Genomic DNA, 72,089 nt, shown 5'->3' with positions numbered 1-72,089 from the left:
CCTCAAATACAAAAATTCGCCCAAATAACTGATATTCTAATTCTAAAACAATACATAAATCATGAACAGATTCATGAACACTGTGACATGAACACTACTAATACTTCTAATAATGTTAATTTTTAATTGTGGTTCAGCCTCCTGTGTGGGTTTAATTGTTTTTATTATTACTGGTCAGGATGGTGGATCTGGAGACTATTCAGGGATCAGTGGGTGTGACGTGTGAATACACACTGGATGTCGTTCATCGCAGTGCACCATGCATACACTCATTCACACTTACAGTAGGTCGGTGGAGATGAATGAATTATTATAAATGGAAAAGATTCAAATTATGGTCTGTTATTCATCATAAATACATTTTAATTGGCACCTTAATAATAACACCAAATAGAATCTAAGGAATTGGTGAAACATTTAGTACTGTGAAACTATAATACTGTTCCAGGTGACATGTCTGGTTTATTCCTGTGGATGAAATCATCTTCTGCATACTTGGTGTCTTCTTCATTGCCTTTAAATATCGCTCTACTGCATGCCGACCATCATTAACATCTCAAGATAGCAACCTGAGTTTTTATTTTTACTGTAGTTTCTTGTTTATACATCATGGAGAAGAGTTTTGGCCTTGGGGCATTTTGAAGAGAAAACATGTTTTGCTGCATAGAAACTAAACCCATTACTGAATCTCGCTTAAAGGCAAAAAGAAAGAAAGAAAAAAAAAGACATGCCTGCACTCTAGAATTCAACTCATCTTACATATTTTTATTTAAATTTCAAATACAGCACAGGGGGTAAAATGTTAAGCTAGAAAATAGGACTGAATCCTGGCACATGAATCTTTTTTTCTTTTTAAGTGTGTAGCTGTATGACTGCTTCAAATATATCAAGAACGACACAAAATCAGATGCTTGGAATTTTTAATTTACATACAAATCAAAAATATCGCTATTCAGTAAGATATTTTCTAATTGTTTTTATGTAATCTGCGAGCATTATATAAGAAATAGAACTAAAAATAAAAAATCATCAAAACGTAACTAATTCATTCTATAATACATGCCGGCATAACAAAAACAACAGAATGTGACGTGCTAAAGCTTCATCTAAACCCAGATCTTCATACTTGCTTTAAATTCTTCATCCTGTGGATTAAAAAAAAACAAAAAAAAAACACCCTCGTGAAAAAAATATATAACAATATACAACATTAGATTTCAGTAATATTTCTCACTTAAGCAGAAGCATCGAAGTTTTAAATGTCGAATCGTGACGTAATTGTGGTAAATCATCAAATCTAGAATTTCTGTGAAATGCTGATGCAGAGTAATGAGATTAAGTGAAGTTATTGTTCATGCTGTCTGCCATATGCACACACACTCAGGATATTGACTCTGAACTCAGCTATACAGGATATGCTCTGCCTTAAAGGTGGAGCTTCCTCCTCACATAAACACACACACTTCCATACACTTTGAGGAAGGAAGAAACCACTTGTATATACAGGACAGAAGTCAAGCAGACATTATTATGAGAGTGACATGTCAATCTATATGTTATTTTTCTGAACACACACACACAAGGAAGGAATAAAACACAACAAGTGCTGTTTTTATAACAGAAATGTTTTAGTCCTATTATACTTCTGCATTCGTTAAACAAGTTCCTGTTATTGCTTACGTTATAGCAGCTATAAACAGTTTTTCTCTGTTTTTCCCCCCTTTTTTATACCAGCAAGACTAAAAAATTTTCACTTTACCGTGAAAACTTGAAATGTCCTTGGTTTATAGTTGTTATTATAGAACTAAACTAAAAAAAATAAAATAATACAATGCCTTAGAAACAGCTCCGGAAAATAGCACACACACATAGTGTGTGATTTTGTGAGTGAATGAGTGTGTGTGTGCCCTGCAATGGGTTGGCACTCCGTCCAGGGTGTATCCCGCCTTGATGCCCGATGATGCCTGAGATAGGCACAGGTATTTCGGATAAGCGGTAGAAATTGAATGAATGAACTAGATTTGTAAAGTTCGTCGCAACAAACTTTTATGTTGGCTTTGACGAGGCAAGTATTCGCAAAGGCCGGTGCTTTTTTGAGGCAAGTGGACATAAGGGTCAGTGTTACTTTTGGAGGCAAGTGGACATAAAACTTGTGAAATCTAGTGGAGCGCTAGGGTGCCAAAACATTTGGAGGCAAGTGGAGACGAGCATGTGATGTCATCCGAAAACCTGTGATGCAATTCCCCTCATTGTTCTGAGCGCTTTGATATGTCACATGTCCATGTTGTAAAATGTTTTTTGATTTTGCATATATTTTGGGGGCGGGGCTGCGGCACAACCGGAAGGCCAGTCGGTGCACCAATTTAAAACTTTGTTCAGAGTATCGCCCTAAAGGAGCTGGCCGAGTTTGGTGTAGATAGTTCGAAAGCTTGCCCGATTTATAAACCTCCAAAGTTTATAATGGGAGTCTATGTGAAAAAAGGCCAATTTGAGACCCGGTACCGGAAGTACCGGTACTCGGATCGCTTAGAAAAGTAATAGTAAACTAGGTAAACTTCAGACCAGGGTCTACAACATATCTGAATTTGGTGCATGTGGCTTGAAAGCCCTAGGAGGAGTTACTCTTGATAAATTTTTGTCTAAGCTTAAATAGAAAAACAGAATGTTGGCTTCTACAAAGCTACATAATGAATGCCTTAGAAACAGTTGCTACACCTTTAGCTAGAATAAAAAGTCTAGATTTCGACCACCGTATCAACGGTACTTTAAAAGGTATTCTGTGGCATTTCCTTTACAGATTATACCAACTGCTTTTGTGAAACCTTATTGCAATGTATTGTGACAAATGCTATCATCAGAACACCTAAAAGTTTGTTATTCAAAGTGAAGAGCTGTGAGACAATGGGGTCAGAATTGTTTCGTTATTCTGAATAAATATACTATGATCCACAAATAAATATAAAGAGTTTCACAAATATTTTTTAAAATCAACAAATGCACAATAAACAAACCGTAAATACATGTAACAAATTTCACAAAAAGAAATGAAATTCACAAATAAATAAAATGGGATTTGCACCGTCTACTCCAGCCAATCGGACAACGGTCTCGTGGCGCTGACCAATCGTGGCACGGTCTATTGGCTGGAGTAGACGGTGGGCGGAGTCCATCTATTTGTGGATTCTTGTGCACGTCTTGACGTTAGAAATGTTTCAAATCCACAATTGCACAGAACGCGATCCACAAATGAGCAGGAAGCCATTCACAAATGAATACAATTAAATATATATTTATTAAAAAAATATTTATAAATATATATTTAATTGTATTCATTTGTGAATGGCTTCCTGCTCATTTGTGGATCGCGTTCTGTGCAATTGTGGAATTGTGGATCATTTGTTGATTTAAAAAATATTTGTGAAACTCTTTAAATTTATTTGTGGATCATAGTATATTTATTCAGAATAACGAAACAATTCTGACCCCATGTGAGACAGTTCTTATGACATCACAAACTCAATCATTTGGGAATCAGTTTCTCAGTAAAAGTGTTGTCACATTCTCGGGTTAAAATGATTAATAATAGACCCCTAAATTTTAGTTAGTGTCCCAAATTCTAAATGAACTAATCCTCCACTGAAGAGTCATCAGTTCTTCACTCTTTAACGTATTTAGACCTTGATTGGTGCCACAAATCCAAACTGTATACCATTCCAAATAACTCTGCAGAAGTGTAGACATGTTTACTTACTGTGTGTGTGAAAAGGAACTCCAGGCCTGCCTCCTTGCCTGAGTTGTCATAACCTCAGGAGGCGGGGCTTTAGAAGTGGGCGGGGCTTCAGTGCAAGGACCTAGAGATGCTGGAATCTTAGAAATGAACTCTTGCGAGATCAGATTTTGGAAATAGAGCTTTTGAGAAGAAGTGTGTTGTGAACCGACTCTTTGAGGATGTGGTGTTGGAGAGCTGATGGTTCTTGTAGATGGTATTAACGGACTGACAACATTCCCAAGGCTCTGAGCTCTCCGGGCGACAGTTATAGCAAACAAAGATTGCGAGTTTGGAGAAGAAAGCTCAAAGTTCTGTTCAAGCGTAGAATTTGAGTCACAGGGCAAAGCAGACTGAAGCAAATTGGGTTGGAGATTCTGAGGACTGGATTGGGAAGAGCTTGTAAAAGGTGTATCAGAGGACTGAAGGTTGGAGGAAAGGTTTACATCCCAGTAGGGTTCTTCAGATGTAGGGTCATGCTGAGGTTCATATCTGGATGGGTTTGGGTTTTGGAGAGTGTCTTCATCATCTTCATCTTTCCCAAAACGTTCAGTATCCTCTAGAACCTGTGTCTCAGATTCTTCCTCTTCCCAGCAGACAGAAAGTTTTGATGGTTGTGGAGCAACATCATCAGGCATTTGATGAAGAAATGGCTTTCTAAACATCTTTAATTTGGCTTCTTTCCTATCATCTTCGCTTAGAAATCCCATTTTTCTTTTTCTGTACTCCTCTATCCAGTCTCTGTTGTCTTCCATCTCACTTCTGTCCTCTGGGAGATATTTCTCTGCGAGATGTTCCTCTGGGGGATCTTCCTCTGGGGGATCTTCCTCTGGGGGATCTTCCTCTGGGGGATCTTCCTCTGGGGGATCTTCCTCTGCATCTATGTTCAGATGTAATTTTCCAAACGCTTCTTTTATACCCAGCTGTTTATTTGTTTCCACTACGTTCTCAAATTCATCATCTGTTTTTTCGAGAATCACCATCTCTTTCCTGCTCATCTCTATCTCCTCAGTGTCCCTGGATTCTGAAATCCTATCTTCCATACGCCCTCCTGTATCTCCGTTAATCGTCTCCAAATTCTCCATGGTGAGAAGAAACTCGTATCTTCTGGTGCTTTGCGTTCTTCTCTGAGGCACCACGGTGAAGGTGTTAATGCCATCTCTATGTGAGCCGTGTCTCAGCACCTCACAGCCAGGGGACACCACCGGATCACCGTCCACCACAGATCCAGACTCTGGAGGAAGGTTTGATGCTGGAGGTGAATGTTTGACGGACCTAAATGGAGATGATGATGAAAGGACAAGATCAGAACCTCAGCCATTCACTCTCTCTCCATTGAAGATCTAAATTCGATGCTGTGCAAATTCAGTGGATTGTTTACAATTTTCTTAAACTAACATCCAAAAGTAACAGCTGTGATTTGAATAGAATTTACACAATTTAGCTCATTGATTTATGGTTTTTTATCTGGGAGCCTTGAGAAGTCTTTCATCTAAACGTCTCGCTCCTTCAAATCAAATAATCTCCTAAAGCTCCTTCATGTTCTTGAATCCTAATTATGGAGTAAACTTCTTGCACAAGGCACCAAAAGGTTCGAGAATTGCTTTGAAATAAATACCAATGGAATGAGGCGTCTTTCTGCTCCATGGATTTAATTCGGTTGGTTAATTCTGACACGACCTCGGTCATTAGAGGGTACCGTGGGACGGACGAGCGAGTTGGTTTAAAATCTCTGGACTGGATGAAACTGGCTCCATCAGGGTCGTCCTCTTTAGTGTCCGCTTGAAAGTATGACCTTTCTGATGAGAAAGAACACATGACTTTGTCCTTACTACCGTACACCACCTTGTGTCATACTTCTTTCTTTTTACACTCACACACACTCTCACACACTCTCACACACACACTCACTCACACACACACTCACTCACTCACACACACACTCACTCACACACACACACACTCACTCACTCACACTTACTCACACACACTTACTCACACACACTTACTCTTACTCACACACACACTTACTCTTACACACACTTACTCACACACACTTACACTTACTCACACACACTTACTCACACACACTTACTCTTACTCACACACACACACACTTACTCACACACACTTACTCACACACACTTACTCACACACACTTACTCACACACACTTACTCACACACACTTACTCACACACACTTACTCACACACACTTACTCACACACACTTACACTTACTCACACACACTTACACTTACTCACACACACTTACACTTACTCACACACACTTACACTTACTCACACACACTTACACTTACTCACACACACTTACACTTACTCACACACTCACACACACACTCACACACACTCACACACACACTCACACACACTCACACACACACACACTCACTTACTCACACACACTCACACACACACACACTCACACTCACACACACACTTACTCACACACACTCACACACACTCACTTACTCACACACACACACTCACACACACACACTCACTTACTCACACACACACACTCACACACACACTTACTCACACACACTCACTTACTCACACACACTCACTTACTCACACACACTCACTTACTCACACACACTCACTTACTCACACACACTCACTTACTCACACACACTCACTTACTCACACACACTCACTTACTCACACACACTCACTTACTCACACACACTCACTTACTCACACACACACTCACTTACTCACACACACTCACTTACTCACACACACTCACTTACTCACACACACACACACACTCACACACACACACTCACACTTACTCACACACACTCACACTTACTCACTTACTCACACACACTCACTTACTCACACACACTCACTTACTCACACACACTCACACACTCACACTCACACACTCACACTCACACACACTTACTCACACACACTCACTCACACTCACACACACACTTACTCACACACACTCACTCACACACACTCACTCACACACACTCACTTACTCACACACACTCACTTACTCACACACACTCACTTACTCACACACACTCACTTACTCACACACACTCACTTACTCACACACACTCACTCACTCACACACACTCACTCACTCACACACACTCACTCACTCACACACACTCACTCACACACACACTCACACACACTCACACACACACTCACACACACACACTCACACACACTCACTCACTCACACACACTCACTCACACTCACACACACTCACACTCACACACTCACACTCACACACACTCACTTACTCACACACACTCACACACACTCACTTACTCACACACACTCACACACACACACTTACTCACACACACACACTCACACACACTCACACACACACTCACTTACTCACACACACACACACACACACACACTTACTCACACACACACACACACACTTACTCACACACACTCACTTACTCACACACACTCACTCACTCACACACTTACTCACTCACTCACACACACACACACACACACACACACACTCACACACACACACACACACACTCACACACACACACTCACACACACACACTCACACACACACACACTTACTCACTCACTCACACACACACACACACACACACACACACACACACACACACACACACTTACTCACTCACACACACACACACACACTCACACTCACTTACTCACTCACTCACTCACACACACACACACACACACACACACACTTACTCACTCACACACACACACTCACACTCACTTACTCACTCACTCACTCACACACACACACTCACACACACACACACACACACACTCACACACACACACACACTCACACACACCTTTTACCTTATAATATAAAACACATAACCCATTGCAACAAATACATATCATAAACTCGTCCATTTCCTTTTTTTATTTTTTAAAAACATTTCCCTTTTATTGATAATCAAATATTTAAAAGACAAAAGAAAAAGAACAAGCAACCACACGGTACATCACAACAAAGATGAGAGCTAGAAAACAGCACAGAAATATTAATCGCAGCAGAAACAAACCAGAAAAGCACATAAATTATTATTATTTATTAAATACAACCGGTTTTGTGTGTAAAATAAAGAAAAGTTTACAATGACAAGGTGAAATCGGACCAGAACGGAGCGTCAATCGATATTTAATTAAAACAAAACATCAATAATTGGTCAAACAGATGCATGTCACGGCTTAATCGCTTCTGTTACTGATGAACTGTTTAAAGAAAGACACAGCTGTTCAGAAGGCATTTTAAAGGCACTGGTTCTATACGTTGGATGTATGACAAAAATGAAGTTGTCTTCACACGAGCCTAAGATTCATGATTCATGAGGTTTGATGTCTGATGTTTCATTCTGAGGAAGTAAATGCAGTAAATCTACAATTCAGTGCTCACAGTGAACAAGATGTCGTTTAAAACAGATCTTTGGACGTCGGACACTTTTTATCTCGTAGTTTAGTAGCGTATTAGAGATCAGTACATGGTTATGACAAAAGGCATTAAAATCTCTGTTAAAATGAATCGATTATAAAGTCGTGAGATTAACGACACACCCGACAGCAATCGTGCTGAGCAGCTACGCCTACTTATTATCCTTCTTAATTCATTGGTGATGAATCGAGTGATACGGAAAGGCCTGATCCGGGATCAGCTTCTCCGACACGCAGAGTGCACACGGGATCAATAACATGACTAACACAGACACATACATGACAGAAAGGTGACAAAGTGGACATAAAGAGACACAGAGGCAAAAGAGGAGGAGGAAGAGGAGGAGCCACCAGTGAGTCGGACATTAAGACAGAAGCAACAGTGATGGAGCCATGATGTCTCCTAAGCGCCCCCTCCTGGCAGGTCCGTGTCTGCACACAAGCACAGAGGCAAGCCAGCACTTACTGAACACGTCGTCCTGGAGTACAGATGTACAGTACAGTGCCTTTCTTTCTCAGGTCACGTCGTCTTTTAAAATAATTCCATAAAAATACGTATAATATACTTGTGTATGAGGATAATAAATGGTGGAGCTTGTACCTTTATCAGACGTGTCAGGCAGGGAGAGGCTTGTGCACGGAGGAAGCGGAGCTCTGCGTTTATTGTGCTTGACGGACGAGATGCGACCCAGCACACCCTGTATACACACACACACACACACACACACACACACACACACAGAAATCCCATTATACAGTCCTATACAGCCGGATATGACATCATAGATAGATAGATCCACCTGTGATGGATGGGATTTGCTCTGCTAGTGATGGAAAACTAATTCAGTCCAAATAAGTTCTATTTCTGTTGAACACCGACAGGCTGAATGTGGAAAGTCTTTGGGATTTCAACAGCAGAAGGTTCCTTCATCAGAGAAGATTTAAAAAAGCTAGTAACTCTTAATTACCCCAAAACTATGCTAATATTCTCTTACTCACGACTGTACATCTGTTCACGTCTACGCACCTGTTTTTCATTATCTCCGGATGGCGGTGCGGCCTGTCGACTAGAGTTCGGTTCGGCAGAGGCGCTCTGGGAGCTGAGCATGCTGGGAGGCTGAGGTGCACGTCGCTTCTTGGGCATTTCAGAGGTGGAGTTTGCTTCGTAACAGCATGTTTTGATTGCATGCTGATCTTTCAGCACGAGGGAGGCGGCGGTGCCGATGGCGATGGCGTCAGCGTTGGTGCGAGTCTATTGTTGATAGAGAAACAAGCCAGATTTTAAAAAATAAATAAATAAATTAGGGTGGAACAGGAAACAGGAAGTAGCAAAAGCGAATAAGATGTCTGAAGCAGATAAAGAAATGCCCTGAGGAACTTCTGCTTTTTGTGTTTGTTAAAATAATCATGGAAGATAGATGATCAGATGTTACAGTACCTAGCAGGCAGAATATATGCGATTAGCGTTTAATAATTCATTGCGGTTCGTGCCGAGCCACGATATTAATGTTAATCTCGATCATTCAAGGAGACAGCGAGATCTAACAGACCTCTTCAGCCGATTTCTTGCTTCTCTTAAACAAGCCGAGTAATCTCGTGTTCTCTTTCCCTCCGAGGACCTTCTTGCAGTCTGCACACACAAACAAAAGAAAAACACAATCGCTCGTGGTAGAACATGCGTGAAAGTGAACAGGGACATTCGTTTTTTCATCATGATTCAACACTAAAAGACCGGAAACGACGACTCTCAGGATAAACTGCAGGCCGCCATCTTTAATTTACTCTGTTTCCCAGAGGCCAGAAAACGGAGTTTCCTCCTGTTTTCTTGTGTCCATTGAACGTATTTTTCATGTCTCACTCCACAGTGGTGTTAATATGAAGCGCACATAAAATTAGACTCTCTGGATTTGAAGAATTTCTGGTGTTTCATCAGTATTTCTGTTTTTCCCTAGAATACTGAGTTTTACTTTTAATAAAGAACAAAAACGGTTCTTTTCTTCAACACAAATGTTTGTATCTAAAGTTTGTAGTGAATAGAGATATCAAACCCATTTCTACTCACTACTCTCAAAGGCGTCATCTTCAACCAGCGAGTGTAAAACTTAGTTCCTATCTAGCAGAAAAGATTTTGAGTCAATATACTGTATCTCCTGTTCTATTGACGCATTTCTTCTTACGTATTAATGTAAAAATCAGGAGCTTTGCATCGACAGCACTGTATATTGTGCACGTTTTCACACTCGTGCACCGTTTTAGTGAATCAGGGCCTTGGTGTGTATCAGTACCTTTCTGAGTCACTGGAGCGGGGTCATTTGGAGAACCTGAAACAGCTGTGAAAGGATAAAAATGTCACTTAATACAATCATGATGAAGCACTGAGCTCAGGATCTTCACACTTAAGGCTACTAGAACTTTCTTTTTATAGAAACTGGAACAAAAATTGGTGTATTGGTGTCTCTCATATCATTTGCCGTTGTCGAAAATTCATTCATTCATTCATTTTCTACCACTTATCCGAACTACCTCGGGTCACGGGGAGCCTGTGCCTATCTCAGGCGTCATCGGGCATCAAGGCGGGATACACCCTGGACGGAGTGCCAACCCATCACAGGGCACACACACACTCTCATTCACTCCCACAATCACACACTACGGATAATTTTCCAGAGATGCCAATCAACCTACCATGCATGTCTTTGGACCGGGGGAGGAAACCGGAGAACCCGGAGGAAACCCTCGAGGCACGGGGAGAACATGCAAACTCCACACACACAAGGTGGAGGCGGGAATCGAACACCCAACCCTGGAGGTGTGAGGCGAACGTGCTAACCACTAAGCCACCGTGCCCCCCCCCGTTATCGAAAATACGATTTAAAATAGCACTTTTACTTCAGTAAAGCTAAAAGAAACAGACCGTGATGTGTAAAATAAAGCTAGTCATGTTTTACAGACTGGAAATGCAAAACTTTCTAAAATGAGAAAATTGAGGGGGGGGGATTGGCATGGTAGGTTGATTGGCATCTCTGGAAAATTGTCCGTAGCGTGTGATTGCGTGAGTGAAAGAGAGTGTGTGTGTGTGTGCCCTGCGATGGGTTGGCACTCCGTCCAGGGTGTATCCTGCCTTGATGCCCGATGACGCCTGAGATAGGCACAGGCTCCCCGTGACCCGAGGTAGTTCGGATAAGCGGTAGAAGATGAGTGAGTGAGTGAAAAAATATCTAACTACCTTTCGCATACAGGACTCTGATGCCATAGTCGTCCAGTGTTTTAGTCAGATCCAGTGGCTCATTTGACTGGCTGTCTCTCAACAGCACTGTGCTTTTGGGGTCCATCTCACACTTCTCACACACAGCCGGCATTAACTCAGACAGAGGAACCCTGGGACTGACTCGCACTACAGCCTTATGGGACCTCCTGTAGTTTATCAACAGACGCACCGTAGCCTGGGAGTTTAAAACACAACGAGATATGATGTTAAAGGAAAATAAACAGCAATTTGCTAAGAAATATAAATAGTTATATTCATTAATGAAACTCAGTTTTATACTTTTTATCCGTTTGTCGTTATATTTAATGTTGTTAAGGGCCTGTTATAGCAACTTTCTCTCTCTCTTTCTCAAATGAATTTCATTCAGACAAAAAAAACAATGCAATTTGTCATTTTAATGAGAAACCAGGAAACTCATCTGTTTATTAAAGATTATACTTTTAATTTGTTTAATTTGTTGTTGTGAAATTGCAAAATGAATCTTTCAGCCAATCAGGATTGAGGATTTTACAGTGCAGTGGTATCAGTGGAATTAAGGGACTGCATCTACATCAGCATGAGACATACTGTACAGGCATAGCAAGCCTCATCTTACCACAGGCATGTTGGGTGCCTTTCTGACGTCACTTCGTTTAGGTTTCAGCATAACGAGCTCAGCTTCCAGTGAGCCAATCAGAGAGCTGGGCTGGAATTTGAGCTTGTTGTGATTAGTGGAAAAAATCTCAATCACATGATCTGAGGGGTTCAGGTGATACTGAGCGCAGAGAATGACCAGCACGTCCATCACTGGTTTACTGCACACACACACACACACACACACACACACACATCCATCCTAGTGTGCATTCCACTCAAATTACTCATTAAATTTATTAACACATTCTTTAGCTGGTTCTTTCTTTCTCTCTCACCTGCCGTGCACCGTAACCGTCTTCTCATGACCCTCTGGGAGCAGCACGCTCAGGGCCAGATCCTTTTCAATCAGATTCTCCTGCTCCATATTTTTCTCAGTTTTCCCAGAAACGTCCTTAGTTTAAACGTCCTATTGAAGAAATTTTTTTTTTCTTGAAAGATGTTTGCTTTGTTAACACAAAACCTGCCTTTGCAGTTCTGATCACAGTATTGCGTTTTGTGAGACTCATGAGGTTCATTTCTAGGTTTAGAGAAAGCAGCTTGATTAGGAAATAATATGAAAAACATTCATTCGTTTGTTCGTTTATCTGTAATTTTAATATCAGTGATCCTGGTGGACATAAAGTCTTTCAGATACAGATACACAATCCATATACACACCAATGCCACATGCATTCACACCCAAGCATAATTTTTCGGAAGGTGGGTGGAAACTCGGACACGGCGAGAACATGTGAAACTCCACAAAGATCAGGACTGAAAAGGGATCCCAGAAGTCATAAACACAACTCACTGTGTCATCTTTACTAACACATACTGTAGACCTCAGAAAATGCTGCTTTCTTCATGTAGAGGCAACACAAATTACACGTTATTTAATCATTATGGAGCTTAGTGGTTCACATGATATTATCTTTTTCTATTTATGAAGCATGGAGTGATACAGAACCTCAAGATTTAACTGATGCTTAAAGAACATGAGGCCATAACGTAGATAAAGTGTACAAAAGAGATAAATAAATAAATCACTGACCGCACCTTTAACTGTTCTGGTCTTTTACAACTAGCAGCAGTTTAATCTTGTAAACTGTTTCACTGGCCACTAATTCAGTGAACAGATGGAAACCAAGCAGAACAGAAAGACGTCTTCCACTGGGTCTGGTATTAAAGCTCTAATACAGTATTAGTGCTCTATAAGACAGCTGCTTGACTCACTGGGAATGTTTTAGCACTAAGCAGTGGAATGTGAGGCATCGTGCATCTGACTCAGACCCTTCACACATGGATAATATACAAGAGCATTGGGACTGCACGATATGGACAAACACATATCCTATTACTCTGTTCACTGAACTTTTAGAGTTTCCTCCAAATATATTAAACACATCTCTGAACACGTGACATTATTACAGTTTTACACTGAACTGAAAGGATAACGAGCTGATGAGCTGATCAGATGAATCAGATGGGTTTTTGTTTGGAAAACAAAAGAATTCGATAGATCCAGAAAAGCATTGAAATTAAAACTCTAAAATGGTTTGTAATCGAGGATATAAAATCAGAAATTATTTAAGCAAGTACACAATGGAAGCGGCACAATAAAGCTTGCATCTTAAAAAAATTATATATATATATTTTTTTAAATAATATACATACATACATACACACACACACACACACACACACACACACACCCTTTTTTTAAAAAAAAATAATACATACATACACACACACCCTTTTTTAAAAAAAAAATAATACATACACACATTTTTTAATAATATACATAAACACACACATACACACCCTTTTTAAAAAAAAATAATACATACACACACATACACACCCTTTTTAAAAAAAAATAATACATACACACACACACATATATATATATATTTTAATAATATACATAAACACACACATACACACCCTTTTTTAAAAAAAATAATACATATACACACACACACACACACACACACACACACACACACACACATATTTATAAAGAACGTTATTACTAGCACTGTGGAAGGGTTACACGGAAGTGACGCCACGGTTATTTCCCTGGACTGTCTGTCATGAGAAACCGTGATCACTAGTAAAAATCTACGTGTTCACGCCCTTTTGAGAGAGAGAGAGTGTGTGTGTGTGTGTTTGTTTTCGGGTCAGCGGCATCACAGCTGCGCATTTATGTCGCGCTTCGCGGCCACAGAGACGCGCACCACCGCACATACACCGCTCACGCCCCGTGCGCGCTCAACCGGTGACGGCGCGCGCAATGATTAAAAACACACACACACACACACACACACAAAACGCGCGCACCTGGTGCCAATCTAAGCACGCGCTCTAACTAGTTAAGTCTTAAGGTTTTTAGTGAGTTTAGTGAGTTTATTTAGCTTAGCTATTTATCTGTGAAAATAGACACTGAAAGCGTACAGACTGGTCTTTATAAACAGCTTAAAGTCTAGGAGTTTGTCCGACTTGTGTCTTAACGGTCATTCATTTCGTTATTTTTTTTATTTCCAATGAACAATGTGAATTCTTGTATGTCAGATTTTGGTGATTAAATTTCAGAGACAAGTTAGTTGCATCAACGTACAGGATTACCTATAAAACACACACACACACAACGTGTAAAATCACACGTAACACTGAACCCAAGCCATGCTTACCTTACCTCTATGCTCTCCAGAACAACGTGCTATCCTAGCAGACCTATCCAGTCAAGCAAGCATAAGTGTGTGTGTGTGTGTGCTTGAAAGAAGAAAGACAGGGTGGTAGAGGCATGTTGGGTAATCTGCTTTGCTGACAGCATCTTATGGACCAGCCCAGTCCTGTGACATCAACAGCTCTCTTTCCTGCATGTGAGTTTGTGGGGTTTTAACTTGGTTTTTATTAGCTTTTTTTTTTTTTAATTTAGAGATTAAATCCCTTAATTTGGACTATTTGGATATAACCTGGAGTTTACAGCCATGTTCTCTCTCTCTCTCTCTCTCTCTCTCTCTCTCTCTCTCTCTCTCTCTCTCTCTGTGTGTGTGTGTGTGTGTGTGTGTGTGTGTGTGTGTGTGTGTGTGTGGGGCTCATTAGAGACATTTTTCCTTCATGTACTTTTTTGACTATAGGTTTGTATGTGTAAAACACTAAGTTTAGAACTTTTTCCTCATTTGCACATTTATCTATTTAACAGAAATCGTAATCATGCCTGAGTTTCAACGCACATATGATCACCACGACATTGTTAATGTTCCTAACATTCTGTGCTGGATGACGCAGGAAGCTTCAGGGATATGGCAGCAAGTCACCCAAGGGATTAGTAATCAGCTTACCTTTACTGTCTTATCACATACACAGAGTGTGTGTACGGTGGACCTTCAATACTGTAAAGTTATTGAAGGTTTTTTTAATCTGTATTTTTACAAGCAGTCCATTAGTGCTGAAAAACAGTATATATTTAAAATAAAAACTTACACACAGAGAAATAAAGGTCCTATTGCTGGAGTTGTAACTTTTGTACTTTTTAATGTGTACAATTTCAATGATTTTTTTTCCCCTTTACTCTGTAAAATCCAATTAGGCAACATGTATTAAGAAGAAAACCAACACTGGTGTGGTGTGATGAAGATGAGTTCCTATTACAATCCTGGAGTTTGTTCTTGTTCATTATTCATCAGTTTTATTCCTGCTGTACCGGAGCAAATTAAATGCATTTTTTTTTCCATTTATAGTTACATTTAATGTTGTGGTACATCTGTGGAAAAACAAGCTAGCTCGTATCAATACTTAGGTTCAAAATATAAAGTCCCTGCAGTGATGCAGATATAAAGTGCAAAGAGTCTTTCCCTTTCAAAATGTTTGGGGTGTGCAAACTTTTGCACCCAACTCTATGCTGACCAGTGTGTGTCTTTTTTTTTTTTTTTTTTTTAACAATAACAGCTTGATTAAGCTGCTTCAGATTCTTGCTATCAGTTAAACACACACACACACACACACACTTTTCATCAAACTGGTTCACAAAGGAAATTCCACTGTATTCATGTATTTGTGTGCAAGTCAATAATATGACCTCACTTCCTGTCATTCCAGGTTATTTTGTGCCTACAGTACACTGTTTACTTTACATGTCCTCCAACTAGCTGTGACCTAAAAATAGAAAGTACACAGTCTTTCTCTCTTCAGTCACAGTGTTTTATTTTGAACATGTTTATATACATATGTGGTGTGTGTGCGTGTATGTGAGTGTGAATAGAGCTGAGGCTGGTGTTTAGCACAGTAACACTAATTAGAACACATGACAGTGCTAATACTGTTTGTCTACACTGGTGTGTGTGTGTGTGTGTGTGTGTGTGTGTGTGTGTGTGTGTGTGTGTGTGTGTGTGTGTGTGTGTGTGTGTGTGTGGTTGTACCAAATCCCACATAGATTGTTAGGTTGGTAAATAAACATTCAATCTTTTTTCTCTCGGTTTTTCTGGCCCTGAAATTACAGTAGCTCCTCCCCTCGGCTAGAACAGAGCTGTTCAGTTCTGATTCTTTCCCTAAACACAACTCAAATGACATTTCATTCCATTGGCTATTTGTCTCACAGGTACAGAGTTTAAAATATTATAAACTGCTGCTTTAATAGGAGCATCTACTGTACGTAAGTAATAAAACTCTTGAGGTCGTGCTGTTATTGGAACACAAGCCTATATTAACCCCATAAACATGAGTGTGATTAAAAAAATTAAGACCATGATGATTTTATTACGTTTGCGTATTTATCACACGTGTTAGATCTCTTTAAATTTTGTAGAAAAATAGTTTTAGTAATAGTTTTATAAGAATAAAAATAGAATTAATAAGTTGGTGGGGTGATTCAAGTGGTAATGAACTGCGCTTACTCGGCTCACTGCTCGGTTCACTGATTCCCCCGTGCGCCTTGCGGCTGAAACGCTTAAACTGTGCGCGCTGAATGTCAAAACCGAGCCGATGCGTCATGCATCAAACGAGGCTCGTGGCGTCTCGAGATCTTGGGCGAAGTGATCTGCGGTAATGAGCTGCTCTGTCTTGGCTGTCTATTTTTTTCCCTTCGTAAAGAGGAAAATTGTAAATAAACCACTTGGTGCTGCATGGCTGAATATAACTAGCATTTATTTTTAAATCTACCGACTAAAAACCATTAAAACAATTTAGCTACAGTGCACACAGCATCAGCAGCAAGTCTGAGAAGTTTTTTGTAGTTCATGGCTTTGTTCAGCAGAGGGCGTTCCTCTCCTTCAGGTAATAAAGCATGGTTCCCGTCACTGTCCTAGACCTCATGTCCTGCACAGGTTGATGTTTTTTCTGCTCTAACTTGGAAAAACCGATAATTAGCAGAACACCTGAGTCAGAGCAGGAGGTTTTGTAGGAAAAACAGTTTAAAAAAAAAAAAGTAAATAAAGGTGCCAAATGAACGTTGCCGTAGAAAGACTATTTTTATCTTCCCCCAAAACAAACTTTCAGTATATGGCTCTTAAAAGAAAAAAAGTTTAATCTAAATAACCCTTTTCCCCACTACATAGAACCTTATGTGTAATGGAAAGGTTTGATGGACGTTAAACGTTCTTCAGAGAACCCTACACCTTCACAAAGAACCCTTTATTAGATAAAGGATGTGGAATTAAAACACCAGATGTGTTGTTCTAAGTTAACATGTGGTTTGGTACGAATGGGTTAAGTTACATCGCTCAGTCTGTTTATAGATGTGTGACGGCTTGATGCTCATTAAGAGTGAATGATAATTTTATCAGTGATAAAAATATAAAACTGCAGCCTGATGGGAATGTAAGGTCATGAGGGCTAATTAGAGAAGAAGGTAAATATGTCTCACTGTATTAAATCCATGCCATTAGACATAAATGATAGGCATAATGAAAACACAACCAGACCAATTAGGTCCATTTTTATCCATTGATAAGTGATGATAATAATGATAATAATGATGATGATGTAATACATTTTCACACACATGCTTTAATTTCTGACTTGTACAATATCTAACTGTAGTTAAGGCGATGAAGATATGTGTATTTGATATAGGTGAATTTTTTTTTTAGGTTAAAGGCACACAATGTACATCTATACTAAACTGTTTATCATGGTTTTAGTCCTGCTGCTTATTTATTATTTCAGATATTTCTGTGAGATGTTAGCAGTTGTAACCTGCACTGTTGTCACAGGTGGACATTGTTGTTGCTTCATATGTGCAGTCAAGGAACGGCTTGACCACGGCTTGAGCAGAAGAACATGATGGAGACGACGACGGTGTTGGCATGAAAAGCAAAACTTTTGGAAGCTGATATGTTTGAGCACAGCATAGAGATGAGGATGTAAGGCACCTGGAATGGCTAAAGCACTAAAGCACTGCTGCATTGCTATGTTTAAGTAAAGATGATGCAAGGGCTTATTCCCACTCCAGGTGGTCAAACAGAATTTTGGTGAAATCATGAATACAGGCAGAATTTGTTAATGAACAAAGAATATATGTAATATAAAGTCTAATAGAAAGTTTCCTTTTGAAGTGATTTTTGACACACTTTTATACCACAATTTAATCCGTGTGTACTGTAGGCCTTCCCTGTTCAAATACACGTGCGTGTAAATAAATCATTTGCTATTGTTTCTATTGCACAGTTGAACATCTCCATCACGCAAATACAAGCAAGACGTCCACGTCCCTGTCCCTGATTATGTCATCCAGTGTCTGTCCCGAGTTGCACACGCGGGTGGGGTCGGGAAATGTAAAGAGAGAACTGGAAAGAGGGAGAGAGGGAGGGGGAGGTTTTAGGGTACACCGGTGCACGCGCGTATAGCAGCAGACCGTGCGACAACCGGAAGCGCATATAGGCGACACATGGCAAGACAAACCACGGTCATGAGAGCAGTTTTCACAGGATAAGCAGCCTCTCCTGTTCTCCATCAAACCATCACGTCGGTTGTAAAGAAGATCTGGTTTTACGCGTACGGGGGGAAAAAAACTGCTGTCCAACCGGATCATAAATTAAATAAAAAAATAATTAAATAAGAGGAACAGACTCAGCAGTCACACAGCGGGCTTCGCCATGGTGAGTGTTGGCTAAACAGATCAATCGACACTAAAAAATATATAAAGGAAATAAAATAAAGCTATTGGACAAATGGCATGATGTGTGTAGAATTTAGGGTGAGAGGATTTACAATATTAGACAATATTTGGTTGAATAACAATCAGAGAAAGGAGGAGGTTGATTACAAAAAATCAGTCGGCTCCAGTGATTAATGGATGTGTTCGGGATAAACACACTGCACATAGCGTGTTGGACATGGTTGTGTTGGCCTTTTTATTCGTCACTGGAGTACATCCAAGGTGTGTTTCTTATTAAAACAATATTTTATTTCTATTATAATAGTTGCTTTTGCGCCGTTTGTCATATGGAGGTTTAAAGGGTCCGTTTTGAGCCGTAATGCTAAGATGATCGGATCTGATCTAATCAGCTCTGATCAGATTTATTCCCATTTATGTTAGCAAACAAACAAACGTCTCGGTCGTATAGTTGTATTGCACTTATAAATGGCTGGCTGGGTATAGGATATTTAGTCTATTTTTATGTTTTTTGGTGGGGGCATGAGGAGATAATGAGGGTTATCACTGGTGTGTGTGTGTGTGTGTGTGTGTGTGTGTGTGTTTGTGCGGGATTGGGGGTGTTAATCAACAGATTGTTATAGATGATAACGCTGAAATAATTGTGATTTTATTATTACATAAGAATTTCTAGGCCTAAATCCCATCTATTGATGAGGAGTGTCATTGAAAAGGGGCGCAAGCGCGCACGAACAACACCCCCCGTCTCTCTCTCCCCCCCCCATCTCCACACCCACCTCTCGACTGGGGTTAAAAAAACTAGAAAACAGAAAAGTCTAAAAGCAAACAGTGCACGTGCCACAGCAAAATCGTTCCCTTCCAAAGACAATTCTGATCGATTCGGGAGCCATTTTATATATATAGATTTATTTATTTGTAATAATTTGATGTACAGCCTAAACCCCCCCCCCCCCCCCCCTCTCCTCCTGTTCAGTAAGAAGGCACGCCCAGAGACGTTTTCGTTGTCTCCTAGACACCGTTTAACCCTTTCCGGTGCGACTGCTTACATCAATCTCGGTCTCGAGCTCGAAGTGTCGCGAAGCTTGGGGTGCGAGCGAACGGTGGATGGTTTACTAACGAAGATGATGTTTGCAAAAGAGGAGAATCTGTGACGTTCTCGCGCGCGCGTCTGTGCGTGTGCGAAGAAAACGGACTGCTGGTAAAAAAAAAAAAAAGTAAAAAAAAAAAAAAAGAAGAAGCGAGACAGCAAAAAATACAGGCTTTTATTTCTCCTTCTGCGGGTTGGAAATGAACAGAGACGTCAACATGGCGATAGCTGCTGCGCCCGTGCGTTCCGACACGAAGCCGTGGCAGTGAAGGTAGGGCCTTACCTGCCTACTAAACACACACACACACACTCACACACACGCACACACGAAAGACATGTTGTTCGTGTTTTAACGTGTTAGGTCAACGGATGGAGAGACCGGATGTTTCGTGAGAGGCACGCGCTCTTAGGTGACCTTGTCCAGTACCCATATTGACGACGGATATTTAGGCATCGACAAGCCACACTCCCTACTTCCTGATAATGGTGTGTTTGATATCGCAGACACGTCACTTATTTGCATATTTCCGACGCAAAACATATTTTGTGCCTTTTTCTGGCGTCTGTATCACACCTTCTGTATCCTACTTGTTGATGAACACAAGCGATCCTCGATTTATCATTTCAGCTTTACCTCTGCATATCATTTCATGTCTCTATTACATAATATATTACTGATTATACTTATAGCACTATAACTGCGATACTTTACTTAGCTGCGTTAATAGCGACCTTTAGAATTCATCACGGCGCTCACGATGTAGTCTAAATCATAGGCGACATTTAAAGGGTGTGTGTGTGTGTGTGTGTGTGTAAGAGAGAGAGAGATAGAGAGAGAGAGAGAGATAACACACACGTCTTATCATTTTATTATCCGTGACAAAATGTGTCTGCCATGAAAACAAGCGCACGACACGTGGCGTTAACGTTCACGGCGACGTGCCATACAGTAGGACGCGCGTGCACCTGCGTTTCAGCACCGCGGACAGCCGCCTTTTTGACATTTGACGGTCAGCACCCGGAAGTCCAGCATTTTTTACGCTTCACGTGCGTATAAATCATGTAACCAAACAGTTTTTACGTTGAAACTACAAGTCAAAAATGTCATTTAATATTATTTTATTTCAACATTTGGATTTTTAAGAGGTTAAAGATTATATAAAGACTTAAAGGTTCGGTGTAGATCTTCCCAGGGTTCTCTGGTTACTGCCCACCACCTCCTAAAAACATGCTGATATCCGAGGTGGACTGTCCATGATAAATTATCCCCAGGTGTGAGTAATGATGTGTGTGGATTCAGTGTTTCCATGGTCAGCTATGTGTCCAGTGTGACCCTGACCAGGTTAAAGCTCTAACTCAAAATGAACGAATGGACGAAAGATATATATCAATGTCAATATCATCATAAGTTAAGATGCTTTATTTCTTAAAAGATAAAGTTAGTGCTGTAATGGTTTTAGAATGCTTGGTTGATGTTTAAAACACCATTTAAAAGCAAAAATGTTTAAAATCAGAGCGCAGGACCTCAAACCCCTGATTTATATATATCACATTGAAAGATGCAGCATTTTCTAAACTCTGGCCAAATGACTCTTGTGTTGCTTCATGTACAAATTATAGTCAGATTAATAGTATAGTATTTAATAATTAATAATAATTAATGTATAGTAGGGGGGCACGGTGGCTTAGTTGTTAGCACGTTCGCCTCACACCTCCAGGGTTGGGGGTTCGATTCCCGCCTCCGCCTTGTGTGTGTGGAGTTTGCATGTTCTCCCCGTGCCTCGGGGGATTCCTCCGGGTACTCTGGTTTCCTCCCCTGGTCCAAAGACATGCATGGTAAAAAAAAATAAAAAATTGTCCGTAGTGTGTGCGTTTGTGAGTGAATGAGAGTGTGTGTGTGTGCCCTGCGATGGGTTGGCACTCCGTCCAGGGTGTAACCTGCCTTGATGCCCGATGACGCCTGAGATAGGCACAGGCTCCCCGTGACCCGAGAAGTTTGGATAAGCGGTAGAAAATGAATGAATGAATGAATGAATTATATATAGCATTACAACATATAGTATAAAGAGGATGGATTCCTTTTGTCTGGTTACTATCAAAGTTTCTTCCTCCTGTCTTCTCAGGGAGCTTTTCAGTAAGGCTGCTTTGGGACAACGTGTGCTGATAACGTTCCATAGAAATAAAATTGATTTGAAAATATATGACGGTTGGATCGAGAGGAGAGAATATTCAGTTGGATTTGTGTGAATGCTAATGAAGATCTGGTGGAATGCATGGGGGGGGGCATTTGAGTTCTATCACTATAAGGATTCTTGGCTGATATTTTCAATTCCATTCTGGAGCAGTGAAGTGATGGAACTGTAAGAAAAGAAAAAGCAGGGAATTTTTCTTCTGTTCAGACAAAATCCACTATGGTATTGGACTCTATCTTCTCATTGCAGGCAGTTTAAATATTTCCTAGTCCACATTCCCATGCCTACGCATACACCCACATCCACACACACACAAACACACACACTCAGATTTGCAGTCCTGTGTAAATATGAGATTCCAGACAAAGTCACGTTTAAAGCCAACACTGAATGCTGCTTGTGTGCTCAGTATCATATGGCACATGATTGCATGGGAAGTTGTTTTTAAACCTCATCTGCTTTAAATATTGTTGTATTTAAATAGTTAAGGGATCTAAGCTTGATGAAGAGACTAAGAGGGAAAACTTCTAGGTTCTTTTCCATAAGACTGAGCAGATCAGTTTAACTGTGTTCATGTGCTTCTTTTCTTTGTAGCGGAATTCTTTTAAAAAGTCTGGAATCGTTCCATCGTTCCCTGGATGGACAAAAGAAAGCCTAAAGGCAAAACGAGCCATGATATAAGATGCTAAATGGCTTGTTTAGTTGAAAGACAAAATATGAGATGATATGGGAATGTTGAATAACTGATATTTAGTCCACATATAGTGAGCTGTTTCTGGGGTTGGTTGGAAAACACGCAAATGAATTCTAGTTTTATTTCATGAAAGAATGTACCAAATAGTTTTTTTAAATAATTAATTTATAATTATGGATCAAATCTAGTGCTGCTGCAGGTTCTCTCAGATTAAACCAATCACTACCAATTCCAGAATGTTCAGCAGGATGTTCATGTGGGTTCTAGAACGAAGGACTCTATTACTATGGAGCCTTCGGCCAGTTTGCTTGGCGGTTCTAGAACGGTTGAGTCAATCATTGTCGACTGTTTGCTCAATTGTACTCAGGTATACGAATAAGGGGATCTGAACTCCTACTGTAAACCGTTGAGTCTAGAATGTTTAGCAGGATGTATTGATGGGTTCTAGAATGTGGGGGATCATTAACAGAACAGTTTTATAGCCCAGGTTGGATGCAGGTTATTTTAAACTTTAAATTTGTGTTTCTAGATTTTTTTATTTTATATTTTTTTGGTTCACATCCATTCAAGGTTTAGAGATTCCACTTAATACCACAATTTCTTTTCGAATACCCAAGTAGATCGACACTGAATCCTTAAGCACCAGCTGACATTGATATTTTGATTTCTTTAAAAGCTACTACGCTTCAAAACGATTAAGTGCTCCACTTAAAAAATACAGGAAAAACAAACAAAACAACAAAAATCACTCGTTTGCAAATATTCATTCATTCATCTTCTACCGCTTATCCGAACTACCTCGGGTCACGGGGAGCCTGTGCCTATCTCAGGCGTCATCGGGCATCAAGGCAGGATACACCCTGGACGGAGTGCCAACCCATCGCAGTGCACACACACACACACACTCATTCACTCACGCAATCACACATTAGGGACAATTTTACAGAGATGCCAATCAACCTACCATGCATGTCTTTGGACCGGGGGAGGAAACCGGAGTACCCGGAGGAAACCCCCGAGGCAAGGGGAGAACATGCAAACTCCACACACACAAGGTGGAAGTTGGAATCGAACCCCAACCCTGGAGGTGTGAGGCGAACGTGCTAAACACTAAGCCACCGTGTTGCACACGGTATAAATACAATACAAATCAATCAAAAATCAACAAAAAAAAATCGAAACGTTTAAGGGTTAAATGTGAGGTTAAAAGGTGACACCGGTGCGTTTGTTAGTCTTAAGCACACTAGAAAAAAAAAAGGTTCCTCACAGGTTCTTTTAAGGGTCTAAGGGTTCTAAGTATAGCTAAAAAAAAAGATTTTGTTGATAAAACTTGACAAGATTGGAAGGAGCAAGTCTTCAAGAAGCCACTGATTGCATTCTGGGCTTGAGATTAATGCAGTCATTTGTCTTTTGCTAATGCTTGGGAGGAGATTCTAATCCCACTCTCAAGTGTCACCCAGATGAGGTTGAGGTTCCTGGAGATTGGTTCCCGTCAAGGTTTCTTCCTCATATCGTCTCAAGGAGTTTTTCCTCAGCGTAATCGCCAATGGCTCGCTCATTAGGGATAAACTGAATTTTAAGGATTAAATCACGTACACGTTGTTTTATTCCTGGAAAGCTGCTTTGAGACATTTCCCATTGTTCAAAGTGCTATAAAAAAATTCAATTGAACTGAAATTAATTCTAATATCAACATCAACAGCTCCATTTATTTAAAAATGTAATCGTAGATAACCTCAGTTGCCCTTTGACTTGTTTTTTTGAAAATCCAGATTTAAAGAAGGAAAGCAGGAGCAACAGCGAAGTCACTCCACGTCATTGTTAGAGCAGAAACGCAAACATAATGAAACACAGTTTTTGGTATTCCCTGATGTCTGTGTCTCTCTCTAAAAGGTGTGTTGAGGCCGTGGTGGAGATGATGTGCAGAGACGTGGCGTTCTGTGTAATGGCTCTCTTGGGGTTTGTCTCAGGGTGGGGGGTTGGACACTGTAAACCCCGTGTGTGTGTGTGTGTGTGTTAGTGTGTGTGTGTGATCGAGTTGTTTGTGACTGCCTTCTCAAAAGGGAACATGCTGCACCGCTTGGGCGGCGCTGAGGCGCTGTAGAGGGAGAGACGAGAAGACACACACAGACACACACACACACACACACAAACACACACACACTGTATGTTCTCTCTCTGCTGAGCTCATATTAGACAGGAGCATTGTTCTGCCACTCTGAAGCGGGGTCTGGTGGATCTGTGAGTCAGAGAGACGTCCCAGGAGTGACGTAGATCAAAGACATTTACACCCGTCTGCTGTCGACTCATTGATCACGGAAAAATAGCACTAATAACTCCATGCAGCTGGACACGACCTTTTAAAAGCGGCATTTCACGTCCGGCATTTCTGATCCGCAGCGAGCGGAGGATTGTTTCAATTTAATATCGCAGCAATTAAGCAGACAGTGTTACGTTACTTCAAGAATAAACCGCTCAGTCATATTGGTGTGAAGGGTTTTATTCCTCTTATACTACAAGCGCTTGGTGCTAACACTCCTTTATTTACCGTTATACTGCAGTTGGTTCCACTGATTTGACTGGACGTGCTGCTAAAACAGCTTGTTGTTAGCGACATCATCGGCGCACAGTGAAACTATGAAAGCTGGTCAGATTAATAAGATGAAGCGAAGCCGTGTTAGATTGTCAGTTACACGAGGAGCTGTCAGTACATGGGGCTTCTTCTGGGCCTGTTTCTGTTTGTGGAGCAAAAATAACATGATTATTTGGTCATATTAAGTCTGCTATGTCACTTAAGTCTGCTATGTCAGTTAAGTCTGCTATGTCAGTTACGTCTGCTATGTCACTTAAGTCTGCTATGTCAGTTACGTCTGCTATGTCAGTTACGTCTGCTATGTCAGTTACGTCTGCTATGTCAGTTAAGTCTGCCATTACTCTCAGTCTGTCTCTCTCACTCTGTATCTCACTCTTTTTCACTCTCTCTCTCTCTCTCTCTCTCTCTCTCTCTCTCTCTCTCTCTCTCTCTCAGTCTGTCTCTCTCACTCTGTATCTCACTCTTTTTCACTCACTCTCTCTCTCTCTCTCTCTCTCTCTCTCTCTCTCTCTCTCTCTCTCTCTCTCTCTCTCTCTCAGTCTGTCTCTCTCAGTCTGTATCTCACTCTTTTTCACTCTCTCTCTCTCTCTCTCTCTCTCTCTCTCTCTCTCTCTCTCTCTCTCTCTCTCTCTCTCTCAGTCTGTCTCTCTCACTCTGTATCTCACTCTTTATCTCTCTCTCTCTCTCTCTCTCTCTCTCTCTCTCTCTCTCTCTCTCACACTCTGTATCTCACTCTTTATCACTCGGTCTCTCTCTCGCTCTGTCTCTCTCTGTCTGTCTCTCTCTCTCTCTCTCTCTCTCTCTCTCTCTCTCTCTCTCTCTCTCTCTCTCTCTGTCTCACTCTCTCAGTCTGTCTCTCTCACTCTGTATCTCACTATTTTTCACTCGGTCTCTCTCTCACTCTATCTCACTCTCTCAGTCTGTCCCTCTAACTCTGTATCTCACTGTTTTTCTATCGTTTATTCCCGCACGATTCTGCATCCACACACGTTAATGCACTCTATCCACATCCTCTGAACCAGAGACAGGACACTCAATCACGAATAAATGTCATCATTCGGACACATTATCACACAGAGATGTTTTTTTTTCTGGAACGATGTCCGTGCAGGTTCAAGAGTTTTGCAGACGATACGTCAAGAGATGTTTCATCACGTAATTTTGCTGACCTCGCTGTCTCTCGGTGTCCGCTTCTGGATTCACCCGTAAATTCTTCATGTCTCATCTCTCCTGATGAGATTTTTCGTGCTCAAGGAATCGCTCAAGGATTTATGATGTAAAAATGCTTTAAACCACGAGTGTGTGTTTGATTTTTTTTTTATGAACACGTTTTGTTAACGGTTTCTTCTGATCACGTTCACACAGACAGGACGATACAAATGTCAGCGATAGCGGTAAGTATGCTGCGTCCTTGTGGCTTGAACAAGCTAAAAATCAATCGAGACGACTAGATAAAATATTAGCACTGTGTGAAAGTTACAGATACAGTGTGTAGTGACTGAGCCGGCAGAGAAGAAGATACTTAATAATCTGAAGGTCGCTTCTGCAGTCAGCCTTGTGTCAGGCAAACTGGAAGGAAATCCGACCGCATACGGAACCTCATAAGCCGGGTCAGAAACGTCACACACAAAAGAACTGCTTAAAAAGCCAATAAGTAGCGAGAGGTAGTGAAGAGCATTTCTTTATATTTGTCTGATGATTCGTTTTGGACTTTGTACTATTACGTAGTCTCATGATAGAGGGACATAACTTGAGGTTTCTGTGGATCTCTGGTGGAGATCAGGTCATCTGGAGCATCTGCTTGCAATCAGAATCTGTTGGTAGTTTTGGAGCAGATACAAAAATTAGATAATAAAATACTCATTGATCAACAATTCATAATGAAGGCTGTGCTGTTTTTGTATTCTAAGCTGTGTTTTAGCTAACTAACCCACTAGCTAGTTCATCTTGCGTCTTTCGTGGTGAAGAATAAATACCCAACACATTAAAAATAAAAAAATCTTAATCAGCGATACTGTTTTTATTTCAGCTCCCGGTGTGACCGTAGGCTAGCTGGTCCGGATCCAGGAGCAGGATGTCAATATGGCTGCCCAGCTGCTCGTTCCTCCCGGACCTGACAGCTTCCAGCCCTTCAGGCCAGAATCGCTCGCTGCTATCGAGCGGCGCATCGCTGAGGAAGCCCAGAGGTCCAAAAGCGAGAGGCGCAGCGATGAAGATGACGAGAACGGACCCAAGCCCAACAGCGACCTGGAGGCAGGGAAATCCCTGCCCTTCATCTACGGGGACATCCCTCCTGGACTGGTGTCCGTACCGCTGGAGGACTTGGACCCCTACTACAGCAACCAGACAGTATGAGAGTGGGGACAGAAGGAGAGATGGAGGGAGGGAGGGAACAATAAAGAGGGAGGGAATGGCCAGGAAAGAGCTGTAGAAGGACATGGGAATAAGACCGGATTGGAATTGGAAAGGAAGGGAAGCAGTAGGAGCAAGATAGGAGAAAAAAAAAGATAAAAATCTGGCAGGGATAGAAAGATTGACCATGGAAATGAAAGAGTAAAGGAACAGGGAAGTGATGTATGGATGAATATGAAGGAAGGGAAGCATGGGGATAGAAAGAAAATGGAAGAAATTTAAGAGGTCAGAAAGGAGCAAAGGCTACAGGGAAGGATGGTAAAGGAATGAAAGGATAGAATGATACATGGTGGATATGGGTGAGGAGAGGATAGAGAGCAGGGAAAGGAAATATAGAGGAACATTTAGAGATAAAAGGGGGAAGGAAAAGAAGTTGGGAAAGGGAAACAAGGAAAAAGAAAGATTAGCTGAAAAGGAATGAAAGGATCAAGCAGTAGAGTGAAAGAGGCGAAAGAGCAAGGGAGTGATGGATGACAGAACAGAGGGATGAAAAGACGGAAGGAATATTAGGAATGGACAAAGCAGTAAGGAGGAAATTCAAAAATAGCAGAAATAGACAGATATTTATGGGGAATAATATTTTTCAAGATGATTCACCAGAAAGTAAAACTCGAATCACGCTGCTTTAAAGACAGACGTGGAATTTGACGACGCTAAAATTCATCTTTGTAAGTTTAGATATTCGAATAAATTTGACCTGAATTTGACCGATTTGAAATATCAAGCAGTAGAAAAGTGCACAATGTTGATGCATGGTGTTAAATAAACGTTTAAAAAAAAGGGACGAATAAGACTTGAGTTAAGAGTAAAGCTTTTATTATTTATTTTTTACTTATTTTATTTAATTTTATTTTATTTTCATTTATATATTTTTTGTATTAGAGGAAACCAACCTGCTGTTTGGTTCAACATTACAATGTTTTTGGGTTTTCCAAAAAAACCATCAAACAGGGGAAAGAAAGCTTCATTCGTGTCTTGATTGTCTTGTTTAATCTCTCTGCTTAACCTGCAGGGTTTATTTTTTTTTCTCCAATGAAATTTTCACAACAATTATGAATATAAGCCGCTTTTATTCCGCATCGTTATGAGGTGATTCTACTGCCTGGAAACTTTTCCAACCCAATATATTCCAATATGGAAGAATTCAGGTTCAGGTGAAATGACCTCAGTAGGATAAATGAAGGGTTTTATTTTCATTATATCTGTAGAAGCTCTAAACTGTGACCAGGAGCGAGGTATTAACTGCATTTCTCTTGACTCTCTCTGCTCGTTCCAGACCTTTATAGTATTGAATCGTGGGAAGGCGATATTCCGTTTCAATGCCACGCCTGCCCTCTACTTTCTGAGTCCGTTCAACCTTCTGAGGAGGATCTCCATTAAAGTGCTGGTGCATTCATATCCTTCATTAGCACAATACAGAGCATCCCGGGTGTTCATGTGTGTGGGTTTGTGTGTGTGTGTGTGTGTGTGTGTGTAAAATGTACGCTCCTTGACCACTGTCGACGATGTTCAGTTTTGTGATCATGTGCACCATCCTGACTAACTGCGCCTTCATGACACTTAGCAACCCTCCAGACTGGGCCAAGAACGTGGAGTAAGTCTATTATTACCTTTACAACGAAACATTAAAGGTGCAGTTTGTGATTTTTTTAAAGTATTTCTAGACGTGTAATCATCTAAAATTGAAAAGATATCTCAGAAAAAGTGTGATTCATAATATTAGCATGTAGTGGATTCATCTAGTTTGGCTGGTTTCTTCAGTTCAGATTTCTGACACGGTTTTCTGATCCTAAAATAAACTCCGCCCCATCTAGAACTGGAGGCGGGGCTTTCCCTGAATAAAAAAGTATTCTGTTTTGAATTAAAAGTATATACTCCTATGTCATGTAATAGTAGAAAACACGATGTCGTGGACTATTTCCGCACGTTGACTCCATAAACAAACTTCTTGTCGCATTTGAGCTTTTGTTTATTTGTAATATTCTTTCTTTCATTTCTACTGTATTATTTCAGTTACTTTTCTTTCATTTCATCATCTCACAATAACACTATTTAGGATGGATTGCAGGCCAATCAGGACGCAACAATAGAGGAACGATTTTCCGTCCAGTCGCATTTTTCTTCTATAAAGAGAGAGAGAATTTTTCACAAAGTGACAAATTGCCCCTTTAATTAGATTTTTAAAAAATATTAACATGTCTATGTATGTAAATGTGTTATTGTTCCACAGGTACACGTTCACAGGGATTTACACATTCGAGTCCCTGATTAAGATCTTGGCTCGTGGCTTCTGCGTTGGAAAGTTCACCTTTCTGCGAGACCCCTGGAACTGGCTGGACTTCAGCGTCATCGTCATGGCGTGCGTGTCCTTATTGCCAGTCTCTTCCTGTTACGCATATGCTATTCATTACTTTGCTTATAAATGTCATTAATTCGGTCAGAAATCAAATTCCATCAGCCAAGACGTGTTCAGTGTGAAATATTTGATTCTCAGGTTTTGCACCACAGATAGGAGTCTGATGTAGCTAACAGGATTAGCATTGTGCTGACTTTTCTCAAACCACAGAAAGTTGTTTCATTTCAAAACAATTGGTGAATTCTGGCTCTGTATAACACGCTGTAGTCAATGAAGGTGGACAAAAATGTCATTACAGAGTTAAAAACATAGTGTCATAGTAACTAACATGAAGCTAATTTTATCTTGAAGCTAATTTCAGTTGTAGCTTAGATCTGGTTTGTTCACCTAGAAAATAAATTGACTAATAAACTTTTTTTTTTTTACAAGAGGATAAAAAGGAGGATGTTCCACAGCTAAAAAATAGTCACGGCAGCCATCTTGAATTTGTCTTTTATCTTAAGTCATTCCTCATAATCATTTAAGAACAGAAAATCTAATCAAAATAATAATTTCTAGTAAGTGATATAGCCATATTTAGCTTATTTTGAAACAGTAATCACCTACTAGCATAAATTACTACCAGAAACTAGCCACAGATAACACAGTAAGCATTCAAAAGCATTTAACAGACAATATTATAAAAATTTTAATTTCTAAATAAATGGCGTAGTCATGATTAAAGATATTTGTTGCTAATTGCTAAATTCGGTATGAAAGCATTTTTGCAGGCTAAATACACAGCCTCACCTATTCAAAATACGGAACTTTTATTAATCAGAGACTCAAAACAATAACAAAGCAGATTACTGTATGTATTCAGGCATGAAAAATACAGCAATTCTGCTCATTTTGAAATCGATAACTCAAAGTAATCACATTTTAGCGTATACAACTAGTTTTTCGTCCTGTATCAAGAATTTAAGAGTGCTTGATGGAAAAATGATCAGAATATGGATTTGTTTACAACTTAAAACAATAGAGACTAGCAGGCTGACAAGCTTTAACGGTGGCTAATAGTTGTTTAATGTTAGCTTGTTATAATAAATTATAATAAAAAAACATTATAAATAGCTTATTTAGGAGATTCCTGACACACTAGTAGCTATAAAAAAATGACATGGTGGCCATTTTGAAACACAGAGGTCAGAGGTTTTATTAGCAATGTTTAGTCTACAAGAATCTTTTCTCTTAGTGTCATGTCTGTTTGTTACATTTATTTACCTCAGAATTACCTCAGACGCATTTGTTATTTATATTTTAAAGCTATTCTAACCTTTGGTGGTTAAAAGCTAAAAATTGATGCAGTGAAGAAACTCAGGCAGAAAAAAAAAAAGAAAATTAAATTTTGATCAATCTGGAACTTAAACCATTGCAATGTAACCATGGTAATAGCATGCTAGCATAGATAGATAGTTTTCTAGAAGTCACAGAGCTAAATAAACAGTCATAGCAGCCATCTTGAAGCTAATCTCTGTTCTGTTTTAAGTCATTCATTATAGATATTTTACTGTTTAACTTAAGAATCTTTGATGAAAAATAGGAATTGCATCATCTCATTTGTTAGCGTTGTTAGCTTTGTTAGCTTGTTGTTAACATCAGACACCAAACGTCTTTGGCAGATCGTTTATTGTGTGTTAACTTTTTTCAAACTCGTCCTGTCAAGAGTTTTAAGATAAAAGATTTTGCCTGTTGCCTTAGCGATGCCATGTGCGACCATGAGTGTGTGTGGTATGTGTGGCCTGTGTGTGTATAGATGTGTGTGTGTCTGCGTGTGTGTGTGTGTGTGTGTGTGTATATGTTCCCTGTGGTAACTCTCTATTTGATCCTACAGGTATGTAACTGAGTTTGTAAACCTAGGCAATGTATCAGCTTTGCGCACTTTCAGAGTGCTCAGAGCGTTGAAAACAATCTCAGTTATCCCAGGTAAGGGGTGTGTGTGTGTGTGCGTGTGTGTGTATGCGTGTGTTGGCGTGCGCATGCCTCCTATTTGCGTGTGTGTGTGAATGTACATGCACACGGTGTCAGTCAGATGTGCGTCCATGTGCAACGTTTTCCCTCTTATGCTGCCTTGTCCCGTCCTAATGTGCGTGTGTGTTTGTGTGTGTGTGTGTGTTTGTGTGATCCTCCCTCCCTCCCTCCCTCCCTCTTCTGTCCCTACCCTCCTTACAGATATGTAACTGAATTTGTGGATCTGGGCAATGTCTCTGCACTGAGAACCTTCAGGGTTCTGCGAGCACTCAAAACAATTTCAGTGATCCCAGGTGAGATCTAGTTCCCACTTCTGACTTCCCAGTAACCAGCCCCCAGCTCAAGGCCAGAGGCTGCCTCTCTGTCCATCCCAACTGTCGCTCACGCCATCCCCCTCCTCCGCTGGCCTCGCTCACTCATTATGTCGCTCCTAGCGGCTCGAGAAAAGCAGGAATCCATTCACATGGAAACAAAACAAACGGGGACAAAAGGATTCCAGGCTTTTGTAGAAAACATTCTGTAGTGTTTCTTCCTCCTTCTGTTAGACGTGGCACTGTTATTCCCACAGATCTCCATGTCTTGGGGAATAGACAGGCCTTTTTAATTTGTGTTATTGTTTTGCATGAGACATTGCTAAAGGCTACAGTGTGACATTTGGAGGACTTCTCTTCTCCTCTTCTTCTTTCATTCTCTTTTTCTCTTCTCTTCTCTGCTCTTCTCTGCTCTCCTTTCTTGTGTACGTCTCCTGTTTGAGTTTTGTGTGCATGCGCTCCGTCGCCGGTCTGTTTGATTTGGTGTTGTGTGAGTGTGAAGCATGGCAGCTCATTGCCATGACACACACACATACACACACATACACACACACACATACACACACACACACAATTCAATATATACAACACACTATTGCACATGTCCACTGCATGTTTTAATGTTTTTAACACGCAGTCTGTCAAAGCATGTGCCTAAATATAAAATGTGATACTAATGCAATAACATGCTGCAGTACCATCGCTGACCAGCAATTAACCTGCTCAGCTAACGATGTACTACGACCGCTCCATGACTTCTGTAACCACTCCGGTCATGAAGTGCTGTCAGAGTCAGGAGAATGTGGTCAGACTCAGGAATATGCATGCGCACATATAACGTCCATCAGCTTCACAAACACCAGGGCGAATCATGTTGCTAATGTGCAGCTAGTTCCTAGATGACTAAACTGGAAAAGTGTTTAATAAGATAAGGACTGAACCAGCTGCCCCATCTGCAGAAGGATTTATATTCAGATCGACGTAGCTAAATATAAATCTGTTGGGATCAAGCAAAAGAAATTAAAGGAATACTCCAGGGTTGTTCAACCCCAGCTCAGACCACTCTACCTGTAACATTTAATCAACGTTTAATCAACGTTTCTGTCTGCTTAGAAGAGAACAGAGACTTTAATCCCAATTCATCTCGAACTCAAGGGCAGCTGTTGAACATTTATAAACATAACCATAAAACTCAAAGCTTCTGTATCTAATTATACTTAATAGAAGAGAGAAATTCATACTAAAAGTCTTTCAAAAACCAAAAAAAATGCCAAAAGAAATGAATGATCTAGATACTGTTTAGTCTTTTCTCCTTTTTTTTTTTTTAGAAAAGTGTCTCATCACTCAGGAATTATTATGAAGTATCACAGCTTTTCTTTTCATTAAAGCCTGCAAAAAAATAAGTAATTATTTGTTTATCAGCTGCAACAAGAACTGCCCTTAGACCCTGAGATTATAAGTGAATTTTGCGTACAGCGATCACACACACACACACACACACACACACACACGCACGCAATATATGCTGTGGATAGATATAAAAAGACACTGGCGTATTCCTTTAAAACATGTGTGTGAGGGTTTCTGTGTGTGTGTGTATGTGTGTGTGTGTGTGTGTGACCCATGTTGTGTGTCCCTGCAGGCCTGAAGACCATTGTGGGTGCTTTGATCCAGTCAGTAAAGAAGCTGTCGGATGTAATGATCCTGACCATCTTCTGCCTGAGCGTGTTTGCGCTGATCGGCCTGCAGCTGTTCATGGGAAACCTGCGTCAGAAGTGTGTGAGGGTTCCTCAGTGGAACGACACACAGAACTCTACCGAGACGAACCTCACCTCAGAGTTCAACAGCAGCACAGGCTTCGATCTGCTCAACATCACCAACACGTTCAACTGGACCGAGTACATCAACGACAAGAGTGAGTGGGACGAATGAGAGGAGGTTTATGTTTCAGAATGTTGAGGAGTCCATCAAGGCTCCTTCATCCTTAGTAGCTACCTGGTCGATGTGTTGTGGTGTAAATCAGGTGGATAGATTGTGACCGGAAATGAAAATCAAAAGTCTTCATCTGAGGCCAGTTATGATTTAGAGCTGTGTAGTTGGAGGGTGAGAAACTGTCAGAGGCAGAACTCACAATCCCATGCTGTAGACCCCACCCACTTTGAGTTGAAACACACCCACTTTGAGCTGAAATTTGAATACAAATACAGACGGATGCTAAAAAGATACAGAGAGCGACGTTGTTTTACACAGCATCATGCTCACGCTGTGTGTTTTTGTGTGTGTGTGTGTGTGTGTTCTATAGTCTCTGAACATATATTGACTGCATATTTGGGTTAAATATGTAACACTGTTGCTACTATAAGTGTTGTTAGATGTGTGATGACATAAAAGGACCTCCAGGTGATCCACCAGTGGTCCATGAGATGAGTCACTGTGTGCTCGAAGCGTGTGTGTGTGTGTGTGTGTATGTGTGTGTGTGTGTGTGAAAGACCTCTCTGCCCCAGGGACAGAGCTCATAACTCATATGGTTCAAAGGTCAAACTTAGTTTAAACACAGATACACTGGCTAAGAGCTAGAGCTTGCAGTCCAAAAACATTTTGTGTGTGTCTGTGTGTGTGTGTGTGTGTGTGTGTGTGTGTGTGTGTGTATGGCCATTCATTTTCTGTTGTCCTCTTTTCCCACAGATAATTATTATTATCTTCCCAGCCGCAAAGATGCCTTGCTGTGTGGAAATGGCAGTGATGCAGGGTAAAAAAAAAAATCTGTCAATTTGTCCGTTTAACATTTACAAATATGAAATATGTGCAAAAGTTTGTGCCCCCAGTGTTATTTGGGGGGAAAAAAAATTTAAACTGTAGCTCTATTTTTAGGGGGTGTGGCTTTGGAAGAAAAAATTCAAGAGTGAATGAAACAGTAGCTTTAGTCAAATTGAACTGTGTGTTCTGCTCCTTTGATTGCTAAAGTAGTGATTGTATGGCATTAGGTAAACATGATGAGTGTGTGTGTCCTCTGCAGGCAGTGTCCTGAAGGATTTGTGTGTATAAAGGCAGGGCGTAACCCCGATTACGGCTACACGAGCTTCGACACGTTCAGCTGGGCCTTCCTTTCCCTCTTTCGTCTCATGACACAGGACTTCTGGGAGAATCTCTATCAGCAGGTGAACATTCTCTTTTCATCGAGGGGATACGAGGGGAGAAGATCAGGGGTCGGATTCAAGATTCTGTAGCTTGTGACCAGAAAAGTGCTAACGAAAGACAAGATAATATTCAGTGATCCTTTACATGGTGTGTTTGTGTGTGTGTGTGTGTGTGTTGTGTCACAGACGCTGCGTGCTGCTGGAAAGCCCTACATGATCTTCTTTGTGCTGGTGATCTTTCTGGGTTCGTTCTACCTGGTGAACTTGATCCTGGCTGTAGTGGCCATGGCGTATGATGAGCAGAACCAGGCCACCATCGAGGAGGCGCAGCAGAAAGAGGAGGAGTTTCAGGCCATGCTGGAGCAGCTGAAGAGACAGCAGGAGGAGGCGCAGGTAAATATACACACACACACACATTAAGAAAGAAAAAATGACCACACCTACAATCAGAGATGTTAAAACACACACGCACATGCACACGCACACACGCGCACACACACACGCACACACACACATTTTGTCTATTTATAGATTTTCACTGTTCAAATTGTCTTTTTCCTCTTATCCTTCTGCATGTTCATTATTTCATCTTTCATTCCTCCTCTTTTTCCGTCGAGTTTCTCTGGTGTGGCTAATGTTCCCCTGTTACCATGGAAACCACAGCAGATAACCCATACAGGGTAACAGTGAGAGAGAGAGAGAGAGAGAGAGAGACATGAAGGATGGTAAAATGGAGGCTGTGTGTGTATGTGTAGTTTATAAGGTTTATAAAGCTGGTGTTAATAATGATGGCAGTTAGAGATGTCTGTGTGTCAGTGATCAGGTTTATATGCAGACACATGAATAGTATGTGGTATGTATAGTATGTAGTACTCTCTCCTCTCCTCTCCTCTCCTCTCCTCTCCTCTCCTCTCCTCTCCTCTCCTCTCCTCTCCTCTCTGCTCATATCTCTAACTCTCTCCTCTCCTCTCCTCTCCTCTCCTCTCCTCTCCTCTCCTCTCCTCTCCTCTCCTCTCCTCTCTGCTCATATCTCTAACTCTCTCCTCTCCTCTCCTCTCCTCTCCTCTCCTCTCCTCTCCTCTCCTCTCTGCTCATATCTCTAACTCTCTCCTCTCCTCTCCTCTCCTCTCCTCTCCTCTCTTCCGCTCATGTCTCTAACTCTCTCCTCTCCTCTCCTCTCTTCTGCTCATGTCTCTAACTCTCTCCTCTCCTCTCCTCTCTTCTCCTCTCCAACTCTCTTCTCTCCTCTCCTCTCCTGTCTCTAACTCTCTCCTCTCCTCTCCTCTCATGTCTCTAACTCTCTCCTCTCCTCTCATGTCTCTAACTCTCTCCTCTCCTCTCCTCTCTTCTGCTCATGTCTCTAACTCTCTCATCTCCTCTCCTCTCTGCTCATTTCTCTAACTCTCTCCTCTCCTCTCCTCTCCTCTCCTCTCATGTCTCTAACTCTCTCCTCTCCTCTCCTCTCCTCTCCTCTCCTCTCATGTCTCTAACTCTCTCATCTCCTCTCCTCTCTGCTCATTTCTCTAACTCTCTCCTCTCCTCTCCTCTCATGTCTCTAAATCTCCTCTCCTCTCCTCTCATGTCTCTAAATCTCCTCTCCTCTCCTCTCATGTCTCTAACTCTCTCCTCTCATGTCTCTAACTCTCTCCTCTCCTCTCCTCTCCTCTCCTCTCCTCTCCTCTCATGTCTCTAACCCTCTCCTCTCTTCTCCTCTCCTCTCTTCTCTCCTCTCCTCTCCTTTCCTCTCCTCTCATGTCTCTAACTCTCTGCTCTCCTCTCCTCTCCTCTCCTCTCCTCTCCTCTCCTCTCCTCTCCTCTCCTCTCCTCTCTTCTGCTCATGTCTCTAACTCTCTGCTCTCCTCTCCTCTCCTCTCATGTCTCTAACTCTCTCCTCTCCTCTCCTCTCCTCTCCTCTCCTCTCCTCTCCTCTCCTCTCCTCTCCTCTCCTCTCCTCTCCTCTCATGTCTCTAACCCTCTCCTCTCTTCTCCTCTCCTCTCTCCTACCCTCTCCTCTCTTCTCCTCTCCTCTCTTCTCCTCTCCTCTCCTCTCCTCTCCTTTCCTCTCCTCTCATGTCTCTAACCCTCTCTTCTCCTCTCCTCTCTTCTCCTCTCCTCTCCTCTCCTCTCCTCTCTTCTCCTCTCCTCTCCTCTCCTCTCCTCTCCTCTCCTCTCCTCTCATGTCTCTAACTCTCTCCTCTCCTCTCCTCTCCACACGGAGTGAGAGAACAATGATGTCACTTATAATCAATCTGTGACTCATGGGTTTGAGAGCATCGTGCTCCAAACAAACGGGCAGCCTTAAAACAATTGTGCAATCAAATGGCTTCAGGACTCGCATATTTTCACACTCTTTCTTTTCTATTTGCCATCCCTGAATTATTTAATTCATTATTTATTTATTTTTCTCCCACTCTACCAGCCGAAACTAAGTCTATCTTCGGTTGTCCCTGACAACAATGCCTGTGCTGTGATTGGTCAGCAGGTTGCCGCGGCAGCAGCGACAGAGAGCGGAGAGTACAGCGGCAGGGGTGGCCTGTCTGAGGAAAGCTCCTCCGGGGGCTCCAGACTGTCCTCGAAGAGCGCCAAGGAGCGACGCAACAGGCGCAAGAAGAGGAAACAGAGGGAGGAGGAGGAAGAGGAGGAGAAAGCCGACCAGGAGAAGTTTCACAAATCCGAGTCAGAAGACAGCATCCGCCGTTCGGGCTTTCGCTTCTCTATAGATGCCAACAGGCTGTCGTACGAGAAGAAGTGCTCCACCCCGAATCAGGTGACTTCCTGTTCTGTCCCTGTGGCATGATGGTGTGTTTTTTTTTTTTTTTTTCGAACCTTGATTAAAAACTGACAATGGTGTACGTTGTTGCTATAGAAACAATAAGATATTAGAACAAGTGCTTTAATATAAACCTGCGATTAGCCTTGAATCTGACCAATCAGAACTATAGTAAAACATAAACAACTTTATATGTGTAGTTAACATTTTAGATTCCAACCCTTTGTTTATCAGTTATTAACATTGTTATATAATAATTATAATAAACATTTTCTCTCTCTCTCGCTCTCTCTCTCTCTCTCTCTCTCTCTCTCTCTCTCTCTCTCTCTCTCTCTCTTGTTCAGTCTCTTCTCAGCATACGTGGATCGATCTTCTCTCCGAGGAGGAACAGCCGTGCGAGTTTGTTTAGTTTCCGCGGCCGAGCTCGGGACTTTGGCTCAGAGAACGATTTTGCAGATGATGAGCACAGCACTTTTGAGGACAGCGACAGCAGACGAGGCTCGCTCTTCGTACCTCGGCGGATCGAGAGGAGGAACTCGACGGTCAGTCAGTGTAGCCTCGCCGCTCCACGGATCGTGCTTCCGGCAAACGGGAAAATGCACTGTACTGTTGACTGTAACGGGGTGGTGTCATTGGTGGGCGGAGCCTCTGTGCCAACTTCACCGATTGGCCGATTGCTTCCCGAGGTACATCTCGGATATGTGAACGTTAGTGCATCTGACATCTTCTCAGAGATTTAAACATGAATGCTCATATTCAACATTCTCTCCACAGTTATATTGCTCTACAATGTAAATAAAGATGAAGATGAATGGATATCAATGTTCTATCAGCCCTCATCTCTCTCTCTCTCTCTCTCTCTCTCTCTCTCTCTCTCTGCTCCAGGGAACGACCACTGAGTCAGAGGTCTGTAAGAAGAGGTCTGGGTCACACCAAGCTTCTGATTACCTGGATGACGCTGCAGCTAGGAAAAGAGCTATGAGTGTAGCCAGTATTCTCACAAACACTATGGAGGGTATGACATACACAAACACACCACACACACACACACACACACACACACACACACACACAATGACACTGTAGTCAGTTTTTTTTTCTCTTGAATGTTCCATGAATAAGTCTATTGTCACCTCCTCAATTTTCATATCCTGGGTGCAGAGCTGGAGGAGTCGAGGCAGAAGTGCCCCCCCTGCTGGTACAAATTTGCCAACAACTTCCTGATATGGGACTGCTGCCCCCAGTGGCTGAAAGTGAAGGAGATTGTCAACATGGTGGTCATGGATCCGTTCGTAGATCTGGCCATCACCATCTGCATCGTCCTCAACACCCTCTTCATGGCCATGGAGCACTACCCCATGACTAAGGAGTTCAACGACGTGCTGTCGGTCGGAAACCTGGTGAGGAAATGTTTGGAGACAAAAAGATCAAATATCATTTGTAATTTAAGCTTTAGAAAACAAAGATGATGCTGTTTTTTTTTTTATATAGATCTCTGTGTACTGTTTACTCTTCTCTCTATCCACAATGTCGCTTGTGTACGTGGAGCCGAACAGAGTGTGTATTTGTGTGTGCAGGTATTCACAGGGATCTTTACAGCTGAGATGTGTCTAAAGGTCATTGCCCTGGACCCCTACTACTACTTCCAGGAGGGCTGGAACATCTTTGATGGCATCATCGTGAGTTTAAGCCTGATGGAGCTGGGCCTGGCGAATGTGGAGGGGCTTTCTGTGCTCAGATCATTCCGACTGGTGAGGAAGACCTTCGTCGTGTACACTGAAATTTGTTCTCTTAATGCCAACCTCATTGCTGAAGAGGAACAGATGAAGCTGATGACTAAGACATGACGCTAATTACCTTTCCGTTAGCTTTAATTTATTGTGAGTCTGGTGTGTGAGTGTGTTTTTAAATTACACCGCAAGCACTGTGAAAGTCACCAAAAAGGTGATTTCGGTAAACGAAACCAAACAGATCCTTCATTGTCACAAGGGGTAGAAACAGCCACATGCTTAAGAAGATAGGAACTGATTGTGTAGAACATTTTATTTAGATCGTTTCCTGGTTGCTCTTTTTTCTTTTCTGTTTTAGTTCTTTTTCTTCATGTGAGTTTCTTCCATTTCAAAAAATAACGGATGTCACCGAACTCTTTATCTTTTTATTCCTTTCTCTCTGAGTAAAAAGTCATTTTTATTTTAGGTCATGTGACTCCTTGTGAACTTCTCACACATCTGAGTCTTTGACTCAGATGTCAGCATGTGATCAGTTTTCTTTATTTTACCCTTAATGTAGGGTGCAAAAACTTTTGAGAACAGTATCACAAATCCCTGGTGAGCCAGAACCAAGTTCTATAAAATTCATCATTAACTTCTGGTACTGTAGATAATCTGAGAAATAGGGGTACAGTCAAACCGAGCTAAAGGGCGTGTAAACTTTCGCACCTGATGATAGACAGCGGTTTCGTGTAAATGTTTCCTTACGTTTCTCTGTCCTTCAGCTGCGAGTGTTCAAGCTGGCCAAGTCATGGCCCACTCTGAATATGCTGATCAAGATCATTGGGAACTCAGTAGGTGCTCTGGGCAACCTGACCTTAGTCCTGGCCATCATCGTCTTCATCTTCGCTGTGGTGGGAATGCAGCTGTTCGGGAAAAGTTACCGCGACTGTGTGTGCAAGATTTCCGAGAACTGCACGCTGCCACGTTGGCACATGGTGGACTTCTTCCACTCGTTCCTCATCGTGTTCCGGGTGCTGTGTGGCGAGTGGATCGAGACCATGTGGGACTGCATGGAGGTTGCGGGCCAGACCATGTGCCTCATCGTCTTCATGATGGTCATGGTGATCGGGAACTTGGTGGTAAGATCGGCTTGTTGAAACCTGTTGAAGTGCATGTGCATCATATTGAGTTCAGATTCTGGCATCATGGTACTATTTGGGTCTGGTTGTGGCTGCATTGCAGGTGTTGAACCTCTTCCTGGCTCTGCTGCTGAGCTCCTTCAGCGCAGATAACCTAGCCTCGACAGACGACGACAGCGAGATGAACAACCTGCAGGTCGCTGTGGGTCGCATCCAGAAGGGCATCGCTTTCGTGAAGTCGGTGCTGAGGCAGTTTCTGCAGAGCCTCTTTCTAGCCGGGTCCAAACCCGGCGCCCTGGACGAGGAGAAGCCCCTGGACGACCTGCACAGTGACGGCAAGGAGAACTGCCTGGCCAACCATGCGCCCGTGGCTGTGGACCTCGGTAAGGACTTCCTCAAGGAACCCTGCGTGACACCTAGCAACGGGGTGGAAAGCCACGGAAAGTACGGCATTGAGGAAGGTGACTACATGTCGTTCATCCATAATCCCAGCCTCACCGTCACGGTGCCCATCGCCGTGGGCGAGTCAGACTTCGAGAACCTCAACACAGAGGATTTCAGCAGCGAGTCGTCCGACGTAGAGGGAAGCAAAGAGGTAGGGAAGAGATCTGAAATCTTAGACGTCTGGATTTGTAGATTAGTTTTGTTTCTAGTTTTTACATTTTTAAGCTGTTTATTGTTTAGAGTGAATTAAAATGCCTTGAGTTATTTTTAATATTGTATTATTTTGTATACATTGTGTATATATGTGTGTGTGTGTGTGTGTGTGTGCGTGCGTGTGTGTGTGTCATGAGCCCCATGATTACATGACCCGGATCATAGCCAGATACGTAGTACCTTGGGCTGTGTACAGCTGCTGAATTTGTATATATACTGTAACACACGCACACATACACGCACACACACACACACACATACACACACTGCACATAATGTGTATTAGTTACAACCAGCTGAGCAGGAACAGCATCAGTCCAGATTATTAATGAAGTCAGCTTGGTGAAGAAATTGCTAAATGCAGCCTCAAAGCCCAGGGTGAAATCGAGTGCGCTTAAATTTCCACACATGCATGTTGTGTGCGTGTGTGTGCGTGTGTGCGTGCGTGTGTGTGTGTTTGTTTTCACATGTAAGCGTGTATCTTCACGCCACTGCGTTTTCCATGCATACCTCTAAGAAAGTGCTACTATCGAACACAGTGTTCTTTAACCTCCTTTCTTCCTCCTTGTAATCTTTTCCTGGTGGTGTGTTGAAGTTGCCGACGTTGTTATCCATGTTTTGTGAAGTGTGTATCTCTCTGTGTGTGACCTGTTATTGCAGCGTAATGAGAGGCGAACTCCAGGTTTTCTCTGAGAGACCCCTGTAAGAGTCTTTCCTCTTCCCACACACTAACCATGAAGAACTCTGCCATTTCTTCCCGAACTCTTCTCTCTCTTTCTCTCTTTCTCTCTTCTTCTTCTTCTTTTTTTATTTCTCCCGCTTTCTCTCTCTCTTTTCATTTTCTTTCTCTTTTGGAACGGATTGCCCTTTTTTTTCATTCTCTTGTGCCTGTGCCCTTCCCTAAATCCCCCCTTTCCTGTTGAATCCCACTGCACTGGAGAGAAACAGCTGTTAGCTTTCTTTCTTTTTTATTATTATTATTTTTTTCTTTTTTCTTTTATTTCTTTTATTTTTTTTAAGAGCACAGGGCTTCTTTGCAGTAACAACAATCATACGGAATGAGCAAGATCATCATTTTCCATTTGTAACTCAAGCCATTGTGCATCCCTTTTAATTCCTTGTTTTTGTTGTGAACATACATTTTATTCTTTTTGAATTTTTATTTTTTTGTTGTTGACATTGAGCATCCAAAGCTGAATGAACTTACAGCACAGTTACCGTGTGGAAGGGTGTGTGTGTGTGTGAGAGAGAGAGAGAGAGAGAGAGAGAGTGTGTGTGTGTGTGTGTGTGTGTGTCTCGTTTTCACACTTGTGTACTATTTCTTTTTCTGGATTTAAGTATTCGGCACGTTTATATATCTTAAATATATATAATTCCGTAGGTTTTTTAAAAAACATTTAAAAAAAAACATTAATTTATGTAATTTATTAAATGTAAAAATAAAAACTAAAAAACTGAAAAGGGTGTAAAATAAAAAAGAATATTTTAAAATTTCAAATAAATAAATTATTTATTTTTTAATAAATTATTTATTTATAATAAATAAATAAAAAAATTTGACATTAAGTTGAACTAAAAAAGCATAAACAGAAAATACAATTTACAAAAATAAAATAATAAAAAAAGGCATATTTACAATGTTGATTTACAATGTTGATTTTAAGACGTCATACTTCCTCGCCTCACCTTGCAGATGTATAAAACCAGATGTTCATAGAACATAGAAGCCCCTCCCCAAAGCATCGGCCCCAGGTGTTTACTCGGTTATTTAGTCCAAGTATGAAAACATTCTTATAGTGTGTGTGTATGTGTGTATGTGTGTATGTGTGTGTATGTGTGTGTGTATGTGTGTGTGTGTTTCAGTGAGACAAAAGGAATGATGTTGCCTCTGTAGATTTAGTCCATGGCTCATATTTGTTTAATTGCATCTTGACATCAGTATTGTTCATTAAGGAATGATGAAAGCTGCATCGCAGCATCGCAGCTCTCTAACCAAACTATCAGCTTGGTATCAACAGGGTTTTATTATATATATATATATATATATATATATATATATATATATATATATATATATATATATATATATTTATATATATATTTATATGTGTGTGTATAATATTGACTAAAATTTTTGAAGCTCTGAATAACTTTTGTATTAAAACGCTATCATCGGCATCACCACTAGGGGGCAGTTGCACTGAGTTACCGTTTGAACCCTGAATGAAACCAAGCTAATCGTTCTAGCGTTAATGATTTGAGCGCAAATTGATCTTTCGATTGAAAATCTGTTTTTTTTATTATTATGTTTGTTGTTTTTTTTTCTTTAACGTTGATTTTGACTGAATTTTCCCTAAGCTTGCTCTAACTGGGATGTTTTGTTAAATGAATTGGACCAAAACAAAAATAATTCACAGGGTTGCAGGATATTTCTGAAATGACAGAAAAGATCTTTGTTGAGTTTAAAAACTAAAAAAAAAAAACAAAAAAAACATTGCAGTGAAAACATTTGTGCTCGAAAGGATCTGCGCCGCTTTTCACCTCAGAGAGAACTGAACGATAATCTAGAACATTCTGAACCTGGCATGCTTACATCATTCCCCTGCGCCGCATTAGCTGGGTACCATGGCAACCAGCGCTGCCGCTCAGTTTCAGACAGCATTCTCGTGCGCCGCCGTTCACTCGGGTATCGACTGTGAACACGCCCACGCTGAAGAAGCCTGGTGACGTCACCGCCTCTACCAATCACGGAAAGAGTTACAAAAACATTGTTACACTAGTCAGGGACACGGACTGGACTTATCAAATTTAAGGAGGTGACATTAGTACACACGCTCTCTCTCTCTCTCTCTCTCTCTCTCTCTCTCTCTCACACACACACACACACACACACACACACACACACACACACACTGTCTGTCTGTCTGTCTGTGTCTGTCTCACCTTCCCACTGTCTGCCTCTGTCTCTCCATCTGTCTGTCTTTCTGTCTTCCCCCTCGTTCTCTGTCTATTACTGTCTGTCTGCCTCTGTTCCCCGTCTCACCCTCTGTCTGTCTGTCTGTCTGTCTGTCTCACCAACCCACTGTCTGCCTCTGTCTGTCTCTCTTTTTCTCTCTATCTTTCTGTCTTCCCCCTCTTTCTCTGTCTATTACTGTCTGTCTGCCTCTGTCCCCCTGTCTCACCCTCTGTCTGTCTGTCTGTCTGTCTGTCTCACCCTCCCACTGTCTGCCTCTGTCTGTCTCTCCATCTGTCTGTCTTTCTCTCTTCCCCCTCCTTCTCTGTCTATTACTGTCTGTCTGCCCCTGTCTCCCTGTCTGTCTGTCTGTCTGTCTGTCTGTCTTTCTCACCCTACCACTGTCTGCCTCTGTCTGCCTCTCCATCTGTCTCTCTTTTTCTGTCTGTCTTTCTGTCTTCCCCCTCCTTCACTGTCTATTACTGTCTGTCTGCCCCTGTCTGTCTCTCTGTCTGTCTGTCTCTCTGTCTGTCTGTCTGTCTGTATGTCTTTCTCACTCTCCCACTGTCTTCCTCTGTCTGTCTCTCCATCTGTCTGTCTTTCTGTCTTCCCCCTCCTTCTCTGTCTATTACTGTCTGTCTGCCTCTGTCTCCCTGTCTCTATGTCTGTCTGTCTGTCTGTCTGTCTGTCTTTCTCACCCTCCCACTGTCTGCCTCTGTCTGTCTCTCCATCTGTCGCTCTTTTTCTGTCTGTCTCTCTTTATCTTGCTCTCTCTCTTAAGCGAGATAAAGTTAACCAGGTAACTGAAACATTAGTGTACATTTTTAAATATATATATATAACAAAGATTTTGATCATATTAGAATTTGAGTGAAAAAAGGTTCTTTTATTGGCATCACCTCTGAAAAGCAAAGCAACAGAAATGACAGAAATTCATGTTGCTGTACAAATGAAAGTGAAAGTGAATGCTGTCTCAGGCTGGTGCAGACCTGCGGTCCTGGTGTTAGATATGTGCTAATGCGGCTCCCCTCCTCTTCAAACTCTTGACTGGCGGACTGAAGCTTGACCACTGCTTTAACGGAATGGACTTTCCACTCTGTGTTTTCATGTCAATGAGGGGAAAATGGCACCCAGTGGGGCGGGAACATGTCCCAATCCAAACCTTACCTTCTGTACTCTCAATCTGTTCTGGATCAGATCCAATAGAAATCATTCGTCCTTTTGGGGGTGAGGAGAAAAAAAAAATCATTTAAAATCCAGGGGGGTTGTTGTTTTGCACTGGACATGAAAATACTCGGAGCACTCAACATTTGTTGACGAGATCACTCGAGCTTGGATGAATTCTTTTTAAATATGCACCTTGATTTAAAAAAAAAAAAACAAAACAAAAAAAAAAATGCATGAGGAAGGAATGAAGGCCAATCAAACGTACCCACAGCTGACTGTGAGATTACCCATGAGCCCGTGCTGCAGGCCATCATGCACGGCTACCAATCAGGACGAAGCAAATCAAACCAAATCGATCAATCCACAGGCTTGTAGGTACTTTTGAATGATCTGGTTGAATCTGCATGAAGTAATGAAAGACGGCAAGAAGCTGAAGGAACACGGTGCGGAGGTTTAATCAGGGGTTTTGCATGTGTGTGTGTGTGTGTGTGTGTGTGTGTGTGTGTGCTGTCTGCATGCACGTTTGTGTGTGTCTGTGTATGTGTGTGTGTGATCTTAGAAGCTTCCTGTGGACACGGTTCTTCTGAGTTCTTCTGAGGGAAGCACGGTGGACATCAGACCCCCGGGAGAGGGGGCAGAGTCTGTAGAGCTAGAACCAGAAGAGTCGCTGGACCCTGAGGACTGCTTCACTGAAGGTGTGTGTGTGTGTGTGTGTATGTGTGTGTTAGGCAGCAGCGTCTGATCTGAAGTGACATTAGATTCCACACTGCAGTTAGAGGCTAGGAGTGCCAGATTTAATCGCTTCAGTGTGAACACAGACCGCTAAGAATAAAAATCCTCCCTGATCTTAAATGCATGCCAGATTTCTATTCTGTCAAAATTCTATTATCACCCAGTCGTTGACTAATTTCCTCCTAGCACACATCCTGAAGTGATTCTTTTCCCACCCCTGTACATCGTAGCTCCTGCTTTTTTTTCTTTCGCACCTTAAGCTACAGTGAAAAGAAGGTGATGTTTCTTGTGAGACTTTAAAAGGAGAAGAGATTTCTCCCCTGTGATTGGACGCTGTTTCTCACCGCTGTTTCTTTCTGTCTCTCCGCGCCGTCTTTCCAGGCTGCGTCATGAGGTTTCAGTGCTGTCAGGTGGACGTGGAGAAGGGACGATGGAGGAGCTGGTGGACTCTCAGGAAAACCTGCTTTATTATCGTCGAGCACAACTGGTTCGAGTCCTTCATCATTTTCATGATCCTGCTGAGCAGCGGTGCTCTGGTGAGGACACACACACACACACATACCACACACACACACACCATACACACACACACACACACACACATACCACACACACACCATACACACACATACCACACACACATACCACACACACACACACACACACACCATACACACACACACGCACACACACATACCACACACACACCATACACACACACATACCACACACACCATACACACACACACATACCACAGACACACCATACACACACACATACTGTACCACACACATACACATACACACACATACCACAAACACACCATACACACACACATACCACACACACACACACAACACACACACCACACACACACCATACATACACAAACACCACACAAACACACACATACCTCACACCCCCCACACACACACATACCACACACACACACACACACACACACACTCTAATTTACATGTAGACATGTAAATTTTCCATTAGAGTTTAGTAAAGCATGAATTAATTAGACATGAATACTTATCGGCTTTGATTCTGTGGCAAACAAATATATACATTACAAGTGGCAAAGAATATATTTACTATAAAAATACGAAGCAGCTGCAATTATTCCTGAAATTTGTTTCTCTCTCTGTATGTGTGTGTGTGTGTGTGTGTGTGTGTGTGTGTGTGTGAAGGCATTTGAGGACATCTACGTAGAGCAGCGGAAGACGGTCAAGACGGTGCTGGAATATGCGGATAAAGTTTTTACGTATGTCTTCATCCTGGAGATGTTGCTGAAATGGGTGGCGTACGGCTTTGTTAAATATTTTACCAACGCCTGGTGCTGGCTCGACTTCCTGATTGTAGACGTATGTAAAACCCTCGGTTATTGCTTGATGTGTGTGTGTGTGTGTGTGTGTGTGTGTGTGTGTGGAGGGGGGTGTTATCATGTCCTCATTGAATACAAACGTCTTCTCGAATGAACTGTTGCATCAGGTTCATTTCCATCTGTAGTTAAATTCTGTGTCTGTCTGGGATGGAGGTGGTTTTTAATCAGCTGTCGATTACTCTGTGATTAAGGGCCGTATCCTTCAGAGTGTTGCTCTGTATCTCTGCTTCAGCTCGGGCTCCTCACATGCCATTGATTTTATTTAACAGTTAATTTCACCTTTTTGTTTTACACAAACAGTCTTCTTGAATTCTTGCATCTCACTTTACTACAGAGTGAAATAAACCAAATAAACTACTGAAGTCCGGTGCCTCATCATGCTGTTATTATCCCTGATCTTTACAGCTGAAAGCTACAGTAGATCATTTGCTCTCGTCATAATTCACTCCCTCAGATCCTCAGGAAATATCACCTCTATCTCCACTTTAAATCCCAACACCTTTATTAACTCAACTCAAGTTTTATTGCCACCACGGTGGCTTAGTGGTTAGCACGTTCGCCTCACACCTCCAGGGTTGGGGGTTCGATTCCCGCCTCCACCTTGTGTGTGTGGAGTTTGCATGTTCTCCCCGTGCCTCGGGGGTTTCCTCCGGGTGCTCCGGTTTCCTCCCCTGGCTCACTGTGACCCAAGGTAGTTCGGATAAGCGGTAGAAAGTGAGTGAGTGTGAGTAATTATTATAAAATATGTATAATTAAATTTAAATATAAATAAATACACAAATAAAAAAATATATTATTAATTACATAATATATTTTAGAGATTTCTTCTTCTTCTTCTTCTTCTTCTTCTTCTTCTTCTTCTTCTTATTATTATTATTATTATTATTATTATTATTATTATTATTATTATTAGGGGGGCACGGTGGCTTAGTGGTTAGCACGTTCGCCTCACACCTCCAGGGTTGGGGGTTCGATTCCCGCCTCCACCTTGTGTGTGTGGAGTTTGCATGTTCTCCCCGTGCCTCGGGGGTTTCCTCCGGGTACTCCGGTTTCCTCCCCCCGGTCCAAAGACATGCATGGTAGGTTGATTGGCATCTCTGGAAAATTGTCCCTAGTGTGTGATTGCGTGAGTGAATGAGAGTGTGTGTGTGCCCTGCGATGGGTTGGCACTCCATCCAGGGTGTATCCTGCCTTGATGCCCAATGACGCCTGAGATAGGCACAGGCTCCCCGTGACCCGAGGTAGTTCGGATAAGCGGTAGAAGATGAATGAATGAATGAATTATTATTATTATTATATCTATTATTATTATTATTATTATCTATTTTCAAAAGAAAAAGAACTCCTTACTCAGCTTTTTTTTTGACGCACACACACACACACACACACACACACACAGCATATAGGTCACAGCCCCTGACTCCAGCATCATACTGTTCCCCTGGAGCAGATGGAGGTGGTTATCTGTTTAGCATGTGCTGACTCATCAGTGATTCATTCCCACCACGTTCAAACACACACACAAACACACATACTGGGACTTTAATTCCCCAGAGGGTGCCAGCTTGTCACAGAGACGCCAGCACCCACTCTCCATCCGACACCTCGTTCAGCTCGGCGCTCTGCTGCTCACTAACGCAGCTGTGGAGAAACACGCTCAAACGCAGACTCGAGACACTGAGCCACTGATTTGACTCTGAGGTTGATTCGTTTCCTAAAACCAAACACCACACGGTGGTTTATTCAGCCATCAGCAAGGATTCCACTTTTATTCCGAGCTGATAGTTAGGATTTTATTTATCCACATAATTAAAACCCTTTTTCTCCCACGACATACACTAAAATTAGAAATGTTGTGATCTGCTAAACCTTTTTAATGACTCCAGCTGTATAGAGACAGACAGAGAGACAGCCAGTCAGACAGACAGTCAGAGAGAGAGAGACAGACAGACAGAGGGAGAGACAGAGAGAGAGAGAGACAGCCAGTCAGACAGACAGTCAGAGAGAGAGACAGAGAGAGAGAGAGACAGCCAGTCAGACAGACAGTCAGAGAGAGAGAGAGACAGAGAGACAGACAGACAGACAGACTGAGAGAGAGACAGACAGAGAGACAGACAGGCAGAGGGAGAGACAGACAGAGAGACAGACAGACAGAGGGAGAGACAGACAGAGAGACAGACAGATAGACTGAGAGAGAGACAGACAGAGAGACAGACAGGCAGAGGGAGAGACAGACAGAGAGACAGACAGGCAGAGGGAGAGACAGACAGAGAGACAGACAGGCAGAGGGAGAGACAGACAGAGAGACAGACAGACAGAGGGAGAGACAGACAGAGAGACAGCCAGTCAGACAGACTGAGAGAGAGACAGACAGAGAGACAGACAGGCAGAGGGAGAGACAGACAGAGAGACAGACAGACAGAGGGAGAGACAGACAGAGAGACAGACAGAGATACAGCCAGTCAGACAGACAGAGAGAGAGACAGAGTGAGTGTTCAAATGTATTTATTATATTGTTGTGTTTATATGTTTTTTACTTGCTTTTGTTACTGACTCTGCTTTCTCCTGTGTGTGTGTGTGTGTGTGTGTGTGTGTGTGTGTGTGTGTGTGTGTGTGTGTGTGTATGTGTGTGTGTTTTAGGTGTCTCTGGTCAGTCTTATAGCTACTGCTCTGGGTTACTCTGAGCTGAGTGCCATTAAATCACTGAGGACCCTGCGTGCTCTGAGACCGCTAAGGGCACTGTCCCGCTTCGAGGGCATGAGGGTATATACCCACACACACACACACACACACACACACACACACACACACACACAGTTTGTTACTTGTCACTGTAACTGTAATGTGTTTATGACTGTGTTATATACGATTCATTGTTTCTGTTTGTGATTGTGATGTTTCTGTTGTGCCTTTTGACCTTTAATTTCTCTGTTGTGTGTCTTTTTTTATTTGCAGTACAGAAATGTAGTGACATCGTCGTGTCTCAAACAAGGTTTTTTGGTTTCTGTTCTGATTTTGTGTGTCTTGTCAGTTCATCTAAAAACAAACTATGCTAAAAGAAAACGTTTGAATTTTGCAGCCGCAGCAGCTGCTGTGAGGTTTTCCTGATGTGTGCTGTGTAATTATGTGACCGCTTCATCACCAGCCAAAATAAGCCCCTGTGTAGCGCTCATAGCTATTAGTGAACACCCTTTTTTCCCCTAATGATCTTAGTCACAATTTTTCCTTAGTAATGCAATAACATACAGTAAGTGTGTGTACATCCCCTGTATCTCACTCGACTAACACCGTTATCACAATGCCGTGATAAGCCCCGCCCACCGTGTGTAATCGTACAGTGACTGAAGGTTCCAGCGACTGAGTTGTGCCCGTGTTTTGTTGCGGCAGGTCGTGGTGAACGCTCTGCTCGGCGCCATCCCTTCCATCATGAACGTGCTGCTCGTGTGTCTGATCTTCTGGCTCATCTTCAGCATCATGGGCGTCAACCTATTCGCCGGAAAGTACTACTACTGTGTCAACAGCACCACGGACGAGCTCTTACCCCGCAACGTGGTGAACAACAAGTCCGAGTGCCTGGCGCTGGTTAACGACAGCGCCCGCTGGAAGAACGTCAAGATCAACTTCGACAACGTAGGAGCCGGATACCTGGCACTGCTCCAAGTGGTGAGGAGAACTTTGACAACCGCGTGGCTCAAAAAACTCAAACAGTCTTTCTAATCACGCTCCTTCTAACTCTTTCTCTCACCGCAGGCCACGTTTAAGGGCTGGATGGACATCATGTACGCAGCGGTAGACTCTCGCAACGTAAGTCTCTCCAGCCGCGCCACAATACACTGCTCTTTGTGTGCGTTTTTTAAATACATGCTAATAATTAATTTTCTGTGAGCAGACAGGAACACTGAGGTTCTCCCTGTGGCGGGTCGCTTTAGGTGGAAGTATTTTTAGGCATAATTATAGCAGTAATGTGTAGAGAACACTTTCACTCCCTCAGCGGTCGAAGGGTTACTGAACGACTGAGCAATTAACGTTCAGACGTTGAGACGTTTCACCATGTTAACCTTGTATTTAAAAAAATACGGTTGTATAACGTGGTACAATAATAATAATAATAATAATAATAATAATAATAATAATAATAATAATAATAATAATAATAATAATAATAATAATGTGACATTGGTGGTGAAATATATTTATTACTTCTTAAAGTTTCAAGGTGGGGGGCATGATGGCTTAGTGGTTAGCACGTTTGCCTCACACCTCCAGGGTTGGGGGTTCGATTCCCGCCTCCGCCTTGTGTGTGTGGAGTTTGCATGTTCTCCCCGTGCCTCGGGGGTTTCCTCCGGGTACTCCGGTTTCCTCCCCCGGTCCAAAGACATGCATGGTAGGTTGATTGGCATCTCTGGAAAATTGTCCGTAGTGTGTGATTGTGTGAGTGAATGAGAGTGTGTGTGTGCCCTGCGATGGGTTGGCACTCCGTCCTGGGGCACAGGCTCCCCGTGACCCGACGTAGTTCGGATAAGCGGTAGAAAATGAGTGAGTGTGTGTGAGAGAGAGGGAGAGAGAGAAAGGGAGAGAGAGTGAGAGAGAGGGAGAGAGAGAGAGAGAGTTTTATTGTCAAACTACTGTTTTTTCCCAGAATCCAGAAATGAGCTATACTGTATTTCCAATACCAACAAATTACAAATCATTTCTATTTTTTTTTTCACCATGCAGCAGGAGGAACAGCCAGTCTACGAAGAAAACCTGTACATGTACCTGTACTTCGTCATCTTCATCATCTTCGGCTCCTTCTTCACCCTCAACCTCTTCATCGGTGTCATCATCGATAACTTTAACCAGCAGAAGAAAAAGATGAGTGTTTAAATACATCGTAGGAGACGATGTGTCTGCGGCTCCTAAAAACAGAAACGCACAGTAAACGTGTCTTAAACACACTCAGGTCAGAGTCACGAGGATGAAGGTTGTAACCAGAATCTGTTTTTTTTTTTTTTTGCTCTTTACTTAGGAGGTCAGGATATCTTTATGACAGAAGAGCAGAAGAAGTATTACAACGCCATGAAGAAGCTCGGCTCGAAGAAACCACAGAAACCCATCCCCAGACCTGCAGTACGTACAGTACAGCATGATGAACACAGTACAACACACTGAGCTCTTGAGGCTTAACGTGTGGCTCACACACACATACACACTTACTCACACTCACTCACTCTCACACACACATACTAACACACACACTCACACACACATACACACTTACTCACACACACATACACACTTACTCACACACACTCATTCTCATACACATACAAACACACACACACATACACACTTACTCACACACACTCACTCTCACACACATACAAACACACACACACACACACACTCATACAAACACACACACACACACTCATACAAACACACACTCTCACACACACACAAACACAGGTACTGTATGCTCACACACCATACACACTTACTCACACACACTCACTTTCACACACACACATACAAACACACACTCTCACACACACACACACACACACACACACACACTCATACAAACACACACTCTCACACACACACTTACTCACACACACAAACACAGGTACTGTATGCTCACACACACACACACTTACTCACACACACACACTCATACAAACACACACTCTCACACACACACATACACACTTACTCACACACACACAAACACAGGTACTGTATGCTCACACACATACACACTTACTCACACACACTCACTCACACACATACAAACACACACACTCACACACACACACACACACACACACACACACATATAAACACTCACACACACACACACACACTCATACAAACATACACTCTCACACACACACATACACACTTACTCACACACACAAACACAGGTACTGTATGCTCACACACACATACACACTTACTCACACAAACTCACTCACACACACACACACACACACACACACACTCAAACACACACTCACACACACAGCTTTGTGATGATTGCCATTCTCTCTCTCGTTCTCACACAGACACACATACTCACACACACACAACCCACACACACAAATGGCTTTGCAATGCTTCTCTCTCTTTCTCTCTCTCTCTCTCTCTCTCACACACACACACACACACTCGTCTCTCTCCCCCTCTTCTACAATATCTCACATATTTGGCTTTGGCTTCAGTTTAAAATATATTTCTACAGATTTTGGTTTATACTCTAAATATAGGGCCAAGTAATAAGTGTTTTAGTAATGAATTTAAAAGCTAACAAATACATCATGACTGAAGTGACATTCAGCATAACATGCGAGTTAATGACAGTTTTTAGACTTGGACACGTCATAGACAAGAAGTAAAGTTAGATAGCATTCTTCAGCAGAACCCGGTTCTCCAGAGCATGTGTCATGGATTGTTGTGTTGTAAAACCGATCATTTGTACATTCCTTTGGTTGTAGGGGATACAAACTTTTGCTCTCATCTAAAACTAGTACTGTACATCATAAATGTAAATATAAAAAGAAAGGATGTTGGTTAAATCTTTGAGTAACAATGTTTCTGCGTTCTCCAGAACAAACTTCAGGGCATCATCTTTGACCTGATCACCAAACAAGCCTTCGACATCATCATCATGATCCTGATCTGCCTGAACATGGTGACCATGATGGTGGAAACGGACGATCAGACGAAAGACATGGACAACATCCTGTACTGGATCAACCTGGTGTTCATCGTGCTCTTCACTGGCGAGTGTGTGCTGAAAATGTTCTCGCTCAGACACTACTACTTCACCATCGGCTGGAACGTCTTCGACTTTGTGGTTGTGATTCTGTCCATCGTCGGTAAGTTCTGGGGAAGTGTGTGGTGAGAAGTGTGGAACCGTATCACATTATCTGTTATTCTTACCAGTAAAACATTATATATCAATCAAATCCTTTTGTTTGCAGGAATGTTCCTCTCAGAGGTGATCGAGAAGTATTTCGTGTCTCCTACTTTATTCCGAGTCATCCGATTGGCTCGGATCGGCCGTATCCTCCGTCTCATCAAGGGGGCCAAGGGCATCCGTACTCTCTTGTTCGCCTTAATGATGTCACTCCCTGCCTTGTTTAACATCGGTCTGCTGCTCTTCCTGGTCATGTTCATCTACGCCATTTTTGGCATGTCCAACTTTGCCTACGTGAAACACGAAGCCGGAATTGACGACATGTTCAACTTCGAGACGTTCGGAAACTCCATGCTGTGCCTCTTCCAGATCACGACGTCGGCCGGCTGGGACGGGCTTCTGGCTCCCATCCTGAACAAGCGTGAACCCGACTGCGACAGCGAGACCGAGCATCCGGGCAGCTCGTACCGCGGTGACTGCGGCAACCCTTCGGTAGGCATCTTCTTCTTCGTCAGCTACATCATCATCTGCTTTCTGATTGTGGTGAACATGTACATCGCTGTCATCCTGGAGAACTTCAGTGTTGCGACGGAGGAAAGCGCCGAACCGTTGAGCGAGGACGACTTCGAGATGTTCTACGAGGTGTGGGAGCGCTTTGACCCGAACGCTACGCAGTTTGTCGAGTATGACAAGCTGTCGGACTTTGCAGACGCCCTGGACCCACCGCTGCGCATTCCTAAACCCAACAAGATCCAGCTGATCGCCATGGACCTGCCGATGGTCAGCGGAGACCGCATCCACTGCCTGGACATCCTGTTCGCCTTCACTCTGCGTGTGCTGGGCGAGGAGGGCGAGATGGACGCGCTGCGTGGCCAGATGGAGGAGCGTTTCATGGCCTCCAATCCGTCCAAAGTGTCCTACGAACCCATCACCACCACCTTGCGGCGCAAGCAGGAGGAAATGTCAGCTATCATCATCCAGCGAGCCTTCCGACGCTACCGCATCCGCATCACGATCAAGAAGGCGTCGGACATGTATCGCAAGCGGCTGCAGGGCGGCGGCGAACCTCTGCCCGAGAAAGAGGTGCTCGTGATCGGGAAGTTTCCAGAGAACTCCGCATCGGACAAAACGGACATGACTCCGTCTTCGGCTTCGCCACCTTCGTATAACAGCGTAGCCAAATCAGAGAAGGACAAGTACGAGAAGGAAAGGCGGGAGAAGGAGAACAGTACAAAAGACACGCGTGAGAGAAAGAAATGAAATCCCGAGACTGTTGAGAGAGAGAGAGAGAAAACGAGACGAACGTGATGAAGACTGCTCTTTAAGTGAGACACTGTTTACAGATATTATGGGGAACAAAGCTATGGACTTCCTTCACAAAGGTTTTGGGACTCATGCCAAACTGAGCATGTCTGTGTGTGTCTGTCTGTGTCTGTGTGTGTGTGTGTGTGTGTTTGTGTGTGTGTGTGTGTATTGTTGTGTATTGATGAGAGGCCAACTAGAATGCTTAGTTTTCAGAAATGTTCATGTTCATTTTCTCAACACACAACACACCGCACACACCCCAGCGCACCCACACACAAACATTTACACACCCCAGCACACACACACACAGACACACACACACATATGCATGTACACTTCAGATAAGAGAGCGACTGTTACTGTTAGGAAGGACTCATGTGTGCGTGTGTGTGTGTGAGTGTGTAGAGCGTAGATTTCGGACGTGTCTTTTCATTCCGAGTGTTGTCCAACACTAGGAAACTGTTACACGGTCATCAGTAGCTAGCACTGCCACAACCGCTGGTGTCCTTGTTCTTGAACGGCGTATTATGATGTACCCATTTACCTGCCCCTGGTTTTCTTACATTCATTCCTTTCATTCCTTTTTTTTTTTTTTTAAAGAACCATTTCGGAATTTTCTACTCCTTCGATTGTGTGAACCGTTTCATCAAAGCATCAAAGCAAAGTCTGTTGAGAGCGTGGTGATGTAGAACTTTAGTAAAAAAATAATAAATAAAAAAACAGAGAGAGAGAGAGAGAGAGGTTATATGTTAGCAGTTATGTGAAATAAACTAGGCAGGAAGTATCTGCTCTCTGTGAGCACAATATCCGTTTAGGGATCAGGATTTTTACAGCCGCTGGGGTAGTGGGATGTTTTATATAATAATAATTATTATTACTATAGATAGAGATGTATTGCAGCGCTGCCTTATTTATCAGAACAACAAAACAGACAAAGAAGTTGATTGCAAACCCACGCTTTCTTTACGACAGGCACGTGACCGTCTTACACTCAGAAGCCTGAATGTCCACTCTGTGAACAAAATTCCCTGGAACATCACGCTACCTGCTACGTGCTATGTGCTACGTGCTACGTGCTACGTGCTACGGCATCCCGATCCACATCCTGAATGTCTCCATGGCAGAACAGCCAGTGTTTTGACGCAAAATCTCTTTCTTAAATATCTTTTTTTTTTTCTTTTAAATAAAAAAGAGACACGACGTCTTTCTTCCAAAGCGAACATTCTGTGCAGGGAAGCTGGCGGAAGGCTTCGAGCTCGGAGAACAACGATCACGATCCCCCTGAAAGCGTCAAGGCAAAGGGGTGAAGGGGTGAAGGGGGCGTATATTTACAGCTGCGATCGGCTCTTTTGTTGAATCGTGTGGTGATACTGTCTGTACATATCGGCACTCTGTATCTCACCTCTGTACTCGACACTGTAGAGGAGCACTTTTACACTGCCATCTGGATGCATATTATCTGTGTGTTTGTTTGTGTGTGTGTGTGTGTGAGAGAGAGAGAGAGAAAAAGAGATAAAGTATATATGTGTGAGACAGAGAGCTAGTATATATGACTGTACTGGGACCAGCATTGATGTGCTTTATTCCCATTCTCTTGTTCAATGTTTATACTGTAAATAGTAGTTTGGAGCTCACGTTTCCTTTCTTTTTTTTTTCTTTTTTTTTTTGTTAGTTTTTTTTTTAACTGATATTTTGTTTACATTTTTTTTTTTTTTTTTGCAAAGTGCTAACAGTATGTGTGAGGGCCAGGTCCCGGTTTTAAATGTACATATAAATTTATGAAGCAATCAGTGGTGGTCATATTTCATTCGTAGTGTTGTAGTAAACTGCATGCACTATACTAACCAACTACATGGTGACATTATTTTAAAAAGCCAAAAGAATAAAGATCATATTTTTTGTACCAAAGTATAATTAATTTCCTCATCAATATAACTGTCTCACGATGTTCATGACTATTCATGAAGCCCCCCACAATGTACCAGAAATTTTTATTATCTCTATCGACTGAGAAGTTTCTTTTCTGTTACGTTGAAATGGTTTTTTTTTGTTTGTTTGTTTGTTTGTTTGTTTGTTTTTTTGTATTTTTTTTTGCTGATGTGTGTTCAGAATGTGCAAAATGACTTTTATTCCATTGAATCGGAGCAAAAAGGTTTCTGACGTACACTGTAGTTTTCCAAAATAAAGCATATTTTGGGAAGCCGATACCTTTGAACGACTAACGGATGTGTTTGATTTATAAAAAAAAAAGGAAGCACAGAATCTTCTGGATGAATCGTTTTGGTAATTAGTGATCGATGAATCGTTCATTTTCGATTTCAAACGACTCCATACGATAGCTTCACTGACGATTTTAAAAAAAGGATTAAAAAACATGTGCTGTGCGTTTTATCCGTTTTTAGTTATGTTTTGTCGTGTTTAAGTGTAAAACACAATACAACAGTCGGCTCGATGAATAATTTCATTTGAATCATGAAGAATTACAGTTAAATCTATCTTTTTGAAACGATTCCCTGTCTTTGATTCCTCTAATCCCACTGCGATTTGCCAGAGTAAGATTTTTTAATCAATGAAAAATGACATTCCACATTTCTTACAATTTACAGTTACATTTATTTTTAATGTTTTGTAACCTAAAACTGGGGCACGGTGGCTTAGAGGTTAGCACTTTCGCCTCACACCTCCAGGGTTGGGGGTTCGATTCCCGCCTCCACCTTGTGTGTGTGAAGTTTGCATGTTCTCCCCGTGCCTCGGGGGTTTCCTCCGGGTACTCCGGTTTCCTCCCCCCGGTCCAAAGACATGCATGGTAGGTTGATTGGCATCTCTGGAAAATTGTCCATAGTGTGTGATTGTGTGAGTGAATGAGAGTGTGTGTATGTGCCTTGCGATGGGTTGGCACTCCGTCCAGGGTGTATCCTGCCTTGATGCCCGATGACGCCTGAGATAGGCACAGGCGCCCCGTGACCCGAGGTAGTTCGGATAAACGGTAGAAGATGAATGAATGAATGAATGAATGAATGTATGTCTTGTATTATTTATTTATAATAAGTTATTTGTTTTTTAAAGCGCAGTGTCCTACTTTTGATCCATTTACAGATAAATTTATTGTTTTAAGTATGACTAAAACATATCAGTCTACAGAATGAATCATTTGCTAACTAGTGAATCATTTGCTATCTAGTGACTCACGAATCAGCGAATTGATTCGCAAGCCTGAGTCTGTTGAAAGCAACACAGCCGTGATTATATCAGGAGTCAGGCCACAACATCATTAACTTTCCCAGAGAATATTATTCTCATTATACTAAGAAACATTCTTTCCTTAGATGAGTTTTTTAAAGAAACCGAATCAGTCAGTTGCCTAAATGAAAATTTGCTGGATTCACTCGGCCTCCAATTTAATACCTGAGCTGAAATGATGAGATTTCCAGCTGACTGAAATGGACTTACTGCAGACTTGTTGCGTCTTTCTCTTTACCTCCCACACTAAGGATGTTTGTTGGTGTTCAGACATCGATGGCGTTTGGAGGCTCATTAGTCTGAATTCTGTGGAGCCCGAAGTCTGACCTGTGCTGTAATAAGGCCACACCAGACGCTGGTGATACGTCTGTGGATCCACTTTTCAGCTAAACACCATTTACTCAAACACAAACAGCTCATTTATTGATCACAATTTAATGACAGCTTATCATTGTTTTGCTTTTTTTCTACCTACACATTCAGAATTGGACAATATCTTAAGCACGAAATATGTTATGCATCTGTGGTCAGAATTAGTGTGAGGATGAAAGTGTGAGAAAGCTGAAACATAATCACAACACAAGCTAAGAGTGGTGTCACGTGCCAACTTTTTCTCAGGTCCAACTGCTTTCAGCAGCCTGTGTGTTTGTGTGATGGAGAGAGGAAACACTCTGTAATCAGGACCGACCCTCCTGGAGATCCTCTCCTCCTGTTGCCTAGCAACCTGACATCACCATACTGCCCAACAGGTCTTTTATGTTGTTGCCTCATTTCCTCATGATAGTGAGAATTCATAACACGTTCAACATTATTTGGTCGTTTCTTTTTTTTTTTTAATTTGTTGTTTGTTTAAGTTATTTAGTTCGTTCAGTTGTAATCCATCCATCCATCTATTCATTAGTCTGTTCGTTTATTTCTTCAGTCACTTGCCCATTGTTCTTTACTTCTTTGTTCACTCATCCTTTAATGAAATCATTACTTAATTCATTTGTTTATTTGTTGTCCTTTCCTATGTTTGTTTACTCGTTTATTCACTTATTAGTTTGTTCACTTGCTTGTTTAATTCTTTATTCAGCGATTCTTTCACTTCTTCACTTGTTCGTTTGCTCATTCACTATCGTGTTTGTTTGTTTGTTTCATAAGATACGAAATAAGACGAGAAATTTCCTGCTGTGTTCGATTCGAACCTCAATATGACTTTAATAAATAGACAAAATATTATTGTTCACATTCAAAAATAGTTCAAATAGACAACATATTATTCTTCACATACTGGTTACTCTCTTTAATCTTTTTTAAATAGCTTTCACTACTCTTATTTTAAATTTTCCACAAACAGGTAAGACATTTATATATATATTTATTGTATATATTGTTTGTATGTACTGTACAGTACGTTAGGTATGTTTTGGTGGTATGTATGCTGATGACCACTAGAGGGAGCTCTTCTCTGATCTTCACCCCAAGGTCACGTTTCTTGTTAAAACTCTTGAATTTCTTGTTTTCTAAAAGCTACACAATCATAAAACGCATATCAAGCCATTCAAAGAATATGTTGTATTTAATAAGTGTTTACAGAAATAGAAGTTATCGTTTGTGGTTGACATGACAGACATGACAGATGACAGAGCTCGGCTTGTGTACAGCACAATGAGGCCAAAGTGCTCTTTAAACCGCATGAAAAGGGCTTTTTTTTTCCCCCCGTGGCTCTATGCGGTTTGCTTCTGCACTCTGTTTTGAGTGAATAAGCGCTGCAGAATGAGAGAGACTCACTTTTTCCGCTTCACTAAGAAAAAAATTTCCTGATGACAGGACAAAAATAAAGAAAATCACTGCTCGCGCCATTAAACCATCTGCGCGAGCGCTTAGCATTAGCTAACTGTAGTCTCGCCTGAGGTAAAATTCTTACACTTGGTTTTTTTCCCCCTTCGAGTTCCTATTTTATCTGGGAATTTTTTTCATGTCGTTTATTAATTTTAGTGTATTATTTCAAACGGACAGAAGTAAACAGTTTATTAAAATAATTTGTATTTATTATTATTATTATTTATGTCGAAGAAACCATGTTTAGGTCTGATTCCAAAATAAACGTGACTTCCTTTCGAAGTGCACTATGTAGGGGATGAATGTAGGGGATGAAACAATGCGGTTTAATGGTTTATCAAGTGCACTAAATGTTTATTATGGGGCAATTTGGGATGCAGCCAAAGCCTGGACAAAAAGCTGCAGCATCCTTTTAATAATGGGGCTTAAATTTTAGCCCTGAAAGGAATGTGAGCATATAATAATAAATATAATTATTAATTTACTTTTCAACATTTTTCTTATTTTCAACTATATTATAAATTGTAAAAAATTTTGTATTAGTTGTTTTCCTTTTTTTTGCATTTATTGTTTTATTTATTTCATATTTTTTACTTTACTATGTCATATTTTTTTACTATTTTCATAGTTTTTTACTTTATCATTATTCTATTCACACTATTATTATTCTATTAATAATGTTTAATTATCATAGAAGGATTTTATCCTTCTATTCTTGTTATAATAATATATAGTTACACCCGTTTGTATACTGTATTTTATCATTTTATTATTTATTTATTTACTTACATACTATCATTTTACTTATTTTATTGTTTTCTACTTACAGATACTCTAATTGTGTTTTATGGTTATGGTCTTATTATTATTATTATTATTATTATTATTTATATACTTATTTACAATGTCCTTTATGATCAGTATGATCATATTTTTTTTGTATTTATAGTTAGCACCTGAAAACTAAACATTTTACACAAGCATTTAGTTTTAACCAGAATTTTTTTTATTAAAAAATAAATATTCATTCATTCATTCATTCATCTTCTACCGCTTATCCGAACTACCTCGGGTCACGGGGAGCCTGTGCCTATCTCAGGCGTCATCGGGCATCAAGGCAGGATACACCCTGGACGGAGTGCCAACCCATCACAGGGCACACACACACACACACACACACACACACTCATTCACTCACGCAATCACACACTAGGGACAATTTTCCAGAGATGCCAATCAACCTACCATGCATGTCTTTGGACTGAGGGAGGAAACCGGAGTAAAAATAAATATATATATATATATATATATATATATATATATATATATATATATATATATATATATATATATATATATATATATAAATTTTAATTAATTAATTTTTTTTAAAAGCCCCCATAAAATAGCTTTTAAGTTTGTGACTTGGAAATGAAATAAATATGATTCATCTACACATCTGTACAAAGGCCACAGGAAAATCCATCCACGGCTTCAGCTCCAAAGTGACTTTGAAACATACAGACCCAGCAACACTGTCTGTGGCAATAAAACTGTCCTGAACTGATCTGAGGGAACGATTTCCTGACGTTTTGGGAAGGAACAATTAGCTGTGTCTGTACTGATGATCCAGACAAAATCAATGATGAATTCACTGAATTTCTGGAACGTTTGGAATTTTTTGTTTATCATCCAGACGAAACAAATTACTACTGCAAATTATGTGTAGGTGAATTGCTCTCTGCTTGAGTGTGTGTGTGTGTGTGTGTGTGTGTGTGTGTGTGTGTGTGTGTGTGTGTGTGTGTGTGTGTGTGTGTGTGTGGGTAAGTGAGCTGTGTTTCTGTGAGTTGAATAATGCATCTCTCTGCTTACAGCTCTCAGCTTCTCATGACATTAAGACCATGTGCATTAGGAAGATGTGCATCTCTCTCTCTCTCTCTCTCTCTCTCTCTCTCTCTCTCTCTCTCTCTCTCTCTTCTGGACCTGGCCTCTGAAATCTTCACTAGACTGCACAGACTAACCTGTTTAACAGACATTCAACAGATCAGATCAAAAGTACAGCACTGAAAGTTAGTTAATTCTCCATTCCTGGAAGAAAAATACACTTGTTATAGGAAATAAATACTCACAGTGTGGTGACAGTAGATTTTCCTTCAACAGCACAATCCCAAGTATTATAATAAAATAAAAGATACTTTATTTTGTCACAAATGCAGGTCACCCAAGGTTTCCATCAGTCTGGGCGGATGCCATGATAAGGAAGCTGGATTTGTGTGTGTGTATCTGTGTGTGTGTGTGTGTGTGTGTGTGTGTGTAGAGAGAGAGGGAAGGGTGTTACTGTAAAAGCAGAGGGTAAGGGAGGGCTGTTTTAATGTTTCCATGATTTGTTCAGCAGTGAAGCTCATTTCCTTCCAGCTGGGCACATGTGACTGTGTCCTGGATTACACACAGCGTTCACGTTCCTGCCTCTGTGAGAGAGAGAGAGAGAGAGAGAGAGAGAGAGAGAGAGAGAGAGAGAGAGAGCACATGTGTACGGGTGTTTACTGGAAGAAATTTGTAGCCTAACTTTTTTCCCCCTACTTTCTTCCTGTCTCTCTCTTCCCTGTGAGCAGATCCGTCCGGGTCTCTCTCCCATACACCCTCACGGCAGTGCCACGCATTCCTTCCTCCACATCCTTTGCTCTATCATTTCCTTTTTCCTCTTCTCTCTCTCCATCTCCTCATCTCTCAGCGTTTGTCCCTGAAGCACCGGTAGTCGGGTCACTTCTTGTGAGGGAAGCGACTGGTGTTCGGTTTCTTCCACAATGGAAACTCAATCTGGAAGCAAAGGCGAGGAGCTGAAAGAAAAGCGACACACACGGGCTGCTGACGCCAAAGAGGACCTGCAGGAGAGCAGGCGCATCGAGAGGTTTGACATCCCTCTAACCAACCTGAAGAGCATGTTTGAGAAACCACCAACACAGAGCACGGTGAGTCAGTGTGTGTATTCTGTTTCTGATAGAAAGTGTGTGTGTGCTGAGTCATCTAGAGCTTAAACTCACAAGAATTATCGGTTATTAGATGTAATACACACTTTTGATATGTCTAGTGTTACACCTGATATGCAAATAGTTGTGACATTTTGCCACAGAAGGCTATGCATTAAGAGACAGGACCAATTCACGATTACTACAAAATCTACTTTAACAGGTTTAAGTTGATTTCAACAAATCTCTAGAAATAGTAAATTTATTTTATTTGATGTTAGCATGAGGTTGGTGATATGAGGTTAATTGGGAGACCACAATGTTTTGAATTTGCATATTATACATATTCATGAAATGTTAAATGTTCTCAGGCCAATTTAAGAATATTAAAGAGTTTATTATTCTACATACATTATTTATCATGCTTTTTAATGAAACATTAAGGATACTTTTATAAATTCTGATAGTATATTCTTTCACATTCGTGCCCAAATGCATACACTGGGCTAAAAGGTACAAAGTAGAACAGTTTTAGAAGACCAAAAATCTGAATGCTGTCAATAGTTCATTAAAGTTTAAATTTTATTAAGAATGAATGCTTTTTGAAGAGATTTGAACTTTTTGTGTTGCACCAATGGAACGGCGTAAAAGTGTCCTCTAGGACGCCTCAACACTAGGTACAACGTCGATGAACTGTGCTCTGCAGAGAGCAGAACGTTAACGTTAAACCTTAAACGTTGGCTTGAGGTTCACAGTAAGAGTAGATAACATTTAATAGTGCCCCCTAGGGTGCCTGTATGTTAAATTACACATGATAAATGATAAAGTGCACTATAAGGTGTCTCTATGGTAGATAAAATGTGCCTCCTAAGCAGAGAAAACCTGATGCTATAGTATACATATATACTTTATGTAAGAAAACATAATGAAGTGCCCTAATGAGTGCACTTACAATGGCGTCCTCTACATGCAAGAAAATGAGAACTCAGAGAAAACGAGAGAGAAAATGTGCCCTTTAGGGTGAATCTTTTTATATCCTCCCTCAGACAGCTCGGGTTAAATCTAGGATCTCGAACCTTAAACAGCAAACAGATTTCACTCTGAAAGAGAAAAGAGTGAGAGAGAGAGAGAGAGAGAGAGAGAGAGAGAGCGAGAGCGAGAGAGAGTGAGAGAACGGACTGAGGAGAACCAGCTGTTTCTCTTTTTCCTTTGCGCAACTTGAACACTTGATATCCAAATTTAATCCCTCCTTCATTTCTTAAGCCTCGTGAGACTGCAGGAATGACTCAGTGTTATCCGAAACTTTGCCTTTTATTATTTATTAATTTTTCGTTTTTCCCCCAAAACGATGGACACTTTTATTACAGTAGATGTGATTGCACTTCCTCACCCCCTTACAGTAGGTATCAAGAAGGGCTCGAACTGGGACATGTACGTGGAGCTAAAAATAGAAAAGTATACTCTATAATGCACTGTACAACCTATCTAGTGCTCTACATGAACAGTGTTTAATGACAGTCACTACAATGAAACCAAATGCTTGTGATCTTTGTCATTTCTTCATGTTTGCACCGAAAATGAAAAGTATTGGCACCCCTGGTTGAGTTTGAGTGCACATGCTTCCACTGAAACTAATTCAGTATATTGAGTTTACTCACTCACTCAAGTACAGAAGAACAAAAACAGAAAGTAAACGCGAGTCAGCGGATCTTCAGTACCAACTGTTCTGTCCTGTCAGAGCTAAACACACCACTGAACACATCAGCCATTTCAGAACCAGTGCAGGCGACTCAGAAACACGTGAGTCATCTTTTTTGCACGTCCGTGCGTGTGTTAGGTTTAAACAGAGGGAGCGGAGTGTGAGGGATGGATTTTAAAGGAACATAACTTTCAATCCTAGATATTAATTGTAATAGAATTCAGATGTGTGAGAAATTAAAGGAAAAATTAAACAAAATGAGTTTTATGTGTCAGTTCCCATTGACACAATGATTCTGTGGCACTGGAAAGTGCTAACATCTCTCTAGAATGTTCCATAAGTGTTCAGAATCTGGTTGTTAAGGAGATAAGAAAGCCCTTGAATCTATGTGCACGAGGGGGCGGAGTCATTCTGGAAGAGGCCCCGCCCATCAGGACAGAAACGTTTAAAAAATGTTGCAAAAGTTTGCACACCCTAAGGTGAATGTTTTACGATTTTGTTATGATAATGAAACTCTTTCATTCTATTTGTCTTCGGTTGTCACTGTTGTGAAACACAGTGATATCTTTTTTAATCACATTTTCCAGCTATGTGAAAGGTCAGTGTTATGAAGCTTCACAGCAAACCGCATGAGAGCAAACCGCCGTCAATGCGACTTAACAAAATAAACGTGTTGGCTGTTTTTTTTTTTAATTGAACACTTTAAAGAAACACATTCACATAAAATCCATCGGTTTTATCTACCAGTGAATTCAATAGAAAGACACTTGAAGTGAACAGGGAATTATGTATTGTATATAAACTGTAAAAAACAATGTCTGGTTTTCATTTTCCATCAAATCAAATATCAAATGTTTTTGATGCTCCAACATTTTCAGATTTAAGTCTCTCTTGTGGCCAAGAAAAAAAAATTTCTTTGCTTCTCCACAATTAACACAAACTCGCCAAAAGCAGAACCACAATCATCTGACCTGTTAAAATAACACCAAACGAACACACTGAAGCACCCAGAGGATTTGCACACACACACACACACACACACACACACACACACACACACACACACACACAAAATAAGCAAAAGTATAGCTCTATTTATAAGAAACCCAGTGTTGCAGTCCAGAAATAAAGTTTAAATGACATATTGTCTGTGTGCACAAGTCTATTTGTGTGTACAAATCTGTGTGTGTGTGTGTTTCCCACGATTCTAAGAAATATTTTAAAGCAATACTCCTTCATGTTTTTACCCTAATCTCTATTTGAAGCGGCTGATGAGTACGTGAGGAATAAAACTGTGACATGCTGTTTCAGGAAAATAATCAACGTTGCAGTATAACGTGACTCTGTCTTTCTGTTACCACCCTGAAGTTGACTATTTTCCTGAAACAGCACAACATTCAAACATGATTTTTATCCCTTTAAAGTTGTGGATCATCTGTGAAACAGACTCCCTCATCAGCCTCTCTTCACTCTCTTGACGTTTACTGACAGCCCCAACAACTGCCCTTAGACTGCCAGCACAAGCTTCTGAGGTTTTTCCTCAGTACAAAGAAAAGAGTTGAGTAATTCTTTGTCCGTGATAATCAGTCATACAGCAATAATGCACCATGAGTTATATACAGATTAGTTGTGAGTATTCCTTTAATGGCAGCTCAACATTAACAAATAAAAACTAAAGCAAACCTTGTGTTTTGCACAACAGGAAAAAACATGTGGTTAATTTTATTTTGTCTTTTTACCACGTTACCTCGGTATGTACAGTGCGAGCCGTGTTCAGTAGTAAAGCCTCGTGAAACGTGGCAAACAGACAGACGTGGTCTCGCCCACCACATCAAGTGATGTGGGATTTTCTCCTATTAAATCAAACCCTAGATTGAAATTTAGATCCTTTTTAACTGCCTCATTTCAAAATAATTGCCACAATTTAACCGTTACAAACAAATGCTGCTTCTTCAGTCTGCTTAGTTTATATCGAACTGATATAACAATAATAATTCATAATAGTAGGTGAAAATAATGTCAAACAACCCAGTCATGAACTTCCGTTTATCAATTATCTGCTTAAATGATTTGATCAAAAATTAAAGGGGAATTTCGTTATTTTTGGATCCGCCTGCCGTCCGCAAGGCCACCTTTAAAGGAAAAAAAATAAATGAACCAGTCCGTTTATTCCACCTTCCAAACCACGTAACATTTTTGTGCCATATACTTTACATCTCTATGATTATTTCAAGCCTACAAACAATTACAAAAATCACTAACTGCACCTTTAAACAAGCCGCTCAGTATTATACTCAGTGTTTCCATGTTAGTCAAATTGGTCCAGAGCTACTTTTTCTCCTTCTGGTAGATTGTCATCTTACTTAATTGGCTTGTATTATGTTCCACTTTTAATATTTTTATTTCTCCATCCATGCATTTAGAATGGTGGCCAGAGAATGCTACAGATGTGTGTGATGGTCTGGGAAACGTCATAAGATACTAAGGCAAGACCGTTGAATTAATTACTGTGAAATAATTTCTTCTTATTATTATTCATTCATTCATTCATCTTCTACCGCTTATCCGAACTACCTCGGGTCACGGGGAGCCTGTGCTTATCTCAGGCGTCATCGGGCATCAAGGCAGGATACACCCTGGACGGAGTGCCAACCCATCGCAGGGCACACACACACACACTCTCATTCACTCACGCAATACGGACAATTTTCCAGAGATGCCAATCAACCTACCATGCATGTCTTTGGACCAGGGGAGGAAACCGGAGTACCCGGAGGAAACCCCCGAGGCAGGGGGAGAACATGCAAACTCCACACACACAAGGCGGAGGCGGGAATCGAACCCCAACCCTGGAGGTGTGAGGCGAACGTGCTAACCACTAAGCCACTGTGCCCCCCTCTTATTATTATTAGCTAATATAAATGTAGTGAATGTTTCTATTAGTTTTACTGAAATTACTGAATAATTTGTAGTAGTTACTCTATAACATAAGTGGTTTCAAGATGAATAATTAAATAATAAAGCAACAGATTCATGGATAAGAGTCTATATATGTTTAGTGAGGCCAGTTAGATCAATGCTTTTGGCTACAACCCTGAGTTTCCTTTTCCCATGTGTTTTCTTTGTTTTTTTTTTTTTTTTGTGCTGCCACATGTGCAGTAGAATGACGAGTTAAAGTGTTAAAGCATTTGTTTCTGAGGAGGAAGAAGAGAGAGAGACGGGATACTGGTCCAGATCCAGCTCCTTTGGCACACTAAACCATGAAACATGACCTCTTTATCCCTCAGTGTGGTTTAATAATTTACAAACTTTCTGCTCCCTCTTTCTCTCTCTTTCTCTCTCTCGCTTGTCGTTCTGTATCTCTCGCTCTGGTTCGTTTTAATGATTGATGAAGCCGGCAGGAGAACACAGGGAGACAGACAGGAAGAATAGCAGAGAGATCTGTTAGACTTTCTCTCTTCTGGCAATCTGTATGCTTTTAAGGTGCTCTATGTAACATCTAGAACTTCCTTCTTCATAAATAGCTTTTGTTATACCAAAGCTTACATCTATTAGGTCAGAAGTTGTTGATTATTTTCCTATAACAGCAGCGTGACCCTAATTTCAACTACAAATCACAGGTTTATATATTAATGCGCTCTTTCTATAGTAACAACTCGAACAGGGACTTATAAATCGTTGATTATGGCGCCGTTATCCGTATGACATTACTGTAGCATCGACGTTATTTCAAGAAGTCTCCAGTGTGAGTAGTTTGACAAGAGATAATAGGAGATAACTATATCTATTGTGTGAAGGTTCCACAATATTACCTGTAACTGTAAAGGGGAAAAAAGATTGTGATGTTGCATTTGTTAATAATTCTCGGCAGACACTGTGTTAAGTGTTGATTATTTCACTACACCGTGTCTCTCCTGTCAGTCACAGTAACACCAGCCAGTCCTAGGTGTCTGTGAGCTCATAGAGTTGTAGGGTGATCTCGAGTGTTCTGGATGAACCGATAAACTGGAGCCCCGTCACCACTGAATCTCACTAACGTGAATGAACACAAATCCAATCCGTCTTAGAAGAGTGGCGGTTAATATCAGATGTTTGAATGAGCACGTGCTTGTGATGTTCAGGTGTCCATAAACTTTTGGTCATATTGTATAGAGCGCTGAGCTGACTGCTGGTCGGAAGTTAACCAAAATAACACACGGGGTGTGTCCAGTTTGTGGGAAATAAAAAGCTTGTCAGTGTTTGCATTGCATCTGTAATTCACCTCACAGGCTGCAGAGGGCGTGAAAACCTTTAAACTGCTTTTTTTTTTTAAAGACTTGGACCACAGACTCCTGATGCAGTCTTTGTCATTTCATGGTCACTAGAAGGCGTGCTAGCATGTGCTATCCAACAGAGGGCAATGTAATATTTTGATTATTTATATCTTCCTGTAAATAGGACAAGCTCTAAAGATTGCAGTCTAAAATCTCTTGCATGTAGGGCAGGGATTCCGTTCTGTATTTTTTTTTTAGCAGAAGTCAGGAGATGTTGTGGAGAAGCAAAACTTCGTCGTGTTACGTACGGAGACGATTTGATTATTCCGTCAGCAACCTGATATTAAACAAATTTTTTCACTGTAAAGAAATGTTCGCATCATAACAGGTAAACGTTTCCTTGGACATCCTGCAGCGCGCTGAACATTTGCATGCACAGTACGACCGTTTACTGACGGAGAGATAAGCGTACTGTATGACCATCTGTTACTCTTCACATAGTATAAGTAAGAAGCCTGTTGTAAAAGACATGTTCCCTTTTAGCACAATACTAACACTATTTTGTGTAGCAATCCATCGCTCAGTCTCCTGCTTAAATCCTGTCATGCAAGAGAGGATAATTATAGGTTAACTAGCGCACAGGGTGGCCTCATGTCTAAAAGTGAAGCACACAGAGGCATGCTGTCATCCAGGCCTCGGTACAGACTCATAGCTAAATCTATGAGAAGAGCTGGGGCTAAAAGTGGCGTGCATGCTCGCAGTGACCGGTTTACGCTTACGGCTTTGTTAAAACGGGACTGTGCGTCTACGCATGACTCCAATCATTCATGTCTCTATGACAAGATGTTCGGCATGTAGGATGAGCGGCGCGTGCGTCTCACGTCTTAACACGTGACGCAAACCCCAGCCGTCATTTATTCTACATCCCGTCAGGGTTCCACGTGTTTAACGAGTTTCTGAGAATATTCTATTCACAAGTTCACAGGAGTCGAAAGGATCGAAGGATCACCGGACACGCGTTTATCTTTAGTCTACGTGCAGTGTCGCCTTTCAGTTCTGTCATTTTATAGAATCGTTATGCTATTCCTGTAGTTTACTACGTAATGCTAATTCTAAATCGATCTTCATGATTTGTGTAGTGTAATAAATGATGCTGTGATGTGTGCTTATTACTGATGACTTCTTATCTCAAGACTGATTCTTTTCACCTAACACTTTTCACTGTGTCTGATCTTATTCACAAAGGGGAATGAGATGTGGGGGCAGGTTTTCATCCCAATCGTGCAGGAGTCACTCCTCATTCTACCTGTTTAATCAATCAATCTTGGCTTACAGCTTGAAAACCCAAAC

At 41.4% G+C, this 72,089-nt stretch overlaps 3 protein-coding genes across 4 annotated transcripts in view; 2 read left to right on the top strand and 1 right to left on the bottom strand.

Moving 5' to 3' along the window:
• Positions 1-961: 961 nt before the first annotated feature.
• Positions 962-14,924, bottom strand: cobll1a (cordon-bleu WH2 repeat protein-like 1a). 2 transcript variants are annotated; one of them, XM_060868877.1, is made up of 11 exons: positions 14,820-14,924; positions 12,421-12,551; positions 12,105-12,303; positions 11,468-11,684; positions 10,527-10,571; positions 9,792-9,871; positions 9,269-9,493; positions 8,843-8,939; positions 5,385-5,565; positions 3,752-5,041; positions 962-1,145 (listed from the first exon to the last, which is right to left on the bottom strand). In XM_060868877.1, the coding sequence occupies exons 2-11, from the start codon at positions 12,507-12,509 to the stop codon at positions 1,121-1,123; spliced, it is 2,448 nt and encodes an 815-aa protein (XP_060724860.1). In that variant the 5' UTR covers positions 12,510-12,551; positions 14,820-14,924; the 3' UTR covers positions 962-1,120. The 2 variants fall into 2 exon arrangements, with proteins under 2 accessions (XP_060724860.1, XP_060724861.1); XM_060868878.1 differs by having other exon boundaries at positions 14,815-14,912.
• A 5,553-nt stretch (positions 14,925-20,477) lies between these two features.
• On the top strand, positions 20,478-57,933 carry scn1lab (sodium channel, voltage-gated, type I like, alpha b). The gene is made up of 27 exons (XM_060868881.1): positions 20,478-20,596; positions 27,834-28,153; positions 29,493-29,611; positions 29,721-29,810; positions 30,447-30,575; positions 32,446-32,537; positions 34,536-34,808; positions 35,579-35,642; positions 35,910-36,051; positions 36,217-36,423; positions 38,510-38,797; positions 39,145-39,486; positions 39,686-39,815; positions 39,962-40,200; positions 40,378-40,551; positions 41,295-41,651; positions 41,755-42,246; positions 46,988-47,123; positions 47,542-47,696; positions 48,358-48,531; positions 51,192-51,314; positions 51,939-52,214; positions 52,302-52,355; positions 53,268-53,409; positions 53,560-53,660; positions 55,141-55,411; positions 55,517-57,933. Exons 2-27 carry the CDS (start codon positions 27,887-27,889, stop codon positions 56,710-56,712), a joined length of 6,033 nt encoding a protein of 2,010 aa, XP_060724864.1. The 5' UTR covers positions 20,478-20,596; positions 27,834-27,886; the 3' UTR covers positions 56,713-57,933.
• A 6,631-nt stretch (positions 57,934-64,564) lies between these two features.
• xirp2a (xin actin binding repeat containing 2a) overlaps positions 64,565-72,089 on the top strand; it is a 28,350-nt gene continuing 20,825 nt past the window's right edge. The window contains exon 1 of the mRNA XM_060868876.1: positions 64,565-64,790. Coding sequence (XP_060724859.1) covers positions 64,626-64,790 — 165 coding nt within the window. The 5' untranslated portion in view covers positions 64,565-64,625. The remainder of the gene's footprint in view (positions 64,791-72,089) is intronic.

This window comes from Tachysurus vachellii, chromosome 4 (assembly GCF_030014155.1).
Source record: "Tachysurus vachellii isolate PV-2020 chromosome 4, HZAU_Pvac_v1, whole genome shotgun sequence".
NCBI lineage: Eukaryota > Metazoa > Chordata > Actinopteri > Siluriformes > Bagridae > Tachysurus > Tachysurus vachellii.
The sequence above is the reverse complement of the archived record's forward strand: the minus strand, read 5'-3'. Positions and strand labels throughout refer to the sequence as shown.

Excerpts from the sequence above, each read along its gene's own strand:
- cobll1a (XM_060868877.1), bottom strand. The coding sequence starts at position 12,509 with ATGGAGCAGGAGAATCTGATTGAAAAGGATCTGGCCCTGAGCGTGCTG. Across the intron at positions 11,685-12,104 it reads AGGCACCCAACATGCCTGTG|GCTACGGTGCGTCTGTTGAT; the intron begins GTAAGATGAGGC and ends TTAAACTCCCAG. Across the intron at positions 5,566-8,842 it reads GCCTGACACGTCTGATAAAG|AAAGGTCATACTTTCAAGCG; the intron begins GTACAAGCTCCA and ends CTTTCTCATCAG.
- scn1lab (XM_060868881.1), top strand. The coding sequence starts at position 27,887 with ATGGCTGCCCAGCTGCTCGTTCCTCCCGGACCTGACAGCTTCCAGCCC. Across the intron at positions 34,809-35,578 it reads CGAGTACATCAACGACAAGA|ATAATTATTATTATCTTCCC; the intron begins GTGAGTGGGACG and ends CTTTTCCCACAG. Across the intron at positions 47,124-47,541 it reads TGAGGACTGCTTCACTGAAG|GCTGCGTCATGAGGTTTCAG; the intron begins GTGTGTGTGTGT and ends CCGTCTTTCCAG.